Source organism: Sturnus vulgaris, chromosome 1 (genome assembly GCF_052056855.1).
Source record: "Sturnus vulgaris isolate bStuVul1 chromosome 1, bStuVul1.hap1, whole genome shotgun sequence".
Lineage (NCBI taxonomy): Eukaryota > Metazoa > Chordata > Aves > Passeriformes > Sturnidae > Sturnus > Sturnus vulgaris.
Window position 1 is genome coordinate 124,481,301 of NC_142243.1, and position 72,089 is coordinate 124,553,389.

Below are 72,089 nucleotides of genomic sequence, written 5' to 3' on the forward strand. Positions count from 1 at the left end.
ATTTTTTAATATGCCTCTCCATAGTCTGGCAGAGAGCAAAGGGCAAAATCTAAGAAATACTTGCAGCTAAGCAGGTGTATAGTAGCAAATGGATTCATCCAGAATATGGTGACTAAGGCAGTAAGGATCCACCTCAAGATTTTATCTCTTCCCCTTCACTGTAAATAAAAACTGGCACAAAGTGTAAGCACAGAGCTAGTAATTGAAATACATTTATATTTTGCTTTATTTATTTTTTCAAGATATTTGAATTAAGCCAGATAAAGTTGTTCAAAAGCATATATGAGCTGAATCTCCTGCAGCTGATTAATTTTTTCTGAATTCACTAAATTCTGAATGCTTTCTCAACGTGTTTATAATTAAAACAGTCATCATGCAGTGTTGATTCCAGGTTTAAGCCGTTTCCATTCTTTGACTTTAGGATCAAACTATATTGCGAGCTGTTTGCAACTCACATTTTACAGCCTGTTGGGCAAGGTGGATGATCTGAGACACCCTTCAGCTTAGAAAAGCTGCTGTAACCTCTGTTCTATCTGCCAGCCTCAGCAGGGTGGCCAAGGCCAGTGCGTGCCCCCGTCACTGCTGCAGAATCAGAGATCTCCAAAGGAAAACAGAGTAATATCAGCATCAACAGGACTTTGCACTGATGCTGGCATATCCATTTGCCAAGTAAATACTTGGATTTCAGTCCTTGAGGTTTTTCTCTTTGGAGAGTTTGAGATCAGATTACCTGATTTCTATGGAAGGAAGTGGGAAAGCACTGGCAGTGACACATTTATCACCACTTCACCTGTAAATGTGTGACACACAGATTATTTACCTTCCATTTGCTCTCTGCCTGGCAGCAGTGACTGAAGCAGGAGGAGATGACAGAGCAGTTTTCCTGAGGAATTGCGCCATGGCTGTGCACTGTGACTACTGACAATTGCCTGTCATCATACTCAGCCTGACCCAGGACAAAATATGGGGACAGTAGAACAAGGTGGCCCAGCTTGCACTGGGAATGACGTTTTCCCTGCCACGTGGTGAGAATCACAATGAGGGATGCCATCAGCAGCTGCTGCTGCATTGCAAAAGTGCAATGAGAGTCCCCATCAGAGGCACTGCCAACCAAGCTGTATGTGGGACACTGGAAAATAAATACTGGCTATTAATCACATGTAATCAAATGTAATCAAATGTACAGACTCTGAGGCAAGAAATGGAATAGGGCCTTTCATTTAAAACATGGTGCAGTTAAATTCTTATGAAGGAGGAACACGAGGGATGCTGGACAAAGAGAATTAGAGTTCCTATCCTAAGCCTCCAGGGCATGACTTTATAAACTAGCCCGAAGGGAAACACTGTAAGAAGATAGCTCAGTCTCTATTACCACATCCTGTAAGGAAGTCACTGTGCACATTAAATGTATAGAGAGCCCATAAATGACATTGTAATAGTGGAAATTACTGAAGATCAGATATAGCCTGCTTTTTAACTTAGAACAAGGAGGAATGGAATTAACCATCAACATTGACTAAAGAAAGGTCTGAAAAAAAAATGCAGGATGTGTGCTCTGAGGAGTATGCAAACTATTCTACCCCCATTTTTGTCAGAGCTCAAAGGCTAGAAAGCACAGAGCTTTGGGGTCCTACTGGCTACACCACTGCAGGAACTTGGGAAGGGTGATGGCTTCCTGCAGGGCATTCTCCCTCCTGCTGCCTGTGTGAAATCCAGAACTGTGTCATTTGAATACCAGCTACCTATTGATAATATATTATTTGAAGAATGCCTCCTCTCCTGAAGCAGCATGTTATGGGCTGTCACTTGGGTTTGGCCTGTTTTTGCATTTTAAGCTCTTTATTAGTTGATTTTGGGTTTTCTGAGCCTCTCTTGTAAGACAATGCTACTCAGTACCACTGGTGATATGCGATACATGGGCAGGCAGTCCTACATTTTGTTTCCAGCATTACCTCTCAAATACCTCATTTACTGTATCTTTAGTTCACCAGTGAAAAACGCTGTGGTTTCTCAAAGTCTCTTTTCTGAAAGGAGAAAAGAGGCAAGTCTTTTCATACCACCTCATGCAGGAAACAGAGAAGTTGTGGGTCTTCCATTATTGGAAGTGGCCAAGGCCAGGCTATGTGGGACTTGAGCAACGTAGTTTAATGAAATTACCCATGCCCATGGCAGGAAGGCTGGAACTGATGCTCATCAAGGTCCCTTCCAACCCAATCCATTCTACGATTCACAAATAAAAATTTGCAAAATCCTCTCAAGTACTTATTTATAGTATACACATCTGCTTTCAAACACTGATGTTCTAAATTGCATCTCTCATCCTCACGTCTGCACAGGAACTCATGACAAGTATATTTGTGTCTAGAATGCCCTTAAAATATCTTCAGAAGTGTCTGGAAAGAGCTGTAGGCTCTAGCCATGCCTCTGGAAATCTCATTATAGTCCCTGACTCATTCACGGCAAGCAGGCAGGACTTTCACCATCATGGAGAGTGTGATGAAAGCTGGATGGTCCATGGATGATGAAATTCCACACATTGCAAAGCCTGTGCCTTGTCAGGATAAATGGTTTCCTCTTCCAGGACAAATCCCTTTTTCATTTTAAACTAGAATCACTGCCATTGAATACACTGCAAATAAAAATAAAAAGCTAAACCCTGGATATAGCACTTTTTTAGTCCTTGACAGTGTTGGCATTTTGTGGAAAAGCAATCAAACAGGTCATAAAATACTTTGTGCTGTAGTAGGCCATTTGTAATTGTGAAATGCAAAGGCTGTGACACCACATGGGCATCCCCAGACGCCACTGGAAAAACTAACCCTTGCTTCTTGTGCTTCTCTAAATTTTCTGTTAGGAAAGCACCTAATCCATGAAAAAACCACAAAGATGAAATACCATTCGCTCTTCAAGTCTTTACATCTATAGCTTCTTCTTGTTCCAGAAATCAGGTAACACTGGCTACTGTTGGTGGTACAGTTAAGTTCTCTCTGTGGTTTTTGCTATGTTTGGCAGGTAGATGCCATTTAAAGGAAAGAATAAAAGGGCTGCCCAGTGTTGCTCAGCTTGTCTGTTAGCCCAGCTTTGCTGTTCACATTTAATGATATCTTTATTTTATAACTCTGACAATACAATGACAATATACAGTGTTCAGAGATTTGGCCTGATAGATCACTACTTGGACAGAAAATACACCTTTCAAAAGTCACTTTCTTCCATGGATTACTTTAGTTACCCCAAAAGCATTCCTTGTAAGACCCCTGTACCTTCAAGCTTGCCACATTTAGCACTTGAGAAGACAGCACCATTTCCAGTATTCTTTTTTTAGCACCACTGGCTTCCAGGAACATTTGAAAGTATTAAAATCACCTGCTCCAGGTTTCTGCCAATTCCCTTCCAAACTCAGACCACTCCAGTTATTTCATTTTTTCTTACTTATGTATTTTGTTTCTAACACTGTGTAAAAAAAGACATGACACAGGAGTTTTGGCAAGGATGCTCAGGGCTTTTCCTCCTTGGGTCATTTCCAGGACACAGTCATGTGATTTTAAAAGATTTCCCCCTGCTTCAGGCATGAATTGGCCACAGCAACAGCTGTGCTCCACAGATGCTGTTGCCCTTCTCTCCTCTGGAACAGGATTTCAGGCGATGGGGCAAAGCAGACGGTCCCTAATTGTGCTAACTGCTCCTACATGGCTTCCTCTTTACTACTGCCTAGAAGTGAGCAGGAAAAGCAAATGGAAAACACTTCTTTTTTGTTTGCAACAGTTGTTCTAGTCTGCAGCTGTGTTTAATTAATTACTTGGGTAAGTGAGATGGATAGAAGAGCTTTTCAAAGCTGTTGAGAAGAGAGCTGTCTGCAGCTAATTATACTGTTATAATAATCCCATGGCATTCCGCAGACTTTTCATCCTCTGACTGAATAATAGTTTAGCAAAATATCCAAGGATCACTTAAAGTTTTGAATAAACAGCTGGGAAGACTGGTAAAGCAAAACAGGATTCAGCTAGGAACAACTAAAAGATTTTCAGCTTGCTCACAGACAAATCATAAAAGATCGGATACCAGGAAAATACAAGGAAGATTTTCAAAACGTTTCCCCTCCTTCACCCAAAATATTTATTTAAGTTTGCCTTTTCGTTCTTTTAATAGTTGACATGATTCATTTTAACGAAAATGCTTAATACTTATCAGAACCACTTGTGAAAGTTCCTTGTAACTGCCAAGAGGAAAAACCAAGCAGAATATCATGTAACGTTTTTGCTCATTTTGAGAAGAAAAATATATATCTGAAAACTGAAATAGTAATAGCACAGAGCCAAAAGAAAGATTTTTCAAGGCCTTAGTAGTGTGGGTCTTTTTTTTTTCTTTTTTTCCCCAGAACATACTTTTTGTCAAACATCCTAGGTTACACCTGAGAAATTCGACTGGAGGGGCAAAAGAGAAATATTAAGTAGCTGGTAAATTGGGAGACCTGTAATACCAAAATGACAAGTTGTTTTGTTCTTCCATAAAATGCTGTAAGACAGATTTCTTCTTCTTTGCATGCATAACTCCACACTGCAAATTGCTTATGAAAGAGACACAACATATACTGGGAAAAGTAAAGAATAAATATGGAAAAGATCTTCCAATTTGTGGCCACAGAAGTAGCTTTATTTCAATATGTTTATCTCTGCATAAGCCTTGCTGAGTTGTCAGTGCATAGGGCATTTCTCAATGCTGTTATAAACACACAGTATCCCAAGAGGCATATTTCTCCTAAAAACACATCTGAAAATAAAGTGCACATATGCAAAGGGAGTAAAATCAGTGTCAGCCAATATCTAATGATACCCATTGGAGCCACTTCCATGAAGATTTTCTGTTTGCTAGGCTTCCACTGGGGCAAAAGACCATGATGGGAGATGATGCTTACTTAACATCAAGTTATATCTCAGTTTAAACATAATGTTTTTGAATTTTGCTGCATACAAAAACATATTAGCTCAGAACGTTCTCTTGAGCATGACAGGTCTAAATAATAATGGAAGTGTTAATTCAGCTTTCATGTCAACAGTCCAGCTAGTACTGCAATTGCAATAGCCTTTTCAAAAGAGACATATTTGCAGAGCTGAGTATGCAGCAGCTACTACTTTGACAGTGTGCCAGCAGCAGACGCTGTAGGTAGACAGTGGAAAAATATTTCAGTTTTGTGGAATAAGCCTGAGTATGGGCAGGCAGAAAGGAGACATCAGTGTCATGCACAGACAGCCAGTACAGACACAGCCTGGAGATTTCATTTGTCTGCCAACTGTAGACAATTTACTGCAATGGTTCAGAGCTCTACGCACCTAGCAAAGACAACATTTTTCCAAGCTAAATTTATGCCTGGCACTTTCATTTAGAACATGTCATTAATAATCTCACCAAAAGAAAGCATCTGAACACCGAACATCCACAAAAATCTCATTAAAGCAGCTGTTGCAATGCAAGAGTTTTTAAATCCTGTGGGCGATTTTCTCATGTATTGATAAACTCCATTAAGGGAGGACTGAGCTTGACAGTACTGTTTTTCCTCACTGCCCCTCACCTTTCTCTCAAAGGAATAGGGCAGTGGTTTTTTGGGGGGGATGGGTGTTCTCAGCGAGGACAAGCAACACCTGAAGCCTTAGAGATGTAGCTCCATCTCACCAGAACCAGGTGTGCTCTTAGTTTGGCCTTCTGGTGTCCTCTGAAGGCGACTTACAACTGTCTAGTGAAGGGTCCTAATGGAGGTAACCTCTGCCTGGACAGACATGGCCTTTCAGAGCTGCTTTGCATCTCTTGATCTCTTCGAGATGATTCAAAACGGGATGGAGTATGGGGGGAAATGCTAAACATGCATCAGGCGATGTCATGTTTGTTTCTCTGATATTTCTTTCGTAATTACATTTTCTTGGTTTGTAACATGACCACATAACCCTCTCAAATGAGAAGACAGCTGAAAAGTCAGCACCTGGAATTAAGTACTTATTATGGAAACAGAAGGCTGGATCTTAGATGGGACTGGATCTCAGTCCTCTGTGGAGATGTGATAAATTCTGTTTAGCTTGGTCAGGAAGAGAGCTTGTCTCTCTAAAATGGCATCAATAACTCAAGTGTAACAATAAAGCTTTAGGCTTTGTGTCATCTCTTTTAACTTAGTCCCTACAGAGCTTTCAGTGGCCTCTCTGCAGTTCTCAGCTAGAATAGGTATGTTTGGCAAACACAGGCATGCACATAACAAAAACTTTATTTATAAATTCTTTTTGGGAATATTTTCTTTTTTGAGTGTGTTTTACAGTTAGGGGTTCAATTAGTCCTATTTAACACTTGAATGATCAGCTTCCAATTTAAAGGGGACTAAACAGTGGTCTTTTGAGTTCTACTGTCTTCTGGTCTTCTGAATACGAAATACAAAATGTCACCACAATCAAGTGCAGAAGGTATGATCACATCATGACAGTGAAAAGCATGGCACTCAGCCCCATTTGAGGCAAAAAAATGTGTAATTTCCATTTGATGTTTCCACTGCTAGTTACAGCTGAAATCAACCAACCACTGTGTCAGACATTTTCTACAGCATGTTGCATGACCTGGACTCCCCAATGCCAGTGGGAATAAAGTAAATGAATTCAAAGGATTCCAAGATGATGTCAGATAGGCTATCTCCCATGGGATTTTCACACTGGGAAATGTTCACAAGTGCTCTGGAAAGCAGACCCTTTCAATAGTGCTGCAATAGATCAGTTACAAATAATAACCCATCTGTCCCTGCACCCAAAAATCCCAAAAGTGATGGAACACTAAGAGAGGATAAAAATTAAACAAAAAAAAAAAAAAAAAAAAAAAAAAAAAAAAAAGGAGAACAGAAAGAGAGGAAGGAGAATATGGCAGACTAGCATGTTTCTATAGTCACAGATGTACAGTGTCTGGTGATCCCATAAAGATGCAGAATATACGCAGTGTATATACTGCATTTTCTGTCACCTCTCTAGGGAATTTCCCATTTCAGTGACATATCTCAATGCTGGAGACACTTCTCCCTGGAAGACTGTGCCAATTGTTCTTTGCCTCTGGTTCACAGTGGTAAATGAACAAGACATGGTGGGGGGGAATGAAAAGGTAATACAAGGTCTCCCTTCCACCTTGGTCTTGAGATAACTCCTTCAACAGATAAAAGTTCAAAGTGAGCACTGAAATGGACAAGGCAGCAAATATAAAGGCAGAAAATGTATTTCCCTGACAGCTCCACCACTGCTAATCACACATGACATTTATAAATGAACTGTATGTAATACAGAAAGGCTTTGTTGATTTGATATGGAGCAGGGGGATTTTGGTTTTTTCTATCTCACCGACATAGTTTATGGACCACTTGGCTTTCCATTACTGATTGCACAGCACTCCTGGTGCAGCAAGGAGTGCTTACATGGTAAGTTGATATTCAGGCAATGTTTGTAGCATAATTTAGCTTTCTTTTGGCAAAAATATCAGATGGAAACCATGATTGGATTCTGCAGCATGTGACCAGTCAGCCAGCCACAGGTCAGGAGCTGCCAGCTGATGGTCCCTGTCCTGTGTCATACATGCATCACATGGAGGATCTGCCATGTCATGGTATTAACACCCTTTACAATAGGACTATGCTATTTTGATATGTGTGGTGTCGTTTAAACCCCACTCTGCTTGTTTCAGAGATCAGCTGTAGAGAAAGCAAAACTTATGGCAACTATAGTGTAGAATTCATATGAATCACAGGTTATTGAAGTTACTTTCAAAGGCAGTCACCCCTTGCTTCATATCTTAGGAACAGCAATGACTCAATGTCAAGAAAGCACAATTTATTCTAATAAAATTTTCTTTGGAAATGAAACTCAGCTTCCAAAGGGACTTCATAGATTTTACACTTTTCAGAACTTGCATCATAGATTTTTGAGCTGGAATTGAACAACAAAAAAATCCTACAGTGTTATTAGGTAATTTTCTCTTTAATTTTGGCCAAAAGAACACTGCTTTTTAAATGCATTTCCAAATCTTTGTCTAATATATTTTAAATCATTCATATGGTGGAACTTCTGACATTCTTCTTTAGACAATATTCCCAAATTTAAACAACCAATTAACATATTTTTTTTTCCTCTTACTTGAATGAAATTTGCTGCCCTTAAACATTTTCTTTGAAATTCCACTTCAGTTAATGATTTATACATATTGTCATAATAAGATTTTTTAAATGCTCCTAATAATGATTGTTGTAGGCATTGTTTGCTGCAGTTGTAGTGCCCTCTGTTCAAAAAATCTGATCTATATGTCAGATGTACCCTGATAGACAGTGGAACCCCTGCAGCATGGATGCTGTCAAGGAGATTGCATCCTGTCAAATCCAGAGTGCTTGAGGGTGAAATGAGGCACAAGCAAGAGGTCCACTAACCCAATGAAATGTGTTTGATTGGCTGTACAAGATCTCTTTATCTTCTAACTCCTTCTAGATTCCCCTCCCCTGCAAGGTCAGGCACTCGGAGGAGCAATTTATAAACTCACAGCTCATATTCTGGTTGCAGTTCCAGAACTGACGCAAAATTAAATCAGTCTTGAGTGCAGTAGGATACAAAAATTACCTTCCCAGTCTACCGAGCCCTTCAAGACTTCCAATAAATCTCCCAGCAGCAGCATTCCAGTGCTGGTTGCCTATCTTCCTTGCCTTACAAAAAGACCTTGAAATGGAAACAGAAGGGTTTTCTTTGAAGTCATATTTCATAGCACAAAAAGACATGCACAGAAGCAGCTGACTTAAGTGGTTTCCCCCTCTCGTTCAAAGTATTTTCTGAAAAGTCTTAAATGGGACTTTTTAGTTAATCCCCAGAACTCTTAATTGCAGGGGCCACAGCACATATGAAAGCAGGAGCTGATAATGACAAAGGCTCCTTTTAAAAAAAGATGAAGGCAAAACACTTTAAAAATATGCAGGCTAGAAGAAACATTGTTAGGCATCATCTAATTGCATTCCTTTCCTGAAAATTATAGCACTCCTCCCTAAAAAATAATTAAACTTAAGCAGGTATATTCACTTCATCTTAGAGCTGGCACTGAGTGCAAATGAAATATATCTCTGTATAATTATTAAATTGAGCAAGCCATAATTACCTCTAGTAAGATTCCCTGGGCTTCAGTAAGAGATGTATTGAGCTTTAGAGCAACCCTTTCACTTTTGTGCAGAAGCAGGAATGGGTCTCAAGGCTGGCTCTGGTCCTTCCAGAAGCAGTTTAGTTGGTGTGTGACCTGCCATGGGCTCCCTGCACTGTCACGTTGGCTTGTTCCTCTTTCCCAGGAGCTCATGGAGCTGCAGGACTGGCAGGGCCACAGGAAGGCATGGTCCCTGAACAGAGGAGCCCAGGAGATGCCCCCACACTGAATATTACCTGAGGACGATGCCACTCAGGGAAGGAACAGCTCCCAGCAGAGAGAGGGTGACTGCCCTGACACGGGTGACCACAGGCATTCAGAAAGTTTTCAGAGCCTTCATGAAGGTCACCCTATCCTTTCATAAAGAGCTGCTGTGGTTTCTTTAATGTCAGGCTCTCTGTTGCTTGAACCAGATTAAATACTGCACAGTGGACGTGGACAGCAGCCCCAGCACCTCTCAAACTTTGGTACTGATGCTGATGCAGGCTTTAGCCTGGGACCCACTTCTATTTTAGGTGTAGAGCCCTCTGAACCTGTCTGTATGCAAGTGGGCTCCTGGAGGAACTCCCACGTGAGTGACCCGTGAGGACTTCATTTTGTTTAAGGCTGCTTAAAGTGTTATTGGAAAATTCTGTAAGGCAGCTCAAGTGAGTGAAAATGATTTGCTTGGGATGAATGTAACCACCAGTGCATTACTTCACATAATCTAAACAGAGTTTCAGGCACACTTCATCTATCATTCCCTGAAAGAGGGAGGCTGAGTTAATGCTCTCTGACAAATATTATGTTTCTCAGGCAGCCCTGGTGCTGTCTTCCACGTTTCCTGGCCCACTTTGATTAGATATATAAACAGCACAACTAAAACACAGGTTGGATTTTGCTGTTGGAAATGCAAGATAAGGATACCATAAAGGCTCATCAACACCCCAGCCCTCTCTGTAAGAGACACCCAGCACTCATGAGATTGGAGATTCCTTCTCAGTGCTGTAAGATGAGTCACTTGGCTAATAACTATGATTTATAACAGCATTTTAATTGCTCCCTGGGCTCTCTGATGAAGACAGAAGAGGGCAGGGTGTCACACCTCGGAACAGTGTCCTTTGGGGCAGGGGGAGAGCAGGGCTGATGTCCAGTGGTGAGTGAGCATCCCTCAGAGGGCAGCTGGAGAAAAGGAGCTTTCCTCTCAGGAGGAAAGAAGGAAAAGATGCCAGGCAGAGACACTGATGGCTCCTGGCAGCTGACTTGCTAATGCTGAATCTGAATCTAATATGAATGTCAGGGACAGGACTTGGAGCTGGTAATGAAGAATGAAAACTCCAGCTCGTCCATGTCGCTTTTACTACAAAAAGTGTGTCTAGCAAACCTCTGTAGTGAGTGTTTGAGTAGATTAAATTTGGCTTAAAAACATCCACTGCCTCAAATGTATTCATTTATTAGCTCTAAGTGGGCCCACAGCCACGTCTTTGGGCATGTATACAAAGAGTAATCAGAAGAAAATTAGGACGTTTCTTTCCAAACATTTAAACATCCCACGTCCATCAAACTGCAATTCCCCTAAAGTCAGTCCTCACTGCTCACTTTCCCAGAAAGAAGCATTACAGAGCAACTTGGAAGTCAGCAAAAAACATACGAGGCACACATCCTCACTATATTGCTAATCCAAAGGGCTCAGAGGTTAACTGAGAGCTGGCAAAAAGAACAAAAGAGTTTTCTCTCTCTGGTTTCCCTGATACAATCATGCTAAAACATTGACTGGAGCAGCAAAGGCTTAAGACAGCACTCCAGAGAGCTGGCCTTGTGCCCTGTCTTTGGATCTTCACTCATTTTTGGGGGGAGGAGAGTACAAACTGAGCAATGCCACCTTCTTCAGGCTGTACAGAGAGGCTGCTAAATTGTCACTTGTTCTAGCCAACTGTACAATCTATGTATCCTTATTAACCAAAATCCAGATTTAGTTCTTCATTTTGCATAGGAAGTAAGAGTCTAATCCTACTGTCTTGTCTATCAGATATCCAATTTACATTTCTACTGAATATTGAGATGGGAAGAAGAGCATCCCAGGCTTAGTGGTATTGTCTTATGTGAGTTATAATAAGGGGATATTTTATTGCATTTGGTGAAATTTTTATATCAAGAGACCAAAGGCTTTTTTAATGGGAAAAAGGAAAAAAATAGCAAACACAAATTCTGTCACTGCCAGGAAATAAAAAATGGTTATGGTTGTCAGCCACAGCAACAGAGATATAATTAAATTGGTTTTAACTGCTCCCAGAGATTGCCACACCAAACTGGTGTAGGGGGGAGATCTGGCTACAGACAGCTTATGTTTGGCCAGGTCATGCACAACCCCAGCAGGCAAATCTGTGTGTGAGCAGGATAAATTTACAAAAGAGAGGACGATTTATTAAAGGTCAGTTTGTACAAGTTAGTGAGGACTCTCCAGCACACAAGGGGCTGATGCAGCAGGGGTGGGAAGAGAACTGACAGCCCAGTCACCAGCTCAGTCCACAATCAGCTGATTGCTTACCCAGCCCTGCTGCACCTGCACAAAGGGTAAACTGGATTCCATGGAGCCTGCTTTAACCTTCTGTGGGTGAACATTACTGTCTGAGGCTCCCTGTGAGCAGAGCAAGGCTCTGTGCAGGGGCAAGGGAGACTGGATAACCTGGAGCCTCGTCCAGGGTCAGAAGAGCAGAGAAAGAAATCAAGGCAAATCTTAGTCTGCAATGGCAACTGAATTAATTTAGGAATTATGAAGAAAAGGTTAATGTTTTCTACTTTTCTCTCCTTCTCCCTTGGGACTTGCTTTCCTTTAATTGACCCATTTTATTGACTATGCTTGAAGAATCATCTACAAGTTGCTGCCTACATTGAGCCCCCTCTGGAAGCTGATTTCAAGCTCTCTGAAGTAAAAATGAAACTTTGTTTCCAATGATCTGTGGGACTTTCTGCCATGGTCATTATTATGCTGTCACTTCTGTGCAATTATTAGCCTAACAGCAAAATATGAATGGGGGAATGAAGAATCACTGATGGGTTTGGGGCAGCTGCACCATGCCTCCACTTCCACGCTTGCAAGTTGTGTTAAAATGCTGGCAAGCTGTGCCATTACAGGAGAGGCATCCACAAGGCTCTGCAACCCTGAAAGCCTCTCAGAAAACATTTTATGGCTTCAATTTGGGAAAGATACACACATTCCAGTACTTGTGACACCTGCTATACGTCTTGCCAGTCACTGCTTTGCCTTGCCTTGCTGGTTCTGGTATAGAAGATAATCTTGAAAAATATCTTCTTATTTTTATAACATTACCACAGTAATACATATCCTTATAAACATTCTGAGGTTGCATTGCAGGAAGAGTGCAGGCCACTGAACCAGTGGAAGGCAAATGGCAGAAGCTCAGTTTCTGCAGAATATTAGAAGGTTCTAATAGATTAGGGTGGCCACCGGGGCCAGCACTACTTGGGGAGGTTATTTTTGTCCTGGAATATATAACTCACACTGCAGCACCTGTTGTTTGGTTTTCCTGGCTGCTGGTTGCTAAGTGCACCCCACAGATGGAGATGGGAGGTCTGGGGGGTGCCCAGTGCAGCACTGCTTGTGTTTCACATCCCCCTGACTTCTGATTGTGCTGCCTGACCTGACCTTGCTGATAGAAGCCCAGAGGCAAGTGCTGTGCTAGCATGGAGCTAGTGGCAGTGGACAGCAGCTTGATGCTTTTTGAGCAGCAAGGGACCACATACTCTACTCGTGCTTTGACAGAAGTACAGGTTTGTTGCTCCTTCACGTTAGAATGGTTTTGGTCAGGGAGCACAGGGTAAAATGTCAGTGGTAGTCCTACTCTGGATATGTTCAGACATCACACACATGCTCTGAAATCTGGCATAATTTGCTGGAAGGTTTGCACGAACTTCTCCAGAATTTCTAAAGTCTTTCAGACAGGAAATGTCATACCTTAGTTAAGATGCAAGTACCAGTGTGTCCTCTGGCAGGGACCAGGATTGCCACCTGCCATCAGAAGGACCTGCAAGAATTTCCTAAATTCCTAGGTAATGTGAAGGGTAAATGTGGCAGTAGAGTAGGGAAGACTTACTGCAAAAACCACCTCTTATAAATAAAAAATGGGGTATCTCAAGTAAACTAAGGGTCCATTTGAGTAAAACAGCATGAACATGTTTCACTCTCTTGGGGTGCAGATAAACAGATGGACCTGGAAGGCATGGGACAGGGCTCAGAGCAGGGTGAGGGCTCAAGTCCCATCACATTGGTGTGGCATTCAGGCTGCATCTGAGCTACTGTGTCCAACTCTGGGCTCCCCAGTACAGGAAAGACAAGGAGCTGATTATTAGGGGGGCTGGAACATCTCTCTCTTGAAGACAGGCTGAGGGAGCTGATCCTGTTTAGCCTGGAGAAAGAAGACTGAGAGGGGGTCTTACCAATTCATACAAATATTTATCTTAATGGCTAGATTCTTCAGTGGTGCCCAGAGCCAGGAAAAGGGGCAACAGGCCCAAACTAAAACACAGGAAGTTCTATCTCAGTATGAGGAAAACCTTTGTTCTTCTGAGGGTGACAGAGCACTGAAAGAGACTGTCTAGAGGTTGTGGGCTCTCCTTTTCTGGAGATAATTCAAAAGCTGTCTGGATGAGATTGTATGCAACCTGCTCCAGGTGAACCTATTTTAGCAGGGGGTTTGGGCTGGATGATTTCCAGAGGTACCTCCCTACACCAGCCATTCTGTGATTCTGTGATGTTCATTTTTATTTTCTTCAGCCTCTCTTATTAGATGTTTTAACTTTTCTTAAAGTCTAGGAGGAAAAAGTCCCCAGGCCTAGATATGTATTATTGCTTTGTGTCAAAATTCAACAGTAAGCTCTTTACCGATTATTCAGTCTTTATTTAAAGGCTACTTTGTAAGTTAGGATTTTAGACATTAAATGAAGGCTTTTACATCAGAAAATATGCATGCTGGAACTAGTATTCCATTGTTTCACTCTAGAGTCATTAATACATGTTTTATGAGTTCCTCAGGAATAATTGGTGCATTGCTGTGTTTGTTCAGATAAGTGGACAATGCTTTTATCTCTTCTGGAAAACAAACAAAACTCCCTTGTGACTCACAGCCCTTGCTGTGGACTCTTGGCTCCATCCTTTATTCCCCCAGCACCCCTTGCCTTTTCTTTCACCATTGAAATTTAAGAAGCTTTATAGTACTGATAACTTTACTGTCCCAAACCCAGAGGTCCCAAGTGACCCCTGAGTTAGTGTCAACAGGGCACCTCCCACGTTTTCTCCCCTCCTTTAAGATCTTCCATAATTGCCTGCAGCCCCCTGTTTGGGTCAGATATGCTTTTTATTTGCATCTCCTCCTTCTCATCTGACACTCACTATTCCACTTAGCCTCTCTGTTCATATCTATAGGTTTCACAATTAAGAAAACAGCTATTTTAACAGTGTGTGTTCAGTTGATCATGCTTTCTGGAGAAAGTGAGTTTGTGCACCTCAGGGTGTGGCTCAGCTGTGCCACGGCCAGGAAAAGGGACTCAGACATGGCATCCTCTGTGCCACCTTTGTTTGACCTCTGTGTGTGACAACATCTACCACACAACTGATCTCAGGCAAAGGAGACATCACAGATCCACCTCAGCTGCTCTGAAGCAACAATTAGGATAATCTCCCAGGTCATGGGAGACTTCCCAGCTTCAGACCACAGCTGATGTGTCTTGGATGCAGCACAGGTGGATTTCAGCAGTCACCTTCACTTTCTAAGCTCCTTTTACAGTGTTTAGAAATGCATGTTTCTGCCTTACCTTCCTGTAAGAAGTTTATGTGGGAAACGCTTTCTTTCACTTCTTCAAATTTTTTTTTTGTGGTTGTACCAGCCTCATTTTTGCCCCTCTGTCCTTCCACAAGACCCCACTTCTCTGGTGGGTGGGAGGGTAAATGTGCACACTTCTGATTGTGGTCGTCTGTCTCCGTTTTATCTAATGTAATTGTAACATGTATTTTTTTTATCCCCAGTACTCATTTACTTATGTTACAAAATATTAGAGAACTTTTCAAAGCAAAATATAATTTATTTGAGTCAGATGAAGGAATGAAGAGAATAGAGAAATCTTTTGGCTAATTTCATAAATTTATGAAGAAACATGAAATAACAGAGGTTTTTGTTGGCTTTTTTTTATATACTCAAGGAGAAAGACTTACTTTAGTTAGCAAGGGAATAAAATCTAAATGAAATTAAATTAAATCAGTCCAGCTCCATTAATTATTAAAATTTTTTGGGTTAAGGTTAAAGGCTGAAGTGATGCAGACTCCCTAACTTTTCCTTTCTGTGTGAAACTTGTCCACAAAACATTTCACAGGGCTGTCAGCCAGCTTTCTTAAGGGAGAAATAGTCAGGGCCCAAACTTAGACCAGATACAGCGTTGAAACACTAATCCTACATCTCCTCAAAACTAGATGAGGTAAGCACATTCAGAGCACCCTACAGACTCACTGGAGCCATCTGAGATTCAAGCTGTCGCCTTTCCTTTTGTATTGACACCACCACAACTAAAATCCAACAAGAGGAGACGTCTCTCAGGTGGTCTTTGGAGACTGCAGCCAGATCCACACAGCTCAGGGGAGAGGAGCCCCTCTGCCCATGGACTGCTCTACCTGGGGTGGGGTCACATTGCCAGCAGCAGCATTTAACCATGATTGCTTTCAGCCATTTAACACAATTGTAATTATCTCACAGACTAGGCAGATATGCCAAGAAATGTTAAAATCTGAATCCACAGGAAATGAGTCAGCTCAGGCGATGAGAAATGACTCTGAGGTCCATTATGGCTATCTCTCACAGCATCACTTCCATGCTGCCTTGCTGAATCATTCCCATGGACATTGCCAGCTCCAGGGATTATCATCAGGACTGAGTTGTGAGGCACACTTTCTGCTCTTAAAAGTTTAAATGTTCTTAACTTTTCCTATCCATGCTCCCATGTGGCCGAATGCAGCTGAATTTGACATTGCTTTGAGCAACACTGTTGCACTTGGATGGGCCAGTGGTACCTTGGGGATTTCTGTCCTTTTTAATCACACTAATGCCAGTGATAGTCCCAGTTCCTTTCCCTTTATTTTTTACTCCAAGTTACTGGTCTGTTTGAACCGTTTTTCACAGTCCTGTTCCCTGCTGCTGGTCAATTTCTAGACTGCAGTCACCTCTCTGGATAAATAAATACTAGCAACATCTCTAAAAATTTCTGAAATGAATAGCTTTAAACTTAGCTCTGCGTTTCAAGTGGTGATTCCCAATTATGAAACAGCAAAATGCATCACTTCTCATCACTAAACCAAATCTAACCATTGCTGAGATTTTCCCTGCCTGAGTGTCCTGGTTTCAGCTGGGACAGAGTTAATCTCTACAACAACACTGATGCATTCAAGCATCTGAAGCATCTTCTCTTGTTTTTACTGTGATTACACACATTGTCCCAGTGTGTTTCTATAAAGGTGTGAATATCTTTACCTAAGAGGTTCAGGTGTGCCTGAGTGGCCTCTGCATGGACCCACTATGCCCTGGCTCACAGGAATCTCTCTTGCAGTGCCTGTGTCACTATGGATTTACACCTTGGCACCACCCAGAATCTTTTTACTGCTCAGAAAATGCTGCTTTTAAGCAATGATACTTTTGGTATCAGAGATTTTCTCAGCTCCTGCGTCATTCTTTCTATCTTCTCAATCATTTAAAAGAGAAAGCTCAAAAAACTCTCTTGCTGCCTGTAACTCCAGAGTGAGGTTTGATACACTCTTATATTTTGTCTGTTCGTTACATGGGCCTGATTCCTGCCCAGAGTGAGACCCCTTGTCAGACAGTCAATGTAAAGACAGCTTACAACTGATGCATACCATGTTGTAGCCTAAGTGATTCCTTACACCCAGAGGACAGGGTAAAAGGGCATTAATCTAAGGGAAAATCTGCCTCTGGTTTCTTCTCTTGGGACCTCCTCTATAGATTAAGGGTGTTTTCTCCTCTTTCTTTCTCTTTCTACATGCTCTGCTTATGGGCATTTCATCTTACAAAACAAAAATCTAGCCAGTAAGAAGGACCACCACGTTGTTCACATAGATTCCTCCTCTTTCTTAAGGAGAATGCAAGGCTATTTCTTTGAAGAAAAAATGTAATTTAAAAAATGATGGAAACTTATTTCTAGAGTGGCTTTGTATTTGTTCCATCAGCATATCATGGAGAACACAATATGCACACTAGGCAGCTTGAAGCAAGTTATTTCCTATATACTGAAAAGAGTCTCACTCTAATCCCCTTCAAATCTGGGCACTTCAGATTTTCTGCTAAGGATGTATTTTATTGCTCTAGCTAATTTTAATTTACATGGGCAAAGTATTTTGCTAGACCAGCCTTATTAGCAAGAGTCTGATGCTAGAAAGGCAAGCAACTGGATCTTTGGTTTCAGCAAAGGATTGCCATCCTGTTTCAGACTACCAACTCACACAGAAATGTCATTTCTTGTCCCAGTTGTGACCCTCCTGCATGTCACACGGATGAGGCAAAAATCAGTCTTCCCAAGAGGAACTCATGGAATTATGTGGTTTTGGTGGGAGGAGATGGTGCCATTGCCTGAACCATACTGCCATTCGTCTTGGGGACAAAACAGTGACAGCACTGCTGAGCAGCAGGAAATGAAATGGAACATTTACCCCCAGTATCAGCAATATTTGATATACGGTTCTGAGAGAGACAAATGGTGTGCATGTATGCCTACAGAAACCCAATTGAAAAGATGCTACTTCCATACAGACTGAAGGGAAGTGGGTTAGTGTTGGATACAGATACACACCCATCACAGTTTGCAGATACTATATTCATACCCCGAGGATACATTTCCATTGAATATCAATTCCAAAGTGTGAATTCACTTTTGGTTAACATATATTTAGCTGTACCTACCACATAACATATCTAGACAGGTGAAGGTTGGTTTCCTCTCCCATGTAGCAAGCAATTGGACAAGAGGAATTGACTCAAGTTGAGCCAGCAGAGGTTTACATTGGATATTAGGAAAAATTCCTTCACTGGAAGGGTGGTCAAGCATTGCAACAGGCTGTCCAGGAAAATGAAATCCCTGTCCGTGGGAGAGTTAAAAAAACATGTAGATATGGTTCTTAGAGACATGATTTAGTGGTGGACCTGACAGTGTTAAGTTAATGGTTGTACTCAATGATCTCTTACTTTACCTTACTTAGACGTCTTTTCCAGCCATAAGGATTCTAACAGGATTGCTTCTAGAGATTGCTCAAATGGCCCAGAATCTCCAGCTCAGTCTACACAAATTTTTAACTGTGATTTATACTCCAATTGTACTTGTACTTTTCCTTAAACAATACATCTCTTCTATTTAGGCTCTACTAGATAGTTCTATCACATGACAATTAAATAATCTTATTCTGATGATTTCCATAGAAAGCTAAGTCATTAATTCAATGTTGTAATATTAGCTAATTATAAAATAACTTATCTCTGTCTTTCTATACAAAATTGGAAAGGAAAACTTTTCTTAAATTGTGAACACTCAGAAAAGCTGAGAGGCAGCTGCATATAAAGGTCTCAGAGTTCTGATTAAAGAGGTTTGAAAGGCTCAGACTGTAAAACTATGAGTGCTGACTGCGTTGTTCCTACTGTAACCATACTACTGCTCTTCTTCACTCAAAACAATGCAGTTAGGTCCCATTTACTTACCCAAAAATGCTATCGCTCACTGCCATCTAGTGTTAATGGTACAGACTGCCAGGAATTTAAAATTACTATTGTTATCACACTTTTCAGCCCTATCCTGAGAACTTGGCCTTTCTTTCTACTGACAGAGGGAGCTGCAGATGCACACCAGTGCAGAAAAACCGAACAGTTTATTCACAGGAATAGATCTGCTTTAGGGGCCACACAATTTCAGAGACTGTAGTTATATTTTTACTTTTTCTGCTCTGACTCTGCTTACATGTTCTCTCCCTGTTTCACTGTCTCATACCAGTCTTGGCCCTGGAGCAGAGCTGCTCCTCCTTTCTCTATTTTACCTGTCAAGGATTTAAAGTCTCAAAGCTGGGATAGAGCAGTTGGGTGAGAAAGAATTTTGCCTACTGAACATCTGTGGCAATTTTAAGGCACAAGTCACACTAATTTACAGTGCATCTTCCTGTGTTTTCTGAAGACTGGAAAAGTTCTGTACAATGTGAATTACCTTCTGGTGACTACCTTTTAAATAAACAGGAATAACAATTGTTTTTTATGAGAAGAACTAATGTATACCAAGTTCTTAAAGAAAATGTCTGAATTCAAAAGCAGACCACAGAGTCTTACCATAATGCATAGTCATAACTGGTTTATTAGCACTGGTTTTGAAACAAATATATTCGGGTACTTAAGCACATTTTAATCCATGTTTATTTCTAAATTTAATATATTACCATATATTACATAATGCACTGAATATTCAGTAAATGAATAATAAAACCAAAGTGCAAATTAAAGTAGCAAGATCAGTTTTAGATTATCAGGAAGGCCAAAATCACATTACTAGTATAAGGACAGCTTTTAAGTGACTAATATTAAACATGTCATTTTATCATTGCTATATGCATGCTTGTACAAATGATCCAACTGTGAATTGGTTCCACTTATCTAGAAAAGAAAGTAGTTCTTCCCTTACATTACAACTTCATGATCCTTTATTTCCTACTTTTCAGGCCTGATCCTGCAGTCCCTACTCAGCAAAACTTCCAATGCACTCTGTCAAATTAGTTTTGTACTTTTTCTTTAAGCTACATAAAGCCCACTGGCTCTCTCCAAACATCTGAATAATAAATGGCTAGAATCTAATTTCTAAAAATTTAGAAATTCTAAAAATATTCGTAACAGAAAACAATGTAATTACATACAGACCTAAGTGTACTAGGGCCAAATCCAGGAACAGATCTGGACAGAAGCCTTGGGACTGCCAGGACAGCAAGGCTGGCCTCTGTTGAGTTAGGCACTTTCCTGATTAGCCAGTCACTTTTAGGATCACAGTTTTGGATGTAGACATCTCGAGTCTCCATAAATACTGTTTTGAGCACCTGCATCCTGGTTTTGGATCTGGCCTTTTTTTATACTTGAGTACATGTATCACATTGACATTATGTAAAGACAATGAGAGAAGTGACCCTAAAGTAGAACAAAATGGTAATACAACATAATATCATAGCCAAGTCTAGAAGAAGGTATTGTTCTTTTCTGTGCTTGGGTTAGGCACATTTGTTTTAACAGCTTTTAACACTGTATCCCATTTACTATTCTTGTGTTCTAACTGCCTTTTCCTAAATTTGTGTTGAAATAAATCGTTGCTGTCTTCATCCTCAGCCTCTGACACTATCTCCATTTTTTGGATGATCAGTTTAATGAGGTCATGTTGCTTTTCCAACAATGTTGATATATCTTTGAGTCTAAAAAGCAAACAAACAAACAAATATGCATCAGGCTTTGTCATTTGATTTCAAAGGACATTTAAGTCATTAAAATTACAGATGCAAAAATTGACAGTACTTAACCCTTCTACTAACAAAGACAATTATCTAGAATACATTTAATTCTTCAAGATGAAATACTTGTCCATGTTACAGGAAATAGGATTAAAGAACAAATCCATGGTTCTTATGAAAATTAACTTAATATATAGTTAAGGTAGAAGCAACTTCTTTCTAAAAATAAAGTTGTTGACTGCTGTATCAAAAGTTTTTCCTACTGACCTATTTCCTTGTCTGGAAAGAAAAAAGCCAGAGTTGCAATGGCAATTAAGCAACCAAAAACATTGAGTGAAATTCACAACTACTTTTACATCATATGAGAAATACTGATGAGGCATTTACTGATCTTTTTCAAACTGCTATCCAAAGAGTAATTGATGCAATTAAGCAGTTAAACTACGTTAGCATCACACATACAGAACACAGTATCTGTTATCTTCAAAGAAACAGTGAAAGAAATGGGAAATGTGACTAGAAACTGTCTTTTTAAAACTACCAAACAGGTGTTTTGAAAATCTACTTTTCTGAATGCCTAGACTCACAAAATTACAACATGAAATCTAGTGGGACTGAAAAGGCTCTTTATGAAGAACAGCTGGGGGGCTTTAGATGTAGTTAGGTTTTTCACTTGGTTTTTAATTTTTTTAATGAGAAATGGTAATAGATCTTAAAATATGTGAAAACCACAAGAATCAAAATGTGAAGCAAAAGAAATCCCTGCCCCAAACCAAAACACAAAAATACATACACCCAGCACTGACATTAGCTCCAGTAGTAACTGAACTCTGTTTTGAACTCTGATAATAAAAACACACTGGCAACACAGTAAGAGTTTTCAGTCAATATTTTCAGAGTAGGAAAAATTACTTTCCATAATGATATGGTCACAAGTTTTCTATTGCAAATAATTTTATAAAATTATAGTTTTCTTCCTTCTCTGTAGGAAAAAAATCCCAACCAATGAAGAGTCTGTTTTATAATACATTGATGTAGAATGTGTTTGAAGAAAAACTTGCTAAAGTCCATGATTTGCCTGTATCTCTAGGGTGTAGTCTCACCCTCTTTCAACTCTTGCTGAGTCTTTCACTCAAAAAATATTCAATCTGAATCTGTGCAGGAAGACAAAACTTTGGCAGATTTAAAAAAAAACAAAAGGAAAAAATGGAGAGAAGAAAGTGCAGGGGAAAGTGAGAGTGAGTGAGAAATAATATATTTTTCTAGCTGTACATTCACAGAAAGCTTTTTTGAAACCATTCTTATGGATATGTTGCTATCAAGAAAGTACAAATAATTCCTTCCAAGGCTTTGGAAAACATGATTGGTTCAAGTGAGAGTCAAGACACCAATCCATCTTTGGGGAAACAATCTGAATCTGATTTACTATTAGACCAGGGAAAAGTCAGTAATAGATTGTGTATAATTCCAAACCAACTGGAATTACATTGCTAGGGAGTTCCAAATAACCCTTGAAAACCTCCACTTGCAAATCTCTAAAATGAAAATGCATCTTCTCCATTCCTTCAGATTACTTTAATGAGCTATAGGCTCTGTTGGTTTGGGCTGGGGACACTGAATTTTTGCTTTTTAGATACAGTATGGAGCTTTACATTTTTTTTATTTTTAAATAGGAGTATGTTTGTAACATTGGTTCTACTTATTTTTACAGCTGTAAAATATCACCAAAAATACCTGTATTTCTGCTTCAGAACTTCCAATTCTAGTGTTGTATCAGGGCTCTGTGCATACGTGGTAGAGTCCTCACACCCGAAGCAATACTGGAACACACTCTAAACAAAACATGGAACCAAACTTAAATAGATCCTATAGTATGACAACAGATTAAATATATGAATGGTAAGTCTTCACACAGTGTTAAGACTGAGGAGACTTTTTGTTATGATGTTACTTTTTCGTTTATTAAAACATTTGTTTTGCAAAATTTGTTTTGTAAGACAATTCAGTGTATCAACAACAGCCGAAATGGAAAGAAAATAAATAAAAGAAGATAAACCCAAAGGGAGTAATTCTACCTTTTATCTGAACATTTTTTGTAGCCTGTCTCACTTCATAAAGTTACAGTTCACTGAGTATTTAAACAATAATTTTATTTGAATACAGCTGCACTGAAACTGATTTATCAATTTCACTGACCTTTGTAAAGGTCTAATCATAATTCCCTCGACATCAGTTAATGATTGAGTCTTAGCAATGTATGTACAAACTCAATCATATCCCTTTTTGGTAAGAACCTTTCTCTCTAACGTTCACCACCTTACCATAAATCCACAGTATCTCGGCCTGTTGGGATACACAGTGATTGATTCCTGGTCCACCCGACTCAAGAACCAAAACGGCAGCTTCTTCTCCAAGTTGGTGTGGAGATTTACCTAAATGTAGTTTTGCATTTAGAATGAGATATGTTGTGTTAAGATAAATACACATTATACGTGAAAATAACCATCATGCCATTATATTAAATTCACTAGTGCTACCCCACACTGCAGACAGTGGTATCATATTTGAATAGTCCAGCTCAGACACTAAAACTACATAGTCAAACCAGTATTGAGTATTTTAGCAGAATTAATTGCTCCACATAGATGTGCATTATTTTCAGATCTAATCTAATAGATTATCTATTAGATATCTATTAGATTATCTAATAATCTAATACTAATCAGAATTTAGTATGGCAGAATGAATTTGGTATCCTTTTGATTTTTGTGTACCTTCTTTCCACTGCATGGGTTCTCTACTAAAGGCAACTGTGATTTCAAGTATTACAGTGACTGATTTTGAGATTCTGGTTTTTGCTCAAACAAGAATTGTTTCAACTGATGGTTGAAATTTCCTGAAAAATGCATTTGCTTGCACTCTTCCTTGGCAATGACTCATATGAGTGAAAATGAGATTCAGAATAAGATGTCATGTTCACCAATTTGCTTTACAGATATCTTAAGATAGTTAGGAATGTGATGACAAATCAACTAATTATCTAAATGGCATTCTAGCAATGATATGTAATTCCAATATTTGATGCTTTCATGGTGTGTTACTCACCTGCATTGCAATCCTTTTCAATGCAGCATATTTTTGTACTTCAGCGATATCACCAACAGCCAAACCAATCTAGAAAAGAAAAGAAATATTTCATTATCTTTTTTTTGTAGTCTGTGATTTCAATTGTATTTCTCATTCATATTTAAATAAAAAAAATATTCCAGAGTTAAATTATTTCTTCACTTGAACCTCAAAACATTTTTTGCATATTTGAAAAATATGTAGCAATAAATTTAGAGTGTTTTTACTGACAACATTCTATTGGTAAGGCCCTAAAGAGCTACTTTTATCAAGAATATCATCCTTTCTTTTATATTCTTCATTACTGCTGTATTGTTAAGAAACCTGTTGATCTCTTGATTGAGTAAGATCATGGCAGCAAAAAACAACTTTAAGAAACATGAGCTGTTTGATTTTTATTGCTCAGTTCATGTGAAAATGTGACTTCCTAAATAAAATGTAATCAATGGAACATGGCTGAAGATATATTACATATTTTCCCCCTTTTCACCATGATCATGTTTTCTGATTCTTAACATTTAGGTCAGGTTTGTTAGTTAGTTCTAACACTACTTCTGATTGCTGTTTTGTGTGCAATGAAGATTTGAGTTTGAGCTTTTGGGGCTTAATTTTTTTTTTATTTAAATTATTGTTAGTGTTAGGTTATGATATAAGAAGGCATTGAACAAAAATCATTGCTCCCTGTTGCTTCTGTTCTTCGCCTTCTGATGTTTAAACATTCCTTTGTACTTTCTCACACACCCTTCTAATAAACAGAGAGTGTTTGCATTCCTCCTGGAGGAAGAAAGAATGGATGGACACTGGAACAAGCCAATTGGAGGCAGAGATTCTTCCAGCACTGTCCAATCCATGATCATTGTAAGATGTCTTTAAATAGACACCTGATGTAAATAAAGTAGTCTTTTGCCGTTCATGCAACCTGGTGTGAGGTGTCTGTCTCTGTCTCCTGTGTGGGTGTGACACAGCGTCTAAGGCTCCCCAGTTTTCTTTATCAAGACCTCAGAATAATATGTTGCAGCTCCAATTCAAATTCCATGACAGTTATTACCTAAAGACATACAGGATACTCCTGTAGAAGTCAGCTGTGGGAAAATACCCAGAACAGTAAAATAGATGGAAAAATGTGCAGAGAATGGGGACATTTTAACATGTTACTGAAAATATCTATTAAATAATGAATGGCAGTCACTTAACTGAAGTAATTCCATGTGCTAGAACTCTCTGTATATAATTTTGTTTAACCACTTTTGTATAATAATAAATAGCTTACTTACTAGCAAGTTCATAAGAAGGATTGGAATAAGCAAGGTAAATATAATAAGAACTGTGTAACTCAGGAATGGATATGGCAATTCACTGCTTAGTAAAGGATCAAGGAATGCATCATGGTAATTAATGTCTCCCAGCATCATTGCAAATGTCTTCATTACAGAAAGCAGAGGTGTGCTGTACGTTTGCTGCAAAAAGAAATATCAAAATAAAGAAAAAACCCAACTGATTAAATTTGTAAATAAAGCCTTGAGATGCTTTAGACAAAGATAATATTTATAATGATAAAAACTTAACTATGTAATTGAACTAACCTGTGAACCCAAAAGGACAAAGAAACTCAGCCCAAAGGCCAGTATCAGGAAAAAGAAAACCACAGCAATCCGAATCAAAGTCCTCAAAATTTCCCAGAACATCACAACATAGATTCCATAGTTCTCAAATCTAGACAATAAGTAAATAAAAAATATATAGAATCAGTCATAGAATCGCTTAGTTTGGAAAAGACTTTTAAGATAATCAACTCCAACCATTAATCTAGCACTGCCAAGTCTACCTCTAAACCATTAAATACTGAAGTTAGAGTCTCTTGCAGTTATTTATGTAAGGCAGTAAGTAATGCTGGTTTTCACCTGTGGAAAGAGACAGTGCCTCTCTCAGAGATTCTGTTATGGCAACAAACCTGTTCTACTTTCACATCCAAAAGTGTGCAAGTGATCCTACTCACAGCAACTTAAACTGCATAATCTTATCTTTTAATGCACAAGAAAAATTTTCAAGGTATTATTTTTCATGGATAATGTTTGTTCTCTCCATAGGCATAGGCAGTGCAGTATTGTACCACTGCTGCATTCAGAATAAAAACTTTAGCAAATTATCCAACTTTTTTCTGCTTCTCAAAGCAAAGTAGCAACCAGAACAAAGGACAACTGGCACCATAATCCACATAGCAGCTACACAACTGATTTAAAAGATTTCACTTTTTATAAGATGTGAAACAAATGATGTTATGTAGTTTTAGTGTCATACAAATGGAAAACAAACAAAAAGAAACACACTGCTCAGGAAGAGAAGGAGAATAGCATCATTTTAAGACTTCTGTGTTTCCAACAGCAGTCTGTTGTTGGCAAACCACTCCTATTCTTGGTTAACACAAAGACTAAATCTCAGAACAGGAATTATCATAAAGCAGATTAAATTACTTTTTCTCTCAAACCTGAACTTGGGAATTTATGTCCTCTCTCGAATCTAGGGACCATGAGATTTTCTTTTATGCTACTACAGTAGCAACTGTGAAAATACCTATGCCTGTCTTTCACTCTGAAACATTATGTGCAAGACTGAAAAGGTCAAGCTGGAAAGAAATCTCTAATTATTAGGCATTTATTAGGCAAAATTCAGTTGAATTCAATGGAATCACAGGTTGTTTTGGGAAAAGGCAGTCCGAATGAGTTAGAAAAATCATGTGTAAAGTTCTATTGCTACACACTTGAAAAAATAGTCAGGCCAGGAAGGCATTTCCTCCAACAGCAGAAGAAGGGTTATGCAATCATCTGTTTACTTTTTACTGTTTAGGTTCAATCCCCATCTTGCCCAGAGCAGACAGGACACACCCATTTATTACTCATCTAAGGTCACACACAGGGAGGACGAGGTTTGCAGCAAGACCATAAAGGTACTCTCTTTGACATTAACTCTGTTTACAAACCGTGTCCTTAAACATCCCTGCTACAGTAAAACAACCCTGAAATAATCAGCAAATGTTGTGTTTGTCTGTCTGCAAGACTTCACGGGGTGATTAGTGCATATATACAATAAGAATCAGAAGAACATCTATGCAGTGTTACCACATGCAGTCTTGGTCAGGCCCAAATGTTTAATTTATTAGTCTAAAGCATTACACCCACGCTATTTTTCCCTCCACCCAGCTCTCCTGCAGGTTACAATTCTTGGACACTATTGTACCAGGGACAAGATTTAAGATAATTAAGAGCAATAATGACATAATGACATAATGTCAGCTGAAGAAATAATAACATCCATCGTAATTCTTTTACAAGATACTATGGTATAAAGAAGTGCCATGTGCTATTTAATATGGGAAATGATAAAAGAATTTACCTTCTCCCAGGTATTACTCATAAAACCTGACTGCCTTACATCTTTCATAATTCATATCCTTTTGGGCTCTTTTAAAGTCAAAGTCAATACAGTTTAATGAAAGATGATTTAAAACTTATAAAATTAAGCATAGCCATGCTTAATTAACATTAAAATAAATATTGTTATTTCTATAGTTGCTATAACATATGTTGTGATGCTCTACATGAAAAAGACTGAAAATGACTTTATAGTCCATCAGAGATAAAAAGTTCCTATGCTCCTAATCTGGAAACTTGTATAGTTTGAAAAAAATAAAAATACAACATGAGAGTCTCAAACTTGATCAGTCACAGTTTAGGATATGTAAAATATCTGAAAATATTAAAATATTTTATTGCAAAGCCCGTAAAAAAATGTTACCGTTGAAGATAAAGCAAGAAGTTCATCCAAGACAAGTATACAGCAATTGCTCCACATTCCCACTGCAAATGAGCTGGTGTATTAATAAATAAAGAAGACACAAAAATTATGCTTGTAGTATAAATGGTCCAGTCCAGTAGATTGGAGTAATCCAGCAAATATTTCAATTTCTAGGATTTAAGAGAGAAAGGTTAATATTTACAAGTCATCCATCATGAAACACTGAATTCAATACACTATTTAAATTTTCTTCACAATTTTAATCTTTATATATATAAATTAAAAAGTATAAATTTGCATTTCCCTTCTAATCAGGAAAAAACACATTAATTTCAGTATCATAAAAACTGCCATGCAAGCACACTGTCTGATCAATGGTATTTCTCTATGTACTTACCTGCTGAATCAGCTGAAATATTTCTTTGCAGATGCCCAGTAAACTCATAATTAAAACTAAACACATACACACCCTTGTGAAGTATGAGTCCTGAAACAAAAATCAGGACACAAAAAAAAAGAGAAATTATTAAAGGAATGTTCATTTCATCTCTTCCTATTATATATACATTATACTGCCAAGTTAAGTAACCCTGTTAGCTTGTGTCATATACTTATTACTGTCTAAATTCTGTTTTACTAATATTTATTGTGAAATCTATGTACTGGGTTGGGTTGTCTCATGACTTTTTCATATATCAGGATATCCTCAGGAATCTTTTATATCTCTTGAGTTTATTTTATTTCATATTTCTAGTAGCATATCCTTTTTGAGTCCCTGTTTCAGTTCTATGCCTTTTCTCTCGTGTGAATCTTTTTTCTTCAATATTAAAGAAATATTGTTCACTTCAGGGAAAAAAACTGAAGCAACCATGTACTAAATACAAATTTCTCAGAAAAAAATAAAAATAGAAACAAGAACTGAAAATTATCTGAAGAGGTTGCTGCTGAATGTTTAAAAATATATACTTCTATTTTATTCCTTAGAGTTGCTATATCTTAAATTAATCTAGAAATTATTTAAATAATCATAACTTTTTGCTATGAAAATCCTAAACATATTGTGACTACTAATAAAAGTACCTCATATTCTAATGGTCTTGCTTCATAGAACTCTGTTCCATTCAAAGGTCTTCCTGGTTGTATGTGAGTGACCAGAAGAGTCAGTGGGATGAGACCAAGAGAATATATGCCTAAATTCATTAGATGTGCTCGAAACCCATAGGCCATCCTTGAAAGTGAGAATGTCAAAGTTACAACACTTTTCAAATTTAGAAGAGCACACATTCAAATTTAACAGTCAATAATATCTTGAAGATGAAGGAATAAACATTTATTGAAATGTCACTTTGTGATGAATGTGTTCATCACTTATGTGGACAAAGATGTATTTGCCACCCCGAAATACTGTTCTTTTCATTTTTAACTTGACAAACTTATTATATATTTTTGCAATAAAGAGGAAACAAAGATAGTAGTTGTCTTCATTGTAAAAATCAAAAAATCTTCTAAATACTAAGTTGCACTTTATGGAAAAAGACATTTTCTCAGTCAACTCTATAAATATGCACATTTTAATAAACAACTTTCAGGCACAATAATCTTTATCTTGACATGTATTATATTTTATATCCATTAAAACAGACCAACCATTTCATAAGCAAATATTCTTTACACACAGGATGACTGAGCAGCTCCATGCGATTGTGGCGCACCATGGCCTACAAAACACAAATACAGAAGGGTCAAACTTAATTCATCTAAAAGTGCCTACAAAACTGGCTAGGCCACCTTTTTTACCTGACTGTTAGCCTAATGAAAAGTAAAATGTGTGTAAGGCATTGCAAAGTCCATTTGATGAAGCACTCTGGCCCAAACCCATCACCATCTTGCCCTCTCTGCCTGCTAAGGCATTCAGCTTCTCTGCTGGGGCTCTGTTATTCTATTTCAAGCTTCAAAAATTATACAGACTATTTTCAACTACACCTGTGAGACCACGCTTTTACATTTAATGAGAAAATAATTTGTTTCTTTATTATTAGATAGTATAACAACTAATTGCAAAGAGGAATCACAAAAAGTATGCATAATAAGCCAGAAAGTTTCTTATAAAAACATTTTCTGACAAAGACTGAGAGAACAGATTGACAATGCAAAAACCAGCAAATTTGTTTCAGGCATCATAAGTATTTTGCAATTAGTATATGAAACAAATCAACTTGTCTGGTTTTCAGTGCCTTACATTCCAGTGCATGGTCACTGCAATGACTGCAGAGTGGTTTTCATTAATGTACTACCTGCACATACGGCACAATATCTTGAGCATTCATAGATTTATCTAAACCTAAAATAAATTTTATTTGCTACTTAGAACTTTGGCCCACACTTAATTTCAATATGGTTTTAATATACAGAGTTATGGGCATTGGAGAAGAAATATTATGATGAAAAATTCAAAACTCTTGTATTTAACTAAACCAAGACAGCAGGCAATGATATCAGAGTAAAACCAGAACTTACATTTAAAGTGGTAAGTGGTTCATAGAAAATATCTTCATCATCCTTTAATTTCTTGTTAAGTGTCAAGGGACACTGAAGATATCTGAAGTTATATTCAATCTATATAACACACATACACCAGAATTTAAATATACTTCAAATTATTATCTCAGTCATAGATTATATTCTTAATACAACAAAAGTTATCCTTTAGAGAAAAAAAAGCACATTGTGCCAAGGTAGTCAGGATCAAGATGTATATTCATTAGCTGAACACATGCAATCAAGATACACATCTGGGACTGCAAGATGTTAAACAAACAGACATTTTGAATTGTAAAATAAAAAGTGCACATTTCTTCCTAAAATATTACTATTAAGAAAGATCATTTTCATAACTGTGATTTGTTTTATTGGTGACTTTAAAGAAAAGTTTGTCTTTAAAAGTTATATGGCTTTGAGAATACAATATAAAGAAAATACACAGTTGCAAAAAAAATTTGCATGTTTTCTGTTAATGATGTGGACACAATCCAATATAATCATTAATAAGGTGGTTTTCAATATGATTTCAAAGGCAACATAACTGGAGAGCATTCATGTCTGCCTAGCATTAAAAGCAATCTACTGCTTAAGATTTTGGACAAGTATTTACAAAACAAAGAAACATGCTGAATTCTAAATAATTGATCACAATTGCACTACTTATTATAAGCATACTTTTGATATGCATAAATAGATATTGTGTCTTCTCTCACTGCTATTTTGAAATATCCATAACCTCAGATACCCAGCTTGATTGCAAAAATTAACACAGCAAAGATACAGTTTATGGATTGTAGAAGTAGAAGTTTTATGTCACATTTATTATGAAGATTACAGAAACTGAACTTCAAAGTATTTACAGTCCAAAAAATAAAATAAGATCTCCTGTGTTCTGTGTTAAAATCTGAGATTTATCTACAACTGTACCTTACACAAATGAGCTTGACATGTACATTAAAATATATGTGTTGTGTACTTTCCCAGACTTTTTCATCTACTCACATAGAAATCTCGACTTGTCTTTTCCTCTGACGACTCAATTATGCAATTGTCCAACACCAGCTTTGCAGATGAACAGAAAAATGAATTAAGGTGATATAGACAATGTTCAACAGAAAGAATGTGTTTAGACCAGAAGAAAATGACTGTCAATTACAATGATCAGCTAACAGAAGTGATGACTCAGTCAGATTTTATGATGTATGTTTTGAAGACATAAAATTCCAGAATTTTCGTGCAGGAGTTAAATATATATTAAGTTTACCAGGCTACACTCTACAAGTATGAAGAGTGAATAGTTTATGAATACATACACACCAAGTCACTTGCTATTTAAAAGAACCCAAAACCATTTCTGTTGTGTCATTTAGCAGTTAGCTAAGAGAGTGAAAATATCTCAGATGATTTTGAACCCAATTCATTTATAACTTTCATTACATTTATACATAATTTTTATATTACTTTTATAACTTCTTCGATCTCAAGAAGCTAAAAACTTTTCTAGTACTGAAGAACTTGAACTGCACAAACTGAGACTATCACTGAAATACTATTTAAATAATTTTGTGAACTTATTTCTATTTTATAATACATATTAGTGAGCATAGCAAGCAGGAAAATGAATGCAGCACAACTAAGGTTATTTTGTGACATCATTTCTTTAACATGTGCAGAAAACTTACTTTAAATGAATCAGGAAGATATTCAACCATTTCCAGCAAAGGACACTTATTGGCAGTGGAATAGTGAGAGAAAGTCACAACAGCTTCTTCCCATCTGCAAAAAATTATTTCAGATAATGGAAAATTAATTAATTGCTTCTGTTTTAAATTAACTACTTTTAGATTATTTGAGTTTTATGTAAGATATTCTGGACACTTCTGTAAGAATGATTCATGTTAAATTCTGTTATCAATTAAACAGAAATGTTTCAACTATGCTAAGGCCTCCTAAAAAATATGAAACTGGAATGAATTTTGGAATCTTGGGTTACAAAATTAGGCAAGTAATAATAAATACAGTAAAATCCTCTCAGTATTCCCGTAACTCTCACCAAAAGATGTTATCATTAGGCAATGGTTTATTGCTTTATTCCAAAAGAGGGGTTTCACTATACCTTAACCTAAAATATTCTAAACTACAGTTGAAAATACTTGCAACATTTAAAAGCATGATTTTAAATTAAATCTCTTGATTATTTCTGATGGCTTCTACATTTTTTCACACAGAATCCAAACACTCAATGTAATATGAAAAATAACTTGCCACATGTCTGATGTCAGTTACAATTATGTCATTTTATATTTGTGCTCATTAGAACAGGATATAACCTCTGAAATTTTAAAATAAGTACTCAGTTTTACTTAATACACTACAGATTTTCAGAACTTAATCTCACTTAAGAAATCCAAAACAAAACACACGGGCAAATAAATTCAAGAAGCATTTTGTGTATACTTTACCTTTTGTGCAAAATGACAGCAGACACCACATCTTTTCTCCTGTTGTGTATTGCTTCATGGAAAAAAGAAGCTACTGCTTTGTTGAACAGAATTTTCGCACCATAGTCGAGAAGTAACCTCACTGCTTTTGCGTGTCCTTCTCGGGCAGCCAGGTGCAAAGCTGTGTTCTGTGCAGACAAGCAGTACAGCAGTACACGAGTAACTAAAAAAAGTACATTTCAGTGCTTTCCCACATTGAAAAGCCAGATGCTTTTCTCAGCTGCAAGTCTCAAATGTTTTTACCAGCAACACAAACCATTAGAATATTAGGGATTCTGACAGAGATTATAGACATGTTTTTATGTCTACAGCTACAGTAGGGCAAAATCTGAAGAGAAAACATACTGTAGGTAAGAAAAGCCAATTCATTAATATCTTTTAGTTCTACGGTGAACAATCTGCAAGTCACAAATAGGTAAAAATTACTGTATCCACAGACACAGAACACCTGCATTTGATAACCAAGAAGAGAAGCATCCAATTATGTCCAGATGTGCTCACCCAAAAATAACTCCAAGAAAATCTGAGGGCACGGTTTTCTAAGTGGAACATTTATTCTTTCTTTGGTGTTTTCATAAAAGTAAAGGAATCAGTGGTTTAGGAATCAAGATACACTGAAACTGACTTTTGAGAGTCTTCTGAATGCACACAGATTTTTCGGATTGAAATTAAGGACTTCTCATAAATTGAAATTAGGACTTCTCATGAATTGAAATTAGGTCTTCTCATGAATTTTTATTCAAGATTTGTTCCTAATCTAGTAATTCTAAGTGTTTTCAACACCAGTTTTCAGAGAAATAAGCAACAGCTTCTGTGTTGGGAACTGAACAGTTCATTATTTCTGATGGGACAGGTTCATACAAGAGGCCTTCAATCCAAGAAAGGGGTTCTGTCTTGACCTAATACACACTGCATTTGTCCAAACTCCAGCGCAAGATAGATGCTGTCTTTGTTGGACATCACTGTGCAGTGGATTTCAAAAAATGTTAATGAGCCATAGTTGATACCAGATTTTTTCACATCTGTGTAAGTTCTTCAAATTTGCATTATTTTAGCAATGTAGTACAAACATGGGTATTCTTGCATTGTATAGGGGGCAAGAGGGACATGTCTAATACATTCAGTGTTTCATGTTTTCTATTAGGGTATTTGAATATTTCTTGTCTCCCACTTAAAAGAATTGGATGACAATTTAAGTAATCATATATTTATCCAAAAATCTTTTAACAGTGGTGAAATATCACAGCACCGAGTCTGCCACAGAAAATAAAATATTACACATGTAATGCACGGTGGAAAACTACTAATAGCCTAGCCCTGGTATTTTGTCTAGAAGTAAGAGCAAGCAAGAAAAATAATGTTTACACATACCCCTTCTTCATCCACTCTGTCAGTACACTTCACATTAGTATCCAAAATGATCTGCATTGTGCGAGTGTATCCTCCAAAGGCAGCATGGTGCAGGGCTGTCCAGCCTTTATAATCACTTACATGTAATGGTATAAAATTAGAAATTATAAATAAAAAAGCTTTTTACAAATTTAAAGTGAATGTAAATGCCTGCCCCTTTGACTCAGACCTCTTTTCTTTGGCATGGCTTCTGCAGAGATGTCCATCCTTTCTGTCAACTATTGGTGATGATCAATGCACCATTCCGAAGTAAAAAGTTCAACTCAATAAAAGTACTTGGATCTCTCTCTTTTCATCTGCTTCTGAGATCTGAGGATCTTTGACCTGAAGCAGAACTTACAGTGCAAGGCAGAATGCCTGTGAACCACCAGTCCTAAGAAACCCTACTCAAGCCTGTAAGTGAAGCTGAAATGATTGCAATATTTCCAAACCAATTTTTTTTCATTAAAATGTTCAATATTCTTCTCTCAGTTGGATTTAGAGAAACCTCAGTTCCTCCAGCATTAGAAGCCTTGGTTTTACAGCTAGCCATGATTCTCTGTTCTACAAGTATTTTATAACCATGGTCTTATACTGTATGTTTGTATTTGCATATATTAATAAAATAATTATTTTAATATACTGTATTTGTATTTATATTGCATTAACTTTCTAGCAGATGAACATAAAATATAGGGGGATAAGTTTTTTTTGTCTTAATGAATGAAAATCTGTATACTTACCAGAGGAAGAGAGCTCCTCTCTTCAGAAGAAACTGAACTACTTTCTCATGACCATTCTGGGCTGCCAGATGAAGGGGAGTCATTCCCTTCTTATCACCTTCATTCAAAAGTCTTGTGTCTTTCATATCTCTTATAAGTCGTTGACAAGTATTGATGCGCCCATAGCTTTGCAAGATACACAAAGAAATTAATGTCAAAAACACAGGGATGAAAACCATGGCCTGGATTCCATTGCCTAGACTGTGCCACTAACCTGGCAGCAAAGTGTAAGGGCGACTTCTTGTCCCTGCTCTTAGAGTAGATGGAAACGTTGAGGCTGAGTAAATTATTTACAGAGAGGGCCACACCTTGTCTGCATGCATAATGCAATGGAGTGCATCCTTCATTATCTTCATCCACGACGAGATTTTTAATATGTTCCATCTGTTATCCCCCAAGAAGTACCCAAAAACAAAAGCTCAGAATTACATCTGTATCTCTTCTGCTCCATGGTTTCTAATAGCTTGCAACAATAACATTAATACTCTAAAGCAGTATCTAAAAATAAGAAATGAGTAAAAGTAAAGTTTTTAATCTGCTGATTTGTGGGTCACCATTTTTTCAAACCACTACTCTTCAAAGAACACAGGAGTTTGTCATCCTGCATCCTGACTGCAACCTATCCACAGCACAATACAGGAAATACTTTGCTGCCATTCCAACATTCCAGCTCGATGCTGGCAGCAGAAGGCTTGTGTCAAACATAAAGGCAGTCTTATAGTCTATATTCAGTAGTAAAACCTCTGACTGTCAAAACTCAGAAGTTCACTGGTTTACAGTGTAAATTTATTTCCACTGTTTCTCTTTGTCATCTTCATTTCCCCATTTTCCTTGTCTAACACTATCCTACAACCTTTCTTAAAGCCACTAAAACTCCTCCTACTATCCAAACCACTTATTTGAATTATTAATATTATCTATAATCAGAAAGTCAATGCCGAGAACTGAGAGTTATCATCACTGTTTTAAAACTGATTCACTACATCTGCTGAAAAGGGATGTTAAATCAATTCTGAATTACAATCAAAGCTGTTCACAGATTTCACCATGTGTTGTCAGATGAGTTATATTTGATTCACATTTAAAAGGTTGTTTCTGGAGCTCTGGAGACCAGAAAATTTAATTTTTTCAGGCAAGCTTGGGCTCCATCAATATAACTGCTTCATTTCAACAGAGCCAAATACAAATTTATATTAGAAATACTTTTAAAAACCAAGTCCAAGACTTCATTATGGTCTAGCCCACGGAAATCTGCAGAATATGCTGGAAACTATTTATAAAGTTCTAGATCTTGACTGATTATGAGCATGTCTCCTGGCTTTATTGCATGCAAGCTGGGAAAATAGAAGTGAAAAGTTCTATATATTATTGCCTACCTCTTGAGCTATTCAATGCCCCAACAGCAAAATAATTTATGGGATTATGTTATTCCTTTGCCTGGCAATAAGAAAACTGTATTATTTTCATGAGAGATATGTGATATGTACCTCTTCAAATCAATTTTGTGACACTGGGCTATTTAACAAGTATCACAAATCTTTATAAACACACAAAAATAAAATGGTAGTTACTTTTTTCTTTACATTTTCCTAGTAAGGGTAACATAAAGACATAAATTGATGCTTACTATACCTGCAGATATTTCTCATTCAGATGCTGTAATCCTCCAGGCTGCAATACCGTCAAATGCAAGAAATTCCGACCAAGATGATCTTTTAATGATACATTTGCTCCTAAATAAATATGGAAATAAATACCAGCAACTTCAAAACTGTTGGTTCTTGGGAGTACATAATGATGTTTAAGACAAAGGAACAAATGTTGAACAAATGTTTATTAATCTATAAAATTTTATAAAATAATTTTAATAAATCTATAAAATATTATTTCAAGTAAACCTTGTAATGTATAATTTTGCATCCCCCAAAAAATCACCCCTACTGAAACTCAGCTTCCATAATTTTCTTGTGTGTATTTATTTTGTATTTAATTGCAGCACTAAGTTTTTTATGGGGCCATTAGATTCCAAGACGCTGATCACCCATAAATCAAGAGGAAATTTAAAGATGAAGATAGTCACCTCTACAGTGACCTTTTACTGTTTCAAAACTTACTATAAGGCTTTTAAAGAAAATCAGGAAATACAGTAATAATCATTAACTCGCACCAAAATGCAGCAAATGAAAGAGATATAACTCAAACATTTTCAAGGTGACTGGGATTTTATAAAACCACAGGTAAGGATTAAACGGTGGGCTTTAACATTTAAAGACTGATTGCTGGTATGAAACACAGCTCTGTTTAAGTGGTGTCAGTGCCACCTCCACCTTGAGAAGCTGACACATGGCATTCACATTCTTCTATAGCCTATTCATGCTGTAGTGAAGGGGGTGAAATCATCATACCAATTCTTCCTTTATCTCAGGGGATACCAGCAGTGTGCAGCTGTTCAGCAGCTCAGCTGTTCCTGGGCTGGATGCTGAAGCAGTGAATTGAAATTGAGAGGGAAGCTGAACCCAGAGTTTTAAAATGAATGAACCCTGCTCAAAGGAAGTATATATATATATATATATATATAGTATGTGTATATTCCTTTTTACCTTTTGAAAGCAGTAAATTCACTATTTTCCATGATGCACAGGAAGTTGCCAGCAGAAGCGGGGATCGACCTTCTATGTCAACACTATCAATATTAGCCCCCTGAGAAAAAGAATTTCAAGTTTATGGTGAACAATGAATAAATTAAACTTTAAAATGGTGAGGTCCTTTATAAGAATAGAAGAAATACAGGCATTCTTAACAATTCCAGATAGTCCAGATAAGTAATTTCACGATAGATAGAAGGATAGATAGAGAGATAGATAGATAGATAAACGCATTACATCTCTCTATAAAACTACTAGGTTTTCTCACCATCAGCCACAGTCCAGTCATCTATATATAAAAATTCAGATGTCAAATCAATACTGGCCTACTTCTAGGTATGCTGAACTTACAGCTTATGATTTTTTGTTAAAGAACCTTTCCATGTATTTAAATTCTAAATATAAAATTCTAACTTGAAAATACCAGAATTGACACTATGGAAAAATGCAAAAATTGTAGCTCTTTGGATGATGTGGTCTTACATATGAAAGAATTAGCAGAAAAAGATTTTCCTAAACCTCTGCACTGTATGAACACAATTAAAAAAGTCATGCATCCAGAAATTAGTATAGTTCAATCTGCATAGCTCAGTCTATATTAATTTTCTATCCTTCAGCATAAGTGATTTGAACCAAGTCCATTCTCATGCCAAAGAAGCTGAATCAACATGGAGTATATTTTATTCTACTTTTTTTTTTTTTTTGTCTATTTTTGCACTGAGACATATTGCCAGAACATTATGGTCACTATAGTCACAGTATCACTATGGTCATATCAGCAAAGTACTACTGTAAGCATAAACATATTTATCTAAAAAATCCTGCCAAGGTAGCAGGAAGATACACACAAATGAACCAATGAGATGTATGTATATTTTATGATGGTTTAGATACCATTTTTTCTAGATACCGAGTTGCAAGTCGAACTTGATGAGTTGAACAAAGTACACAAAAAAAAAATCTATTTTATTTCAGATAACATCCAAAGATGATTGAAAAAAAAATCAATGGCAGTTTTTCCATTAACTTGAATCATCTTAGGGTCCAGTCCTAATTTAAGAGAGAATTAATCACAATCCTGAGCAATATTTACTTTCTAGGATGGTAACACCTGTAATGTAGTAATAAGTAGCTCATAATAAATGTCCAATAATTACTTTACCACAGGAAACAGAGAGCTTCCAATGTATGTTCATTAAATATTTGGGAGTAATACATGCAATACCCTTTCCCCACTTACCTTTCTACAAGGTGAGACAATATCTTAAATTTTTTATTTTAATCAAGAAACAGGCCTTTTTTATCCAGGTGTCTCATGTATTTCAATGAATACAGGGCAGCAATTTCCAGTTCCTTGTGTAATATTTAATCACCTTCCCACCAGCTAACATAATTGTTCAGCTTTCAGTAAAATGAATTTGGCAGCATTCATAATTACTTATCACAGTAAGAAGTAACTTATATATTGCCACATATATTTACCTCATTTATGATAGAGCTGAATTAAGAGTTTATAAAATAGTTTCTGAACTCCATTTGATTTTCCATTTCTATTGCTCTGAATGCATCAACATAAATGAATTAAACCGATATTAATATAAAAACAAACATGCCGATTTTGCAAATATGAATTATTATTTATACCAATTTAATCTTTCATTTTCCTTTTAGAGAAGATGAAAGAAGCAAAAGGGGGGAAAAGTCCCAAAAGAGGGAAGAAAATGTGTAAAATTACTGATTATTTATTTTTAATAAAATATTAAATATTTAATATTAAATTATTTAGTTAATATTTAATGCGTAAAATAAATAGATGTTGTCCTTCATTAAAACTGGAAAGCTTTTATGAACTGGAATTTGCTAGTCCTTTCAGGGAGTACCATTTCTGCACCTTTTCTTTTTCACCCTCAAGTACACTCCAGCAGAACCTGAACTCCGTGATCTTGCCAGGAGTCCAAGGGAGGAGGGAGGAGTCCAACTGACACATTTTGATCTATTCCCAGACAGGGTAAACTAAAACAGTCCTAAAGCATCAAAACTGACATATTTATATGAAAAGCCAAAAAAAACCCTCAGCAAATATCCGATGGAAGAGGCCAAACTAGTCAAAGGCACTAAAGGAGTGAAAGTTTGTTCTTAGCAAACGCAGTGTTAAAGATATTTATGATATAATGTTTTGTACACACAAGCCTCCACATGCAAAAACTTGTACCTGTATTTCTCAGACAAGTCTAAGTAGTCAAATCTCACCATTTCATATTTGAATCAAAAGTAACCCCAACATCTAGCTCTAACTAAATCAAATCCCTGTAACCAACATGCTGAGAAAAGCAAAACTGTATGTAGAAGAGAATTTTTTTTAGTGTAATTGCCATGAAATGAAGTAAAAACCCTAAACACACATAAAACAAAAAAGAAATCTGATGATTGCTGAAAGTGTCCTCAGCTGAGTGGGGCACAAATTAATTATGAGCCTTGGTTTAATTGGCACAAATGGACACTGGGAGCATAGCCAGCAGCATCCCTGATAATATTTCTTCTCTTTGTTCTTCATAATCATTCACTGAAGAAACACAACCAAACCACACAGAATAAAAAATATTTCTAGATCATGCACAAACTTTGATATATGGCTATGTGATGCCACATTAATCATATGTACATTCTTTAAAGAAATTATTTATTTCTTGAAAAAAAAAACAGATGAAATTCAATGCATGTTCAGCAATTTTTTTTATTATGTCTGAAGAGTGTAGGATGACCAGACCCCTTCACCATATTTGGTAAAAGTTGTTTATGAAACTTTTCTGAGCAAGTCAGATGAGAACACATTCTACCTTTTGAATTTCTCTAGCAGAACTGCAGCAAAAGATAGCAATAATCTCTCTAAACATATTGCTTGATTAAATATTTACCATTGAAATCAAATATTCTGCCAGTTCATAATGATCAAACAGTGCTGTTCTGTGGAGAAAAATGCAAAAATACAGTATTAATAATAGCAATTACAATAATAGTAATAATAGTAATTACAATAGTAATATTAGAAAGGACAAAGAAGTTTCAAGCCAAAGGATAACATTTTTCTGTTTTCTAATATTTTCAAATAAATCGATTTTAAAATAAAGAGACAGAGGTATACCCTTATTACATAATTCATCTTAATAAACTGTTTTTATTCTTTTTGCATGAAGTTCTCTTTTCAAACTAAGTTCAGTTCAGTTATTAAATTCAAAACCCCTGCAGGAAACAAAGATCTCCTTGGTAGGTAAAGAGGTATTCTACCATTGATTTTTAAGAGAACCAGTAATTTCAGATCTCAGATCGTTCCATGTGCCACGCAAAGTCAATACAGAATTCCATAAATTTCATATGCAGTTTTTTCCAAGAATGCATGGAGTCTCAAATTAATTTCATTATTTAAAAATAATTTGGTTGTATTTTGAGTAATAATGCCAGTGTGAGGTTAAAATGGCAATGTCTAAACATATATTCTGACTGTGGTAGGCAAGTCTGCTTGAAAAAATAACAACAAACTATTTGGTGTAAATTGGGCATTTGGAGCATACTCAGTAGCATTACTTAAATATACTGATAAAAAGTTGTCATTTAACAAAAATATTTTAAAGCTGTCTGTACACTTGGAGTCTTCTCAAGTTTTACATTACAGTAAGGCATTTAATCATGTATTACAGGAAAAAACTGGTCTAAGCATGAAAGTATAGCACAGTAAATACACACAGACAAAATGTTTTAACAAGTCAGACCTCTGCAAAATATTTTGACTTAATAAGCAACACAGAAGGACACTTCCAAGGTTGTACTGTATCTCAGATGATAACAGTTGCCTTAGCATTGTAAGAGGTAATAAAACATTGGGTGTACTATAGTTAGAACTGGTTGCTCAAAAGACATATTTTAAAAATCAAGTCATGGTTCCAAATACATAGAGATACCTCCATTATCTATAGCAGACCTTTCCAGCCACACATTAATACTGAATGCTTCACAAACGCTAAAATAAATTCCAAAGTGTCTGAAGGAAAAGCAAAGTTATTTTATGAAATATTTAGATGGAAACACGAAGTAGGAATGCAAAAGCATCAAGTCCTATTCTATGCTTTGCTGCTGCTTTGTTTCTCAACAAGTCACTGTTCCTGCTCTGTTTTTTTATACTCTGAGATGTTTGGGTGACTTTCTACGTTCCTGATGATTCTTGATAATATAATTTTTACTGTTTCACAGACACAGGGACTAAAATAGTGTTGTTCTTTCCACCAAGCTTTTTTCAGGACAATAATTTTCACAGATAAGGCATCCAGTTATCTCAGTTATCTATTAAGTAGTACATGTGTCTGCACGATTTGCTTTGGCATTCTGTCATCACTTTATCTTCAATCATGTTCTTCCATGGTAACATTTCCAAGTGTACCCAAACATTATCCTAATTTTACAACAAAGTCTTTTAATGTCTTCAATTATCTTTGAATCATTCCACTTTATACTGTGTCCAAATAACAATCATCTCCACTGCTTCTACCCCTTATTTCATACTGTAAAACTTCTTGTAGAATAACGCTGTCAAATAATTACAGTTAAATGCAACAAAACCTATCTTTCTTGCAAAAAATGTATAGATGGGGAATATATTATATTCCACAGAGTTGGGAGCCAGCATGTTTAAGTAAGTACCTTTCTGCTACAAAAAGATTCAGGAAACTTCTCCACAGTTGAGTGCTCTGGTTTTTAATGGAGTGTGAAAGACTAGAAGTCTTGAGGATTATTACATACACAAACACGATCTCCAACTTTGAAGTCACAAGGAAGTGTAAAACCATTTTCTTTTACCTGATCAGGTAGAAGAGTTTTTTGAAAATAAAAGAAAATATTATTTTAAACAATTGGTATTATTTTTAAATCATTTTCTGGAGAATATCAAATGATTATATAAGAGCACTGTCAGAATATGTAAACAAATCCATTAACTTGTTCCTCTACAACTTTACTGGAGTAAATTTTCAATGCAAACTGTCAGTGACCATTCCTTGACATAGTTGCAAGGTAACTGGAACTGTTTATATTTTGATATTAGCATAGAGATTTTTAACATTCTGACCAAATTTTTTCAGTCTTTCATACTGCACTACAGCCATCTACCATACTATGGAGAAGTTCCAAATTATGTGTTCCAAATGCAAGGAATAACTAAGAATACCATGGTTCACAATTTATAGTGAAATCTGGCGCAGCAGCTTCCTACCTGTGAAGCAATGTTTCCTTGTTCCCATCTACAGCATCAATTATGGATTCCTCACCAGCATAGGATGACATCATTAGCTTTACAATCTCTGTTGCTCCTTGAGTGGCAGCAAAATGAAGTGCTGTGCATTTTTCATTCTATAAATGGGGAAACAAGACAAAATACAAACATTTAAACCTCAGAAACCTAACTTCCAATCTATTAAACACACTAGCGTACCAGCCCAGGATTTGTAATTCATAAATGCCTAAATTTCTATAAAAGTAATAAAGCTTTAGTCTCTAACTGTAGTAGAATTCTAAAGAGAGTGACAAAACCAGAAAAGACTGAAGAGATAGTTTTAAAGGATTACTACAAAGATTCTTATTTCTTTACATTAAGTCCCTAAGATTTGAGAAAATTATACTCTTAACAACCTTTTGTAGTTTAATTAAAAACAGACAGATGCAGCGCCCTTTAATACAAGAGATGAAGCAAATGAAAGCTAGAGAAAACCATATCTAGACCAATACAAATGATTAAGCAAACAAATGGCTCTATATAAAAAATGCAGAAAATGCATTATTTTAAAATGCCATTTACTTCCTAAAATGGAATCCTCCTTAGAAGTAGTTTTAAAATAAACATTTCTGCAGGTGAAACATAACATTGCTCAATATACTCTAAAACTATTATAACCTAGACTGATAAAATAATTAAGCAATATACAGATAAATAGAACAATATTTGCCAAAATGGAATTTTGTTTAGCTAGATGGGACTAAGCAGTTTTGATATATGCCTGAGGGTTTTGACTTTCTCATTTGTAGAGCAGAATAATTTTGGATGGGGCTTTTCCACTATACCATAAGCATTCTCAAAAAAATGTTACCCATCACAAAATCAGCATCATAAATCATCTTATTCAAAAGCTGTATGTTCAAGAAATCAAACCAATAAAAGAAGGCAAAACTATATTTAATTTTGCTCTCATGAGTTGATTTCATCCTTGAAATTTTGATTCATGATAGATATTTTAAAAAATGTTTATTCATGAAGGCATCTGGGCACAGACCCTTACACCAGCAGTACTACACCATGGAAGCAGCAGCAGTATCACGAATTTTTTTGCTTAGAAAGAAGATACTGTAAAGGCCAAGGCAAGGCTGAGAATAGACAAGAATTATCAGAAAGGGTCAGACTGCAAGATCCTACTTCTGGGAAGGGATGACGCTATGTATCTTGTGTAAAGAAACATCACATTTTGCCTGATTTGAACCAGAAACTTCATTTGCTGCTCCCTCTGCTATGCATTGGAAGAGAAAATGAACAATGTTAATCTGCTTGTCTTTTTTTCATACCACTCAGAGATTGAGAGATACCTAGGTTTTATCAAAAATACATTTCGCCCAATCTGAGTTTTACCTGTTTTAGATCAATTTGGGCTCCAAATTCAATGCACATTTTAATCATTTCAAGGTCACCACTCTGAACTGCCAAATGAAGTGGACTGCACTTTCCATTATTGGTAAAATTGATGTGGGTTTTAGCAGAGTGACCCAATTCTTCACCTGAGAGATGAAAATAAATGGATTTTTTTTTAAGTGAGAATAAGATAACAGAAGATATAAAGGCTTTCAAAACAAGCATATTAAGTATGCAATAATATTCTCCCCTCTCAAAATATGAACCTGTCACATCTATCATTTAACAATGGATGAACACACATTCAGGAAAGCAGCTAGTTTGCTGCTGCAATCATACAAAAATTGTCAGCATAAATCACTCATAGGAATAACTGCAATAACTTCTTGTAAATTCAAACACAGTTATAATTTCTTTTTTCACGGTTATTTCAAAACTAAAGCAGCAAATTGGTACTCACTGCTTGAGAAAATTATATTTACCTTTCTTCAAAAGAATTTCCAGACATGTTTTTGCACCTGAAAATGCCGCTGCATGGATAGGCATACATCCTGTTTTGTTTCGTTTACATATTTTTCCTCCATTTTCAATCTGAAAAATAATGTCTCAGTACAGCTTAATGAAATACAGAAAAATCTGACAAACGAATATACTATTACAGGTATAATCTCCTGAGTAGCTATCTCCTTTTTTTAAATGTTGCATATATATTATGAAGTTTATATATAAGTATCTTTTGCATGTTATAGCCATATAATGTATGTGCTTCATTCTGTTCTCATGACCTCCAAAATCACGTTTTTTACTAAAGCTGGCCACTAAGCTATAGATATAATACAACCTCTTAAAAGAGTAAAGTACCCATGCAAAGCCAGTTGACCACTAGGTCCATGATTAACCTTCCTGCACTGCACAAAGCCTGAACCCAGGAAGAGAATAATACTGCATCAGGGTAGAGAGAATCATCTCAAAAGATGATGAATATACTTACCAGGAGTGTCAGTGCTTCAGGATTGTCCTTGTAACATGCTACTATTATGGGTGTGTTCCCTGCTTCACCTTCCAAGTTAACATCTGTACTGCTATGTTGGACTAGAATCTAAATGTTTAAGAAAACATTCAGTCAATCATAAGCCAAACACAACAACAAAAGCCTATTCCATAATTTTTGTTGTTTACAACTCATAGCACCCTTGCAACTTACTCGTTTTGCATGCCAAAAGCCTACAATGCATTGGCAGATGAGGGAAAAAATGCAGAAGAATGCCAAAATATGCTGGTGAAAAATGCAGGTATTAACAGACATGAAGTACAGTTCTTCCCAGTAGGCAGCCAGGTAACTAAGTTAAACTCTGCACGTAGCTGTAAAGTATTTTAAAGTCTGATATAACAATTTCTCGATAATGGGAGAAAGTATTTTCTCTAGCACATTACAAATAAGGATTTTTAACTGAAGTTTTCAACAGAAAATTCCCTGGCAAGTGGCAACATTGCGGATTCTGCTCAGTTAGGAATCTGCTCAATTGAACAGTAAAACGAGAGGAGATGGGTCTTGAAAACTGGGACCTTGCAGTCCTGATATCCTCCTCCAGTATTTATGTTAACAGCTGACACTGAACTATCAGTATCATCAATTATCTCTATCACTGCTTCCAGCACTTTCCGAGAAGTAAAGGATCTGGAAATTATAATGACCATACTGGCTTATTTATTCCCCTAGCTACATATTTATTTAATTGTCTTTCAGTAATTTCAGTTATTTATTTTTTCTGTACTAGAGGAACTGGTACATTTAATCACTCTCAGGCAATTTGGCAATGAAAACCAAGAGAGATTTAGTTTGAATAAACAACAGAGTGGGGGAAAAATGTGAGCGCAGATTTAGTAAAGAACCAAAGCAGAGAAACTGATATAAAGCCCATTTTAAAAGTCACTGATTTCAGATTTCATTGTTCTTAATTAATAATAAATACAGATTTTGTAAAATATTGGAGGACACTGAAACATTTCTAAAGAACTCTTAGTCTTGAATTCACATGTTTCTTTCTTTTGCATGAACTAGAAAAAGAGACAAATTTAAAGAGAAAAGGAAGTGTTGCAATTTTAAGGTTGTATTCATCTAAAAAAATTAAAGAACTTTAAAAATTTTTAAAATTCTAACCCTATGCAGCCTATGAAGGGAAAACATTCTCACTGTACTTAGACAAATGGTTAAAAAAATATGCTGCTTAAAATTTCAAAGGTATCACAGTTTTACAAGGTTCAACATGGATACCTTAGTAATTTCTTCACAATATATTTTTGTGATTTTTAATTCCAGATTTACTTCTGCTACCATTCAATTGATTATTATAATGTTGATTCTAAGAACTGTGCTTTCTGACTAGTTTTATTCTGTTTTTTATTTTAAAAATACACTAGTTTCAAGACTTTTAATACTTCTAAGACACCCTATACAATTGTAAAAAAAAAGAAACAGAACATTATAATTTGAAATACACATCTGCATGATGTTTCTGTTTTAAAAAGAGCACTTTTAAAGAAAGTTCCACGTGTCTGGAAAATTAAAAAGCATTTTCTGTGAAACATAAGGACTACTATCATAGCACAAACACCTTTATTTCTATAAATCAGTAAGTTACTTTTTACTGGCAGTGCTAAGAGGACACCAACATTTCTATAGGCATCATGTTACACATCCAGCTCGCTAGAGGAAAGATACGAGGAACTATGGCATATATCAACAGGCCTTGGTGCTGGGCACACGGCTGCTGCCTGAGCTACTTATCAAGTGTGTGTATTTACATGGACTTTAGGCTTACCTTCACAATTTCATTGTGCAGGGACTGCACAGCCATATGCAGAGGTGCCATCATGTTGGAATTGAGAATGTTTGGATTGGCTCCTCTGCTGAGAAGCAAACGAACGCTTTCCACCTGGTTTTTCTTTGTGGCCCAATGCAGTGGGGTATTTCCAGAAGAATCCATCACATTTAATACTAGGTCAAAGGAGAGAAAACAAAACAAAAAAAGCAAAACCATCAAATGTTCTGATTGCACTGAAAAAAAAGATGTATCTTCAGTGTCAGATTTAGGTCTGTGCTACCACACTTCTTCAGAAAAGGAAAAGATTTAATGACATGCAGTTCATTGTGTTAAATTAATTAAATATTGTGTTGAATATACAGTATTGGTAAGAGGAATGGGAGTGGTGAAACACCTGTCTATTTCTTGCCCATTATCAAGCATGTTTTTCCTAACCCAAAAGTTACTTGATTTCCCTCTCTCCTTGATTCTTCTTTTTCCTGTTTTATTTGACTTCACAGCTATTTCTTTAGAGGCTGCACAGAATAAATGAGTGCAAATAAAGAAAATAAGAGGTTACAAATAAGTGCTTGCAAACTGTAAGAAAATTAAAGACCATAGCTACTCTGTTTCGCTTCAGAACACAAAAGTAAATAAATTCACACCAGCTATAAAAATGGTCTGTTCTACCCATACATTTTAAGCTTGAAAACTGAAGATAAACTTCTACAAATACCCCAAAAAATTAGGACAAAAACTAGGACTGAAAATAAAAAACATGTATTTCAGCCAAAATCATCTAAAATTAGATTGGGCATCAATAGGTGAAAAAACCAAGCTTTTCAGGGCCATTGTAGGCTTACTCAGTAGCATACAGTCTATCAGTGGAGTCTGATGTAGTTCACAATGCTTATTATATGAGACACATAACATGAGTAAGGAAGACAGAAGTCAAGTCTTCTGTTCAATCATTGCCATTTTCTTTTTCTCATCTGAAGACTATAGATCTGAGTGTCAAACAAAGCAAGACATATTGATTCAGAGCATTAGAGAAAAAACAGTCCTACATAACAAGGGCAATCCAAGCCACACCTGAGACAGTGTGAACTGTGGCAGACAGTTTGAAATATATTTGAATCTATAAATGGAGATAAAAATTATCAGTCCTGCTTCAGTTGGGTAATGGACATCTTGGTAATGGAACTTTTTTACTGTGCTAAACAAAGTAGTTCATAAAATGCATGTTACCTTCACAGGAAGAATCATCTATGATCAACTGCATTAGTTCTATTTGTCCCCCTTCCGCAGCGTGATGCAGTGGGGTGGCATTCAACTCATCCACTTTCGTAAGCCCAGAACGATTCTTCTTAATGAAGCTCCGTAGCCTACAGGCACTTCCATCTGAAATAACCTGTTTTGGGTAAAAACATTCTCATTTTCTCATTCTCCTGAAAGGCGGGAAGTCAGCAATAATAATAACCATAATGTGTTTTTGTGGGCATGTTACTCTGCTCAATAACTCCCGCCCAGTTTTGTGGGCTCATACAGGATTTCACAATCCTGATCAGACTGAGCCAACACTGAAACTCTGATTGGTTATTGGTTTAACTGACTGCAATATAAGATCCAGATGAGATACAGTGCAAAATTAACAAAACTGAAAATCATCTTGAATACAGTTTTCTGTAGTGAGATCAAGATCCTTCTTTCACCATGAAAATCTCAAACAAACAAATTCATCATTTATGTTTTTGTACTCTTTCTTTCAGTGGCCATGTAAAATTAATTCAGCAGAGAGGAAATTAATAATCTTGATAAATTCATTTTTTAAGATATTTTTACAGAGACTGATACTGTGTCCTTGGCTTTCAAGTTCAGCCATTGGGCTTCTGTGATGTTCTTTGTGTCAGAGAAACCAATATATTTTTTAATTTCAGCAGCATGCTTAGAACATCAGAATATTATCTCAGCCTGAAACAACTCAGTATCTTCCCAGTGAGCCCACTGACTGCTTGATACATTCCAGGTACTATGCTTTACAACCGAAGCCTATTATGGAAACTCTGCTGATTATTATTTTATAATAGTCTCCAAATATTTTTATTAAAGTTTTTCAAACCCCATATTTCTATAAAAAGAAAAGTGATAGAATAACGATTTCAGTAGAATGGGCAGGAATTTAAGAAACAGATACTAAAAAAAGAGAATAAAAAAGAAAAACAGTTCAACTACGTTGGGTGAAAAAAATAAAGGAGAAAAATGCTTATCTAAAGTAATGCAAACCTTCAAATGGTGTGTAAGCAGACAAAGAATAAAAAAAGGGAATTCCCTAAAATCACTGCTCTCTACACACCTTCAAAAGGAAAGGAAAACTTTGCTCTCCAGGATCCCCTGAGTCACAAAGACTCAACAATTTTTGCCATCCTTAAGCAAATATACATTACAGGGCAGCCCATTCATGTGCTTGAACACGTGTTTAGCTTCATTCAGCTTAATAGTCCCACTGACCTCAGTGAGGTTACTCATGTCAATAATGTTACAAATGTGTTTAAACATTTATGACTGAGGCCACATACAGGGCTAGTATCTGCTTCAAAAGTGCAATCAGAAAAAGCTAATTGAAAACATGTGATATAATTGTGGAAAGGATATTTAAGATGATTCAGCTGCCACAAAAATAACATCTCAATTACACACACAATAGCTATAATTTTTAAACACACCAAAAAGCTGTCTAAGGAAACCTTATTAGAGAGCCTAGTATCTTCTATTCCTTCTAACATTCTACCTTCATTATTTCTATTGATCTAGACCACAATTTTCCACTTCTAACACTAGATTTCTCAATGTAAGACAAAATGTGGCATGATAATTTCTATCGACAAAAGTAAGATTTATCAGCTAATATTGCAGTGTTTCACAAAAAAAATAATGAAGAAAGAAGTCAGTTAAGTGTTCTCAGTACTTGGGTTAGTTAAAAACAGCAAAGCGAGCTGTTTTAAACAACAGCAGCTCCTTTGCCCTGTGCCTGAACAGCTCTGTAGTGACGGATCACCCATCAGAGTGACAACTCATATTATGCTGAAGAGGCGCTGCTCAGGTCTACAGCTTGCATACAGAAAACATATGTGAATGGAACTCAGGAGGAATTTAAACCCATTTACAAACTTTGTCAGATTTGTTTAGCCTGCTGTTAAAAATCTCCAAAGTTATCCAAGTTTTCCATCCCGTAAGCAAACTTCCTTTGCTTAATTATTCTTATGCTTTAAAAAGGCTTCATTAAAGCTTGGTCCAGGTCTCCCTGCCAGCAATAGCAGTACATGACTTCTCATCCTATTCTCTGTTAGAAACGGGAAGATATTATGTCCTTCCTGGTTGCAATTTCTCTTTTGGAGGTTGCACTGATGGTTCTCTTTCCCTTCGTAAGAGTTCCAGCGCTTCTAAATTTCTCTTTCAGGTCATTTTTGCTAAGATGATCTATTCATTTCCATCATGACCTCGGCTTCCCTCTAAGAGGGAGTCTCTGTGCCCAGGGGTGAGTGAGTTCTGTGTCAGCAGCCTGCCACCCACATCCTCCTTCGCCTGCTCCCCTGCCTTGCTCCTACCTGGGCCACACAGCATCAGTGTCCTGTGCCTTCACACCCATGGCCAGGGCAGCTCCCAGGCGGTCTCCCATCCCTCTCCGATCCTCCCTCCCGGGTCTGCCGAGCGAGCGGACACGGTGTCCTGGAGGAATGGGACACAGCGACCCCCGCACCTCGCCCGCCTCACCCTCCACCTTCACCCCTCTCTCCCAGCCCGCCCGTCCGCACGCACCTTGAAGACATCCTGCGAGGCGACGGAGGCGGCATCGGCCTCGCACACGACGCCCTGGTAGGCGCTGGCCGCGGCCGCCTTCTCCCGCGCCCGGCAGAGCCGCAGCAGAGAGCGCTTCATGCCGCCCGCCCGCCCGGCTCCGAGCCGCGCCCGCCCCGTCCGCTCCGGCGACCTGCGAGGCGACACAGCGAGTGACGGCCTGGGCCCGGCGGCGGCGGGGGAGGCGGGGAAAGCGGGGAAGGCAGGGAAGGCAGGGAAAGCAGGCGGGGGCCATCCCGCCGGGGCGGGCATCCCGGCGGGCGGCGGCTCTCCCGAGGGCGGGCGGCTCCGGGCGAGCCCCGCGGGAGCGGAGCGCCCGTGCCCGTCAGGAGCCATGGCCTGAAATGGGGCTACCTACCCCTATGGGGCTACCTACCCCTATGGGGCTACCTACCCCCACGCTGCCCTCCCGCCCCTAAAAAAGCGGCTCGAGTTTTCTACTCTTAGCCTCTCTGTGGAGCCATAACATTTTCTTGCCGAATTTGTTTGACCACACACTTTGAGGATGTGAAGGAAAGCTGTAGGGAGAGTACAGAAAGAAGTAGCATGAGATGTTTCAGAGGGTTAAGCCTGAAGAGGCTGTAACTGAGTCATTCTTGACGGAAATATGTGTAACTCGGGGAACAAACACTTTACTTAACGTGAGATGAGCAGCCCTCCCAAAGGTCAGGTAGTGGAAGGGGCAGAAGGTTAGGAAAAGCAGTAGGAGCCACAGGAGGTGATTTTTTTGCCTGTGTTTTCATGGTTTATGGCAAGCGGCAGCCTAAGGACAGCCAAAACCAAATGACACACTCCATGTAGCCTATTTAATAGCTGTCGGCAAGCAAATCTCCATTATTTTGCTCATTCCCTTTTAAAATCCTTTTTATACTGTCTGTGCCACAACGTCCTGTTGCACTAAGTGCCATAATTTCATTATATATTTGTGAAAAAAAGGTTTTCTTTTGCCACTGGTTTCACTTAGTGGTCCCTAGTGTTTTTATTTTGAAAAATGGAGCGCTCTTCCCCATTTTTTTCATCCCTGTTAGTGCTCATTATTTTACAAAGTTCTTCCAGCACTTTGCTCATTGATGGGTCCTTGTACATGTGGTTTTCCTCCTTACAGATGCCAATTTTTATCTCTGAGGAGCCACATCCTGCTACTCTGAATCTTTTCCATGTTCCTTTAGAAGTGGAATGGGAATACTTACATGGCCAAGGTATATTCAAGCAGTACTATTCATTGTTCGTTTGATTTTTTTTCTTCATTCCTCTCATAAATGTTCACTAATATATTTGGGGCTTTTTGAATGCCATTGAGCTAAGTTTCCACAGAAATTTTCTGCATCACAATCCCTTTTCTAACTGGTGATAGTATCAATAAATAGCATTTAGGTACACACTCATATGAAGCTAGATAGGCTAGATTGTGTTTCTTATGGGTACTCACCTAGAATTTATCAACATTGAACTTCAGCTGACATTTCATTACTGTATCACCAATCTTTTGGGATCTGCCACAATCATCTGTATTTTTGGTCATTCTGAAAATTCAGTAGTGCCTTCCAAGTCACCAGAATGTTTTTTGCACCTTTATATCATCACTGACTTCAGGGGATCCCAAAGAACTTGGGACCTTGCTTTACAAAATTGTATTCCTACTCCGTATTTGAATGTTTAACCAAATTCAGAAAATCCTTCTTGCCTGTTCTATGACAGTTTAGTTTCATTAAAAGACTACAAGGAGGGACCTTTTTGAAGAACTTTCCCAAATCCACTTATCTCTGGCATCATTTGTACTTTTTTGCTTGCTGGTTCCTTCAGAGAGTTTCACTGGCGTGCATAACGCCAGTCCTCTCTCTACAAACACTGTGTGTGTTATTTTGAGCCTGTAACTCCAGAATTTTTTGTTGTAAATTGCTGAAATTGCAAATCCTTAACTAAGTAGACTTAAGACTATAAAGCTAAATAGTTCTAAGACTAAATGGGTGGGTTTAAGTACTTGTGGTACAAACCCTCATTCCTGTCGATTATCAGGCAACATTAAAAAATGAGACAAAAACTTTCTTCCACTCACATGCTGCTGTAGCGACAGGTGTTGAAAATGTTCAACTGCAGTCCATTAAGATATGTTTTTGTTGCTACATCATCATTAATTGTGACCAAAAGGAACAGGGATGTTTGTACTCTAGCAAGAAACCTATACTCAAGAAAGCTAGCCATTAGTGCCTGCAGAAATTCTAATTATGTGACCTGTTTTTAAGACACTGGAGGAGATCTCTGTATTCCCTACTGTTTTCATGGTGCCTTAATTAGAAGTAGCCCCAGTTGGTGAGAATGTTCACCTTCCTGTGGTGAAATCCCTTTGAATTCCCTGTCTGGCCTTGACTTTTCTGTTGCTCACAGTTCTTTTTATGAGAAATTAAACTCGACATCTGGGTATTTTATAAAGAAAATTAATGTCATTTTCTGTAGGAAAGATTATCTGGAAATTGAAGTGTCGCTGAAATATCAGCAAGAATTCGAAAAACTATCATCCATTTCTTCTTAAAATCCCCTAAATTGCAGCCAGAGAAATACTGTGAAACAGTAGAAGTCATGAACCTCAACCAACCATAGCTTTACTAATTTTCTTGAATTTGATAATACTGCTCCCTTCTTATATTACTGCTATATTTTAGTCTTCTAGTAAATGTTCAGAAGAATGTTCACAGTATGAAATACAGTACAAAGGTTTTCCATTCCCAGTAGGATTCAAATGGAATTTTAAGTGGGCTGACCACAGCTTTTATTTCTGCATAATGATTTGACATAAGGAACTAATTCACAGAAGTAGCCGAAGAGTAACCTTTCATACAGCTGTTTTTCCCTAGAGTGGATTAAAATACATTTATACCATTTTATTTCAAACATGATCTTGCTAATGGAAGAAGTGGATCCATTAGTACAAGCAAAATTCACTAAGGGTAATCATACCACAGCATTTCATTAAAAATATGATTGTTTAATAATTAAATCGTATATACAGTAAATATGCGCCATTAGAATACTGGAGCCTGAGTACTGCAATTTTGTTAATTTTTCAGACCCAAGAACCATAAATTCAAGCAAGTGGCAGTAATGAAAAGGATGTACTGTATGTTTTTTTTCTTTGGAAATTATTTATTTGGCACCAGTATTACATAAATTATGATGTGTAAAATGATCATTAGGATTTCGTGAATCAGCTTAATGCAGTAAGCCAAATAAAGTCATGATGCTACTTTAGATATTGATTACAGCCATTCAGAAATTCCTTTGAGTTAGTGCCTAAACAAGGAAGCCTGTCTCCTACAAATTTTCAGAAACATACTTACCATGGAGAAAAAAATGCTACTGTCATTGTCAAACTAGCGAGATCAACTTGACTAACACTTTACACTTCTGCCTAATGGATTTTTCATTGCATTCTTTGTTCTTGAGATTTTGCTGTAGTAAGGAATATGCTGCTATGCTCAGCAGAAGGATTAAAGTTATTTACAGGTTTGTTACATGGCTAATTGTAAAACAAAAACAAACCCCAAACAAACAAAAAGAGGATATAGGAAACAACAATTAAATGAATTAGACTGCAAAGTCTTTTTTCCTCTAATGATAAGATATGATATGAAATGATATCTTACAGATTTTGAGTCCTACTCTTACTACTTTGGACAAGAAGAAATTTGTCCAAAGATGCCTGCAGAGTAAATCTATGATTCAAAGGGAAGTATAAATTGATTTATTGGTTAATATCTATTGTAATAGCAGGTGTCACTCCATGAGAACATTCTTGGTAAGGATACTTCCCAAGGTACTCAGTGCAGCACAGCAATTAATTGAAGCTACGGTTGGCTTCAAATTAGCTCCTAGACAAAAACATTATGCTGGATCTAGAAGAAGTTTAAGGGTATAGTAGCAAAAGTGAATGTAAGCCCTTGTCCCTGGGAGGGATGGATGCTTCAGAGTGGAGTGTGTACCCATTAGGTACCCATTTCACACAGTAATCCTCCTGTGAAGCTGGGAGCTGAGCCATCTCTTGCAAACTATCTTTTAAACAAGTGAAGGGCCTCTTACATGGCAGGCATCATATATCTCCCTCAAATGAAAGAGATTAAAACGCTCTCTCTACTTCATAATAAAAACAACCATGGTCACCAAACGGCATCTTGCTTTCTGATAGTGACGCTCTCTCCTCCTCCCTATTGGAGCTGTGCCAACATACAGCCAGAGTCTGGGTCAAAGTGCTGATGTTTGATTCTCCACCAACATGGAAAACTTATCTTGTTCCTGCCTTCAGGTTTTGTGGTTTCACATTCAGTTACCACTGACCAGATCTGTGAAGTCGGAGAACTTCATCCTGGGCTTTACCTAACCATGAAATTTAAGAAAAGCTGAATTATCAGGCTTCAGAAACTTTCTGATTCCTCAGACCAATGAGACTAAGGCATGGAATATATTCTTTACACTGCTTATTTTGAATGAATTTATTTGATTTTGAGATTGTGGAGATACACCTTCAGCTGTACCATATCTGGAAAAAATAAGGAGAATCTTGATAATAAAATATCTAGAACTAAATATTAGTTTGTGTTGGAAGGGATCTTTAAAGGCATCTAGTCCAACTCTTCTGCAATGAGCAGAGGCATCTTCAACTAGATCAGATTGAAGATACAGGTGCCTCAAGATACTTATACATGTGAAAGTTAGACAAGGTTTTTTGGGGGGCAAGACAGTCTGAGATTTCGGAAGCTCAAATTCCACCTGCAATCTAATTCAAGCACTTTCTTGGTGACCAGTAATACATTCATAAACATTATTTCTTTCTAAAGTTCTGTCTTAATATGCATCCACAGAACTTTCCTCAGTACATTTGCTGCCTGTCAGGGAACATAGCATCTTCATTGCAATGGTTCTTTTCATTCGTTGGTTTGTCCTTTTAGAAATCCTTTTCTCCTATGGACATCCTATCCAACCAAATCTGTCCTCTACAAAGACATCTTAATCACACAACTTCTACTCTCTCTCTTTGTCTCTGAAAACAGCCTTAGACTATGTTTGTTGTTCCAAAGACACTATCTTTGGTGGTTACTGATACTGAGCTGTTATTGATAAATATCTTTAAAGGTGGGAGCTCTTTAAAATTACTGTATGAAGAAAAATATGCCAGAATGTGTCCTATTTATTGGAATGTACTTGTCTTTACTATATGCAGAAACAGAAGGACAAAATAAGTAGGAATAATTTCTTATCACAATTATATAAACTGCATTATTTATCATTCTGTTGAATTTTTCCATGCATACATTATTTTGTAATGAAAATTTTAAGCTCATTGGCTTGGAATTCCCCCATTTTGTTGTATATTTCTTCAGAGTGTGGTGTACATTTCACTCCTAAACCAGAGAGCTCAAGCCTTTTCACGCTTACAGTTGTTGGGAACTAGTGTTGGATTAGGTCAGGGATGCTTCCCCTGCCAGCAGTTTGCAAATATAGAAAATTAAGACCGACAGCCTCAGCATGGAAAAGTAGCATTAATAAAGCAACAGTGCACATGATCACCAGTATCTTCATGCTGGCATTTCAAACTCATTTTTTTGACCATTTCTGTATCTTTCCTACTACCTCTCTTTTCCGTTCTTTTCTCTTGGCTTCTGTCTTTATACTCCAAGTCTACTTAATCCTCTTTCTTCTCTTCCCCTGACATTACTTTCTTTCTGTACATATTGTCCATTCAAAGTCTTTCTTCCTCTTGACTTCTGCTGACTATAGTTCCTCTTTTTTAAACAAAGAGGATTCACTTAACTCTCTTACTTTCTTAGGGACACACATTTTCTGAAAGCACTTCCATGGTTTCTGATATCTAAAGAGAGATGTGGGTGCTAACTTTACTGTGGTTAACCTGACCCTCTTGTTTAAGTGACTGGGAATAATGAATTGAATCTATTTTGCAGAAACAGGCAACACTGGAAATCTTCAGTAAATGCTTTCTTTGGATCACCACAGACTGCTATAACTGAAACAAAATAGATATTTACACTTACTTTCTTCAAAATAAAACGCAATTTCTATTTTCATTGTCAGATTATACCTCAGTTCTTTGTTTCTTTCAAATATCAATGATATGCTTTGCAAGTTTTCCATATCACTTTTATTTCCTCTCAATGAACTGCCCTGGCGATTGCACTGAAATCGTGAAGGATATCTTTTGGTATATTAAACTATGCATCTCTCAGGTTAGAAAAAACCAAAACTTATAAAAAAATAACTTTGTTAAAGGGTATGTTATATAGTGCACATAAGCTATATATAGATATAATTTTATAATGACAGAAAACATTATCTTGAAAATGGTTACATATACAACGAAGCAAAAATGATACTCACTGGCCTGAACCTAAAAAAAATTGAAAATATATAGTCTTGTTTTAAATTAGTCAGTTTAAAAAAATTTAATTCAGGAAAGAAGAAATAGGCAAAAATAATGAAGCTACTATAAGTACAGTGCTGAGTATTTTAGCTGTTCTTTAAGACTTCTTGATTATTGACCTGATTTCTACAAGCCCTGGAAATTCTTAAATGAAGGATGGTACCTAAGTCAAAATCAATCAGACATTGTGTCTCATTGCCTGATATTAAGTTATGTAGGCTTATTAGATGGAGTAGATATGGATATTTGTTTGAAATATATTTTCCATTTCATATTTAGTAGATATGAAACTATGGCCAGACTCCCATCAGTAATAGTCTATTTTACTATATATTAAGCATATTTAATTAAATATTTATTTTTTTGCAAGCATCACTTGGAAATAGAGCTAATATCTACCACTAAGTTAGGTACAATACTTAGAATGGTTTTTTTCATATGGATATACCAGGGGAAATAAACAATGTCTCGTGGCCAAAAAGAGAAAATAGATTGTGAAAAACTTTTGACAATAAAAAGAAATATAAAGTCCATACTGAACATGAAAGGATGTAATATTATTTGTATATTACTTGCATTTTCCTGCCTGTAAAATATATATTTTATGAAAATCAACTAAAATATGTATATACATTTTTCCAATTAGCGAAATATGCTAAATTTACATTGCCATATGAATTTTTTAAAAATCTACATTGTATTTTTTAACAAAAAAATCTCCCTAGAAGCAAAAGAAAAATAGGCCCAACAAAAATTTGAGTGACAGAATTTGAGCGAAAACTATATTACGCTTACCATTCAAGAAGTTTGCAGATGATTTCTCTCTGAAGCAACACATATATAAAGAACACAAAGATATAACTCTTTGAATCCTTATCTGATGTTTATATCAGTAAGTTCTTGTGGTGGGTGAAGCCACCAGTTGTGTCATCTGGTGGCTCACTTTGTGTAAGGAGATGCTTATTTAAAAGAGGCAGGTGTGCATTGCTCAGGGTGGGAGGAGCATCGGCACTCATCAAGGGATCCTTGAGGCTCTCTTTTTTTAATACCTCCAATCCAACCTCATTTCAGTTCTGGCTGCAAATGTACCTTCCATATAAGAAGTATTTTTCTAATGCAATATCTCAGAGCAGTTTCAGTTTGTCAGGTAGTCACTGGAGGGTACTTGTTTACCTATTTGCAGTGAACTAATTGCCTTTAATGGAAAATCTAAACATCACTGAAGAGGAAAACTGCCTACTTATGAAATTCACTTTACTAATAAATGTTTCAAAAATTAGAATTACCTTATAAAAAGTAGCGGACTGTGATCGATTCCTAATGTAATATGGAACAGTGTAAGAATTGCATATGCTTTCTCTTTGAAATATAAATCTTACTTTGTCTGCTGCACTTTATTTTCAAAGTGCCACGATGTTACTCAGTTCATTTGAAGTAATTCTCAGAAGACTCCTTTGCTTCATCTGCATTAGAGTGAAAGCAAGATTACACAGTTCTCTGAAGCTGGAATAGTTACAGTGGTCAGCATTTTGATAAAGAACAAAGTTTCCTTGTACTTGGACCTATCAATTACATTGTCTTGTCACATACACTAGAATACATAACTGTGCAGTCTGGGGAAAATAGCTCATATACTTCAAGCATTATCACAAATTTAAGTTCTGTGTGATTTCATATTCTTTCGGAATCCATAAGCCTTGCTAATTCTCAAACAAGGGGTTGATTTGTGGTTCAGAGAGTGACATTTTCAATTTTTCTATCATTTTGATAACATAGAAGAAACAAAATGGACATAACATGGACAGAAACAAAAATCTTTAGAATAAAAAGCTTATTCTAAATTTAAATACAGATTTATTTAAATCTATTTTCAGATAAAGAAATTTAGAAAAGTCTTGTAAATTGACATTGGAAAAGGATGACTGGGGCTCTTCATTCTGCTGCTCATCTTTGCCCAGCCTGCTGAAACCCACCAAGCATTGCCACTCAGCCATGCTAGTATTGGCTTTGACCACATTGCTTAGTGACTTGAGGAGACAGATGAAGCTTCCTAACTTCTCAACAGGGACATTTATCCCTACAAAAGTTGTCTATCATCACTGTGTAATTCTATTTATCTGTCTCTTTGGAGATGGAGTCTCTATCTCAGTAAATAAAAAGTAGATATGAACACAAAAATAGTCTAAGTGCTAGTTGAAGCTTTACAGAACCACATGATTATCTTTAAAAACATAGAACCAAGAAAGAATTGTTTTGACAGACTTTGTGAACTTACAAGTGCAGTTTGAGTTGTTTTCCAGTGCTGCTGTAAAGTGCTTGAAGCATGAAATTTATTGTGCTTATGGGCTGTTGCTACAGCAGATAACTAGATATTACAGTGCACAGTTTTATTAATTTGGACATGGTTGGAATTTTGTGGATATTGAATAGTGGTTGTCAGCTAGAAAACCTAATTTTCTCAAAATAAAAAATTCAAGTCACCATGACATTTTCTCTGAGGAAATTTCAAAATGAAAAAAAAATTTAAAGGCATTTTCACTAAATTCTGTCGTTTGATAGCCCAAGTGTTCCCACCATATCATTCATCAGATGAACAGTTTCTACCTTGAAACCTGTTTCTTGCCTCTATTTTTTCTCTAGTACCTGTCTTCTTTCATAGTTAGGGATATTTCTGTAACTCCCAAATTAAATTTATTCATGATCTAGGGATGATAATTTCCTCTTGGTCTTCTGTTTTAAGTTATCATTCCCTCACTGTGGTATCTCTCTCTATGTTCTGATTTACTTGGAAAAGGAAAATACAGTCCTTTACAGCCATGATTTTTTCAGACTCAGCAAACCAAACTATTCATTCATTTTCTTTCCAAAAATTCCAATAGCCTCTTGAGAGCTGCTCCTTTTTGTTCTAACAGTTTCCAAATTGGCAGTTTGTGGGGTTTCTCTTCTGTGAGTATTAAAACAGGCAGCTACACAAGTAACAGCACGTTCAAGAATTCCAAGTGTGCATTAGGACAATGTCAGAACATTTAATGGGACTAATGAACTCATTGCATCCTTTCTTGTCCTGAGACTGTAGTCATGCTTTTGACTACCTAGACATAGACTAGGAGTGTTTCAAAGGTGTCTCCCTTGTCTCCCATCTTTATTCCTGATGGTCAAATTGATGGTCAGTTGTTCTCATATACCTCTGGGGGTAGGGATTTACAAATCAAGTGTGAGGGCTGAGAACTACTGGGACCCATGCTTCAAGGATATATTTAGGCCCCTAATTCCTAGATATCAGTCTTAAGGAAAAAGCAAGAAAGAGAGAGTACAACATGATGAAGGAAAACCTCCCTGATACAACTGTGTCAGCTAGAGGAGCACCTAGGCTGCATACATGTGGAAATAAATATTGCAGCATCTTTTATATACTTTGCCATATGAATATCAATAGCGTTCTTTCTAATTTAAAAGCCAATAAGTGCTACGTTAAAGATAAGCCCTGTTCAAATAAATGGGTATTAGGTGCTTAAATATTTTTTAACCACTTTTAAGAATTCAATTCTTAAAACTGACACTATGGGATTAGGAAGAGTACCTGTGAAAAGTTTACTTGCTTGTCGCTGAAGTGACACAAGTTAAGGGAGAGGTTGGGATGGAACCAGCAATGCTCTGTAAGTCATGTGTCAGCTGGTGATAATGTATACAGAAAGAAGCAGAAAAACACACCAAAGTACACTTCTCAGACAAAAACTCTAAAATATTATTACAGCATCAAAAGTATATTAGCAGTGGTAAAGTCATAGGAAAGATTTTACATATGCCATCTAGTGAGTACAGAGCTGAGATTCATAGATTCACTACCTAAACATTTTAAAAAGTGAATAACAGGATAAAGGGAGCTGTGAGGGTATCTTCATATCGTGGTGCTGTGAAGAAGGGAGTGCAGAGAGGAGTTAAGAAAGTATTGAAATACTATTCAAGTGTTTTCTTTCTTGAAGGCAAGTTTTGCTTTAATGAGATTAATTATAAACTGAAGATGAGAAAAGCTATTCACGGATCATGCTCAGTGACCAAACACATCCGGTACTCGCACTGTAAAAGGTGAAACAATTTGGAAGGTTCACAATTAGAAGATTTTGATCAGAAATGTTGTCTAAATACTTCCAGTTGAATACACCCTAGCAAATTTGCTCATTTATTTTCAGTTTTTTCCTCTCCTAATAATTTCATTTCTGCTCTCTGGAATGGAGATACTGTACTAGATTGCAAAGCAAGAAGAAAAATTTATTACTAAAATTACATGTATGTAATGTATACAAAGATAAAACCCATATTAAGTTCAAGCTAATTGTTTGAACTGTGCTATCTTCTCAATGAATATGTGACTTTCATGAAAAGACAGATTTTTTAAATATAGAAGTTAATTATCACTTCATTTTATTAACTATAATAGTTAACGTCGCATTGCAAACAGTGTGTTACACCCTTGCTTCTTGGATACATATTTATTTTTAATTAGGGAAAATTGTAATAACTGTGAATGTAGGTGACTTCAATGGGTTGACAATGTGAAATATGTTATCCAGTGTATTAAAGGCATTAGCATGTATTTTTAAAAATTCTAACATTTTGACAGAACCCCTTCAATACAGATCACTCCATCTGTTATTGCCAAACCAGAAGATATCTTTAAAAAAAAAAAATCCTTCATTTCTTCTCGAGTGTGATTTCTGACATTTATCAGAACATCAAAATTGTTCCAGTAATACAATGGCTGTTTCAGTGTTTAAGTTACTGATTCAGCACCAAGAACATTAGCACACTCTGCAACTGCTCTGGGAAAGCGGGATGGCATCGAGCCACTCCTTTCCTAGCACAGGATTCTCAAATACTGGATACATCAAACCTATGTCCACTGTATTTTTGCAGTTTCACCAACCCAGAAAAACATAAAAGGATGCCTTCAATGGAAATGGAAACTGTTTGATTTCAAAACTAAAGTGATCAAAGCAATTAGGACTCATTCTTCAATTCTACGCTGTCTCTTTTCCTTTAGAAAAAGGCATTCTTTCGCAATGAATTAAATTATTTGTATATACTTATCAATTATAAGTAGCCCAGCAATCCAGACTCTTACGGTATTTTTGTATCCATGACAGGAGCCAATTTACTTTATTTCCTGTTATTTTATTTCATGGATCCCCACACAAGTAAATGGTGGAATGGTTTGGATTGGAAAGGGCCTCAAATCTCATCTAGTTTCAATTCCCTTGCCATGGGCAGGGACACCTTCCACTAGACCAGGCTTCTCAAAGAATCATAAATACTCCACTAAAATGAGGTTTGGAACTGTCTTAGACACTCTGAAATGCTTTGCTTGTCAGCTTTGCTCACTGCATTGAACTCCCAGACATGTGTTTGGAGTGGCCATAGCGATTGCATTGCTTAAATAGAGCAACAAATAGGGCAACAACCATATGCCAGTCAATTGGGTTGCACAGGAAGTCACAAGACACCAGTGTGTTTACATCTGGTTACAGGCATTACCACATCTGTTAGTGTGACTCATTCTGTTTGGTGAAGGTCATAAGCCATTTTAATAATAATTTTTCCCCTGAAAGTATTGTTAAAACTACACAAGAGCATTGGTCGCTCCAGTTGAGAATGTCTTTCAATGAAAAAATGAAAATACAAGTGAGAGCTGGTGAAAAAATAAGAATGTGTTAGAGAGATTTGTAAGATGTTTGTGTCTAAAAGAGTTTCAGATATACAAGTGGAAAGTCTGAAAATGCTGCATGTCTTTCAGCTGGCTCATAATAACTGAGCTATCAGAGGATGGAAAAATGGGCTCTATGACTTCTCCATCAGACTTAGGTCATGCCTTGCCTCTGTCAGAAGCTGGCTATCAGACTTGAAATACTGTCTGCATCTGTCACCTCCATATACCCTATCTGAAGCTGAATGAGGATCTCTGTGATTTAAATATTTACACTGGGTCCCTGTTAATGTTTATAATGTTAGTAGAAACTTTATTACGTGGATTGTGTCAGGACTGTAAATATTAGCTTGGATATTAATAGTGGTCTTACAAACACAGTAAACTAACTTTGTTTACTTCCTTATTCAGTCTAAATTAAAAATTGTATTGTTGGAAACAATACTACAGGAAACAAATCCCAGCTGATGAAGTGTTCAGTATATACACACGGTTTCTTTCTGCACTTCCCTAATGACAGAAAAGAAAACCTGACATGCAATTGCACAAAGCCATCAGCCTGCTTATGCTACTTACACTGAACTGATGTAAAACAATTATCAACTTTGGGGCAATAAAGCTAATGAATCTCAGTTCAGTGGAATGTCTTATTAGTTAGTGAAAGCTTCAGTATAGACTGTGCTTCAGGATTCGATAAACTGAAGGAAAAAGAGGAAATAGAGCAATGTAATTAGAAAGTAATAGCAGTAATAGAAGTAAAAACTCTCAGTTATGCAGTCCAGTTTCAAGAGTAAAACCTTGACTGTTGTGGGATATCCACTTAGAAAGACCAATATAGCATGACTGCCCCTTAGAATTCCTTACAAATAGGTCCACTACCGAGTGGATCTGATAAATTCTCTCACAGTGCTCTTTGCCCTGGCTAATGGGCTGAGTGTTTCCATTTTAAATCCATCTTAAACATCTTGATTTTGTATAATAGGAAGTCAATATGTGATTTTTTTGGCTGTTACTTGTTCAGAAGAGAAACAAATCTGTCACAATTGGTGGCTGAAATTCTCAGCAGATAATGTGAACTATATTCACCATTATATTTTTTAAAAATTCATTTATGCTTTGACCAGAGATTAAAATGTCCCAAGATTTAGCATCAAAAGCAAAATATTTATACATATACATTTACAAATTTATATTTATCTACATATATTGCTTTAAAAAAATGGGGCCAAGATGTGTAGTACGTTATACAGCTGTATATATGATAGTAATCAGCTCCTAACTGTGTGATGAAATCTTCCATGAAAAAAAAAAAGGTTATTCTTAAAGTTCTTCAGAAAGGCAGAAGAAAATCTTAGTATGACAAGCCAAATATATGATCCAGATGGACAAATATATAATTTTGTGAGAAGAAAGCAGCAGAAAATGGCAGATAAAACATAACTATGACTTGACAACCCAACAGCTGACCAAGGCCTGTGGCTACAAAAAGCATTGCACTGAGAAATTTCACATCAGTGATATTGCTGTGCATTAGGGAAGATGGTAACACAGTATGTGAGAAAAAAAAACACACAAAAAACAAGACAAAATGCAGTAATTCTGTGCTGAATTGTGAATTGACTGGGTTAGGCTACTGAAGGGCAGATGCTTGAGCACAGGGGACCTGAAACCAGACAATTCAACTACAGCACAGTCCAATGTAGGCAATATTCAATTAAAGTGTGAGCAGATTCCACAAGCAATTGCTCTTTGTTCAGAGTTGAATCCAGATGTTCTAATCATGGCTTCCTGGCCCTATGCACAGTACAAACCCACGGATCCCACTTCACCTGCCTTACAATCCAGGTCAAAGTAGGGTATAACAGGTAGTAGGAGTAAAGAGAAAAATATAGTTAATCTGAGTCTTTGTGGGTTAGTGACTTTTACTGGCCTTTGCCATAGGAGTATTTTCAGATTATAATCTAAAAACAGATTTTTAAAATATAATGGCTTCTTAATATAATTTTTTTAAGTCGTTAATTATAGCAGTAACAGAAAATTCCTTACCCACTTTATGTACTGTGTGCAGCATAGCAGTGGAAAATAGGCAAGGTTTTACTAGCTTATTCTATCTAAAACTGTTTCTTTTAGCTACAGCATTTTTGTCTATCTAAACCATATTTTCTATCTAAAATTGTTATAGTTTTGTTTTCAAGCTAAAACCTCAGTACATTTTTGCACAGGGCATTACATACTCATGGCTGTTTTAGGTTGATGACACTGGAAGTCCTGTGTTTCCAACTTTTCCCCAACCTAAACCACCAAAAGCTATCCAACTTTTCCATGGATGTCCCGGACATTAAAACCTAAACTATTCTAACGATCAGTACTTTAAACAAAAGCACTCAAGATAGGAAAATGGATCTGTTGGTTTGGATACCTGCCTGCCATTGACAAGACTCAAGTTCAGTCATCTGCTCTTCCAGTGACTCCCTAGGGTGACAAACACAAGACATTAGTGTCTCCAAGCCATGAAGGCTTTTAAGAATTTCCATATTTTCTCTGGCTCTGACATTGGCATATGCCCAGATCCATCAAGACACCTGAACCTAAAGTCCTTGACCCCAAGGGAGTTACATCTCTCATCTGTGTTTGAAGTCCCCAGCTGGCTGATCTTTCTGCATACTTCTTTCTCCCAAGGGTATGTTGTGACTCTTGGATACATAATGATTTCAGTTGGTAGCTCTCAGGATCAGGAATATTATCTCCCTTGAGTACATAAGTCTGTCAAATAGAGAGCCAGTTTTACCAAAAAAGTGGTTTCAGAATATTTTGCAAGCATTTTTTTCATTCCCTACACTTTTAACTGTGCCATGCTGGCCTGAGTAATTACCATTGTCTCCATGAGAAAGGATTCATATGAGGATTCATATAATAAAATCTGTGGCATCTCTGGAGAGACTTATTAATCTGATATATGTTCTCTATCACACATGCTTGCTCACATGTCCAGGAGGATCCATTCCATGATCTTACCAGGCACTGAGCTATGACTCACTAGTGGGTAGTTTCCAGGATTATCCTTTCCACCCTTTTTAAAAGTGGACTTGCTGTTACCCTTTTCCCAGGCACTGAGGACTTTGCCTAACTGCTATGACTTTTCAAATATCCTTGGGAGTGGCTTGGCAGCATCAACTAAATCTCTCAGGACTCTGGGGTGCAACTCATCACGTCCCATGGTGTGATATATGCTTAGGTTCATCAGGTGGTCTTGAACCTGGTCTTGTCTTAAAATAGGAGGGACTTCATTGTCCCTGCTGCTGCCTTAAGGTTTAGGGTCTTGAAACATGCAGGAAGAGAGACTGACATTGAAAACCAGCAAAAAAATTGTTGAGTTCCTTAGATTCCTCCATGTTGGTAGTCGCAATTTCTGTCTTGTTGTTTTCTTTAATCTTCACTTTCTGGCCAATGTACCTGTAAGAATCTTTATTATTTTTTGCATCCCTTGAAAAATTCAGCTCATGACCTAAAAGCAGCATAAAGTTTGATGCTCAAATCCATGAAGACAATTTGTATTTAGCATCACACTGGCTTCAAAGTGAAATGGAATTAGGAATGGACTTAGGTTTCTAATATTTGGTAGAGCTACGTCTTTGTCTCATATATTATTCAGTCAACATAATAAAGAATAAACCACAGAACTTTAGCTATTAACTTTTCTTAATAATTTTTGTGTATTGTCTGGAAAAAAACATTTGAAGCACATATTCAAAACACACTCTTCTTTTTCTTCCAGGTTTTTTATTCTGCATTTCAAAATAGTTGAGAATTTAGTTCAATATTACAATGTTTTTCCCATGAGGTAGACTAAGTAATTTTGGCAATTTAAATGTTGATTATTCTGAGGTATCGACGTGGGCAAATGTAACATTCATTATACTCTCTGCAGTAACTTGGAAGTAGCTCCAGTCACTAAATCTTCTATAATTGAAAATTTGAATACAACATAGGACGCCATGGCTTGTCATAAGGAACAGAGTGTCCTTATCCAGAACTGGATACCCTAAACAATACACTGGAGATACCCTAAACAATCTGGATGCAATCCTCTGCCCTGTGCTCTAGGATGACCCTGCTTGAGCAGGGTCATGAACAACTGTATTAATGCAACTGAAAATTATTGTAGTGGCAGTGACTATGAAATCTTGAAGCTCCTCATGGTCACCAACTGTCCCCGTACTCACCATCACAAAACTGTCTGATCTCTTTTGATTTGGGCTGAAATACTTACACACATTTTTCATGGGGTCATATGAGAAATAACATGTAAGCGCTGTTTTTTTCTCTGTATATTCTGAAAAAGTATTTTGGAGTTTTTTTTCCCCCTCAATTTGACTTTCTAGTGTAAAGCAAAAAGTAACAAATGCTTTGATGTTCAATATTATGATCCAGGATTAACAAAGCGCAAAACTAAAAGCAGAGTTAAGCCTTTTGAAAAATTGAGGAATTGGAATTAATGAAAAAATATGTATTGGGTTAACAGTAGGTTGGTACTCAACACATGGCACAAGAAATATATAAGTACATTCATGATGTTGAGGAAACAGAACAGTCTGGTACTGGGACAGGCTCTTTCAAGTGACAGTAGAATTTCCTGAGGTGTTGTCTGGCTCTGATTGCACATGGATCCTTCTCTTCACCAGATGGCCTGGTGATACAGACATTGCCATCACAGGGTGTGATGTACCCAGCTAACAGATAAGCTTTCTGGCTTTGATCCACTCCACAGTGTCTAACACAGGCCGGAGTGGTTCCTCTGGTTTGCTATCTCTGCAGCCCTGTGAGCAGTGCCAAAGCCACGGATAACTGACTGGCAGGGAATTCCATAGGAGTGAGGAGCTCTAGACCATCACACCCTGACCTTCACCTCCTCTGTGGGAAAGGCACTGTTCTATTGTAGCTAAGGCACTTTTGCAGCCTGCAGAGGATTTCTGGTCACTGGTTTTCTAACAACTGCCCTCCAAAGACACGCCTCAGTCTCACAACTGCTTGCTGTACTGTCATAAGAATTCATGTCAGCACTTAGAGAGAAAATTTGCATCAGGAAATACAAAAGCAGAAAGGATATGGGAAAACCCTTTGGTGCTGTGGTTTTCATTTAGCAACTAAAACACATCTCAGATACTTCAGTTCCTTCAATCTATGTCATGTCAGCATTGAAATCCAGGAAATAATAAATTCAAGTGTGGAGAGCACTCCCACTTCAAAATGGAAAATATCCCGTTTTTATCTTCCAAAAAAATTTCCCAGATTTTGCCATTGCAAACAGCTTTTTTGAATTTCTAATTATTAAAAAACCAAACTAAAACAAAACAAAAACAAAAACAGAAACAAACAAACAACCAAAAAAACCACCCCCCAAAAAACAAACAAAAAAAACCCAAAAAAACCAAACAAAAAAACCCTAACAAAAAAAACACCAACAAACCAGCAAATGTAGAGGGCAAAATTTAAAATAAAGTTTCTATCATAAGATGAAAATTGGGCTTGAACTACCTGTTCACAAAAGTTATTACCTTTTCGTCTTTGTTTCAAACTAGAAAGAAAAAAATCTCCTAGAATCCCTATTGAACTGGAAAAAAGCTTGTTTGATGTAGCAGAATGCATCATTCCCTTCGTGATGGTACACCAAAAATTGTAGAAAATGTCACTGTTTCTTAACCAAAAAAAAATCAGGTATGATCAGATGAAAACAGAAAATGTTCAATCAGATGAAAAGAGAAAATGATCACTCTGATATAGGCATGATGGGAGCAGGACAAAGCTTCCACCAGACATTACAGCAGTGGAGGGCTACTATTTTCCACCTCTGATGGGGGGTTGTATTCATGCTTGACTGATCTCTAGTTCAAAGTAATCTACAAACACTGAACATTTCAGATATCATACCGAGGTAGGGAGCTGCTATTCTTCCTGCTGGCTTTACAGATTGCCTGTTAGACTGGGCAGAGAGGTCAAACAACTTGCGTAGGGTCATGGAAGGAAAAAGAGTGTTTCACTGCAGTATTATATTTCAGTCCAGTGCTCAGAAAACATCAGTTATTTTCTTAGCAACCTAATATATTTGGGGAGTTTTCAACATATCTCAAGAGACAAAACAAACGAAAAACCAAACGAGAAAACACCTGTTGTTTAATAGTCAGCCTCTAAATGAGAAAGATGTCACTTTTCTAAACATCTCTTCACATATTTTCTCTCTTCTTATATTTATACTTTAGACGTCTGTTTAAATACAGTGAGACTATAATATTTACATTACTGCCAGGTGTGATGCACTAATGGGTTATGGTGGAGTAAGAAAGGCAGTAAATGTTCCTGTGCTCCTTTTACTTTAAGCTGTTTTGATATAGCCCATTTGCAGGAGATCTACTGCTTCATCCACGTTTGAGTGGAAATGAGAGAGAGCTTACATTAGTAGAGGAAGGAGCACAGTTAAAAGATGCCACCCTTTAATCTAGCTTTCTGTTTAGTTGTTAAATCTCCTTGCATGTTTTCATATCCATAGGCTTACCTTTTGAACACTCGTACCTTTTTGCAAAACTGTGTATGCATTCCAGTACAGCAAAAGCCACCTCCATATAAAGGGTACAGGCAGTGAAGTGCACGTATGGAACAACATTTTCATCCAAATGATCCATAAAAGAACTGTCAGACCTTTAGGCACAATTTATACTGCTGCCAGTGAAAATAGAAAAGCAGAAATACATCTTGCAGGGTTCATTTATACCTGAGGAAGGGAGCTGCCATCACACAGTAAATCTGAGTTGATAGTACCTGTGCTTTTGCTTCCCCTCTCCTGTATTGTAGAAACGAAGACTGAACACTTTTAAACTGAAGAGAGTGGAGTACGAAACCAAAATGGCAAGAAACACTTAACAAAATACTGCAAAGGAGAAAAGTTATGAGTTAAGAGGAGCTGCATATACAAAATCTGTTTCCCTGGTTCACAGTGTATCTGCAATCAATAATGTGTCTGCTCAACCCACATGGGAGTACTCAGATGTGAGTCTTCAGCTCCCTGAGAACCTCCATGAGTGGGATATACTGCTCCAGGTAAGAAAGTCCTCCAGAAGACCAGTGAATCTGAAGCAATTAATATTTTATTCTTTTGTCCTACAGAATCTTTCTCTGAAATGCAGATTAAACCTCAAGCATTTTGTATGTATCCATACCTTCTTTTGTCTCCATGAGCTCCATAAAAGTGCAGTGCAGTTTTATTAACTGATAGTCTGATTTTATGAAATGTGCCAAGAAAGAAAATACATTTTGAACATAAATTTAGTGTATAGTTGTATCTAGATAAAAACACTTATTGTCTCCAGTCTAAAGCACTTTAATATTTCTAATGTTTTAGTTTTTCTAACATCCACATTTTTAATCATGGAAGCCTTTCAAAGTGCTTAAGCAGAATGCCGTTCTGTAACTGGATGTCAGTGGATTTGATCAGAGCAAGGTTCATAATGTACCAAATGCATAATGCTAAGGACATGCTGGAACTGAAGACCAGTAAATTAAGTTTCCCCAGTGCAGATAAATTTTCTAATAGAAAGAATTCTCTGTGCTTCCTTAGGGATTAGGAAGAAGTTACTTAAAACCGACTTCGAAATTCTGACCTCAATCAGTACACTATGACCACTACACTACTCATTCTTTTATGTTTTTTGTTGATTTTGTTTCATAGGTTATGTTTTAAAGTGCCTTAAATTTTCGGTTCTTTCAGTCTCAAGGAAGTCACACTCTCCAGGATAAATTACCTTCTGTCACTTGGTTAAATGCAGTAGGACCTTTATAAAATTCATTAAAATATATGAGATTTTCTGAAGAATTCAACTTCTTGCTTCATTCAACCATATTAATACTTCTATATTATACTAAATAAGATGGGAGGAACACTGTTGTACAAGGTAAAAGTCAAAAAGGGCAATATCTACATTCCTGGTACCTTCCCACTGGAGTTACAGAGCAGATTTTCCACTTAATACATGTGGGGATTAATCCCTGCTCCAAGCATTTCTTCTGACACACAGGAGGCAAGACTGTTATGAAAATTTGCTAATGGTGTAAATACCATTTCCAACTGGATTATTTATAGCACATTCTGTAGCCTACAGGCTGACTTCTCAGTGAATAAGAAGGAGCAGGTTCAGGTCTACTCAAGAAAAGCAATGGCTTTAAGATGCAAGAAGATTCATTGAATTAGGTGTTAGGAAGACATTCATAACTGTGAGAGTGTTGAGGCACTGGAGCAGGTTGTCCAGAGAAATTATGGATGTCCCATCTCTGGTAGTGCTCAAGGCTGGGCTGGATGGGGCACTGAACAACTTGTTCTAGTGGAAGGTGTCCCTGCCCATGGCAGGGGGCTTGGATCTAAAGGATCTTTTAACTTCCTTTAAACACAAACCACATTATAATTCAGTGATACACTATGAGGACGTAGCATATTGATCCTACATAGCAAAATGTGGACGGATAAAACTTAGCTTAAAGAATCTTTCTGAGCAACTGGGCTCTTCTGCTGCTACTTTAATTGTTGACTACAGGCCCTAGGCTCTTAGAGTATTAGGTCCCAGCAGGGGTTTAGAACATGAAATTTGGGCTGAAGCACAGAAACAAACATTTTTACATTTAGACCTTTAGTGGATTGAACCATTTTGGACTTAAATCTTCATAGTGAATTTGAATATGCATTAAACATTAAATGTATAATCACACTTCTGTCCCTTTTAAAATGTATTTACTGTGCTTCAGCTTCATGGCCATAAGAATTTGCATTTTTCCTCTGGAAGGGCTTCAACAAAGAGTCCAGAAAATACTTGAATCCTAACTGCCCTTTTGCTCAGCCATTTGACACACTCATTAAATGTGAAATACAGATTTGGTTGTCTTCTGCACTAAGAAAGAATTAAATACAAGTTTCTCACTTTCTGCATGGGTGGGCTATTAAGAAAGCTACTAATTAAGGAGTAGTACAATACACACATTACAAGTTACAGAGATACTGCTTCAAATGAAATGGGATATGCCGGCAACATTTTGTAAGGAACCCAAGGTAGCAAAGATGGAGAATAGCCCAAGCTCACCTCCTGGACTGGGTCAGCCACAGCAAATAAGATAACAGATTATTA

General features: G+C 37.0%; 1 protein-coding gene across 1 annotated transcript; it reads right to left on the reverse strand.

Annotated features, from left to right (window-relative positions):
• Window positions 1-19,576: 19,576 nt before the first annotated feature.
• TRPA1 (transient receptor potential cation channel subfamily A member 1) lies at window positions 19,577-51,133 on the reverse strand. The gene is made up of 27 exons (XM_014883537.2): window positions 50,759-51,133; window positions 48,191-48,353; window positions 46,961-47,136; window positions 45,130-45,237; window positions 44,621-44,729; window positions 44,139-44,284; window positions 42,735-42,871; window positions 40,390-40,438; window positions 37,430-37,529; window positions 36,462-36,562; window positions 35,044-35,213; window positions 34,791-34,955; window positions 34,030-34,144; window positions 32,620-32,786; window positions 31,840-31,933; window positions 31,160-31,219; window positions 30,134-30,232; window positions 29,264-29,334; window positions 28,697-28,844; window positions 28,014-28,103; window positions 27,617-27,786; window positions 25,408-25,537; window positions 25,099-25,281; window positions 23,804-23,872; window positions 23,020-23,130; window positions 22,433-22,530; window positions 19,577-20,662 (listed from the first exon to the last, which is right to left on the reverse strand). The coding sequence occupies exons 1-27, from the start codon at window positions 51,131-51,133 to the stop codon at window positions 20,431-20,433; spliced, it is 3,636 nt and encodes a 1,211-aa protein (XP_014739023.2). The 3' UTR covers window positions 19,577-20,430.
• Window positions 51,134-72,089: the final 20,956 nt, after the last annotated feature.

What these genes read in the sequence shown, in the direction of transcription:
- TRPA1 (XM_014883537.2), bottom strand. Translation starts at nt 51,133, where the DNA reads ATGGCTCCTGACGGGCACGGGCGCTCCGCTCCCGCGGGGCTCGCCCGG. An exon ending in CCTCGCAGGATGTCTTCAAG is followed by an intron (nt 48,354 to 50,758) that starts GTGCGTGCGGAC and finishes TACCCAAAACAG; the next exon opens with GTTATTTCAGATGGAAGTGC. An exon ending in AGATGATTCTTCCTGTGAAG is followed by an intron (nt 47,137 to 48,190) that starts GTAACATGCATT and finishes CCTTTGACCTAG; the next exon opens with TATTAAATGTGATGGATTCT.